At 27.1% G+C, this 72,089-nt stretch overlaps 4 protein-coding genes and 2 long non-coding RNA genes across 8 annotated transcripts in view; 3 read left to right on the top strand and 3 right to left on the bottom strand.

The window, feature by feature from the left end:
* The window catches only part of LOC111036942 (MAP kinase-activated protein kinase 2), an 8,640-nt gene extending 7,254 nt beyond the window's left edge, over window positions 1-1,386 (top strand). Inside the window, exons 6-8 of the mRNA XM_022319257.1 lie at window positions 45-120; window positions 743-953; window positions 1,018-1,386. Of these exons, the coding sequence (XP_022174949.1) occupies window positions 45-120; window positions 743-953; window positions 1,018-1,224 (494 nt within the window). The 3' untranslated portion in view covers window positions 1,225-1,386. The remainder of the gene's footprint in view (window positions 1-44; window positions 121-742; window positions 954-1,017) is intronic.
* Window positions 1,387-7,291: 5,905 nt separating this feature from the next.
* On the bottom strand, window positions 7,292-10,324 carry LOC111036943. The gene is made up of 2 exons (XR_002604833.1): window positions 7,807-10,324; window positions 7,292-7,660 (listed from the first exon to the last, which is right to left on the bottom strand). It is a non-coding gene; the product is annotated as an uncharacterized LOC111036943 (long non-coding RNA).
* Window positions 10,325-18,350: 8,026 nt separating this feature from the next.
* On the top strand, window positions 18,351-24,916 carry LOC111036937. The gene is made up of 3 exons (XR_002604832.1): window positions 18,351-18,463; window positions 21,194-21,279; window positions 24,482-24,916. It is a non-coding gene; the product is annotated as an uncharacterized LOC111036937 (long non-coding RNA).
* Window positions 24,917-31,244: 6,328 nt separating this feature from the next.
* LOC111036934 (NADH dehydrogenase [ubiquinone] 1 alpha subcomplex subunit 7-like) lies at window positions 31,245-37,432 on the bottom strand. Its single transcript, XM_022319230.1, has 3 exons — window positions 37,246-37,432; window positions 33,176-33,363; window positions 31,245-31,402 (listed from the first exon to the last, which is right to left on the bottom strand). Exons 1-3 carry the CDS (start codon window positions 37,324-37,326, stop codon window positions 31,333-31,335), a joined length of 339 nt encoding a protein of 112 aa, XP_022174922.1. The 5' UTR covers window positions 37,327-37,432; the 3' UTR covers window positions 31,245-31,332.
* Window positions 37,433-41,940: 4,508 nt separating this feature from the next.
* On the top strand, window positions 41,941-51,856 carry LOC111036933 (breast carcinoma-amplified sequence 3 homolog). Of its 3 annotated transcripts, none has more exons than XM_022319228.1 (13): window positions 41,941-42,672; window positions 42,771-42,935; window positions 45,956-46,174; window positions 46,253-46,434; window positions 46,507-46,762; window positions 46,839-47,053; window positions 47,114-47,281; window positions 47,373-47,743; window positions 47,818-48,044; window positions 48,113-48,198; window positions 48,253-48,386; window positions 50,936-51,070; window positions 51,216-51,305. In XM_022319228.1, exons 1-13 carry the CDS (start codon window positions 42,547-42,549, stop codon window positions 51,272-51,274), a joined length of 2,343 nt encoding a protein of 780 aa, XP_022174920.1. In that variant the 5' UTR covers window positions 41,941-42,546; the 3' UTR covers window positions 51,275-51,305. The 3 variants fall into 3 exon arrangements, with proteins under 3 accessions (XP_022174920.1, XP_022174921.1, XP_022174919.1); XM_022319229.1 differs by having other exon boundaries at window positions 51,147-51,256; XM_022319227.1 differs by lacking the exon at window positions 51,216-51,305 and adding an exon at window positions 51,451-51,856 and having other exon boundaries at window positions 41,943-42,672.
* A 1,705-nt stretch (window positions 51,857-53,561) lies between these two features.
* On the bottom strand, window positions 53,562-66,600 carry LOC111036936 (cilia- and flagella-associated protein 157). The gene is made up of 9 exons (XM_022319236.1): window positions 66,203-66,600; window positions 64,129-64,297; window positions 62,851-62,953; window positions 61,502-61,655; window positions 61,269-61,392; window positions 60,847-60,990; window positions 55,923-56,204; window positions 55,244-55,368; window positions 53,562-53,854 (listed from the first exon to the last, which is right to left on the bottom strand). Exons 1-9 carry the CDS (start codon window positions 66,343-66,345, stop codon window positions 53,737-53,739), a joined length of 1,362 nt encoding a protein of 453 aa, XP_022174928.1. The 5' UTR covers window positions 66,346-66,600; the 3' UTR covers window positions 53,562-53,736.
* Window positions 66,601-72,089: the final 5,489 nt, after the last annotated feature.

The raw sequence follows: 72,089 nt of genomic DNA, 5'->3' as shown, positions 1-72,089 counted from the left end.
TAAAAATAATTATCCGTATTAATATGTGTATGTATTTGTTACAGCACCTGAAGTCCTAGGTCCAGAAAAGTATGATAAAAGTTGTGATATATGGTCATTAGGGGTTATCATGTATATATTGTAAGTATACATAAATACATTTGAGCATTAGTAAAATTTAGCTTAATTAAAAAGGTGCCACAGTAGAATTTGTTATTGTTCTATTAGTATCAGCCTCACATACTTGAAGTATAGGAAAATATCAATCATTGTTACAAGTGCTTGGTTAAAATGAAGATAGTTAGGTGCCGCCTTTTATAAAAACCTTTTAGAATAATATTCTACTTCTTGTGTAAGAAGCTTTACAAGTCATATTTCAATTTGGTACATTAAAAATATTTTGATGTTTTAAAAAAAATCATATTTAACAGAAAATTTTATAAAAATAAACATTTAAAGAATCTTACAAAATAAATGTATGTTTTGATTATTTTTTGTGGTATGTTTTTATAATTAAATTTGAACCATTCAGCAATAATTTGTACATTTGAATGTATGTATCCAGGGGTGTACACAGGGAGGGTTTTTGGACAGTCACTTCTTCTTAAGGTTACAGTTTAAATACGTGTTTTATATTATTTTATTTACCTATACTGTTTAATATTATTTTTGCCACTTTTCTTGATAAATTCCTTAACTATCAGTATAACAACACTGTCTGTAAACAGATGCCCATTTTCATATATTTTTTTTTTTGTTCTAGATTGTGTGGATTTCCTCCTTTTTTCAGTAATCACGGGCAAGCTATTTCGCCTGGCATGAAAAATCGAATTAAAACTGGACAATTTGACTTTCCTAGTCCTGAATGGAATAATGTATCTAGTGATGCTAAAACTTTAATTTCAAGTATGTTATCTGTTGATCCTTCAGTTCGTCTAACCATAAATGAAGTTGTTAAACATAAATGGATTGCAGTGAGTACTCAATGTTATAACTCAAGATAATATTCAAAATATTTGATATGTTTTAATAATTTAGAGTTATACTGAAGTACCTCAAACACCGTTATATACTGGGAAAATGTTGAAAGAGTCTGAAGATGTGTGGCCTGAAGTACAAGAAGAAATGACCCGGTCACTAGCAACAATGCGAGTGGATTATGACCAAGTCAATATAAAATCATTAAATACTTCTAACAATTCATTATTAAACAAACGACGAAAAAAAGCTTCAAACAGTACATAGACTTTTAATTAATGTATTTATTTTCCAGATTATTCACTATAAACTGACCCCTTCCTTAATACCCGTGTCTTAATATTTTTTTTTTCGGTTTTACTTTATGCACTTTTTTCCAAATTTAATTTTGTATCTATTTAATGTAGTTACTTTAAAATTACTGCAATTGAAATAATAACAAAAATATTTTTTTCTTAAATAAACCTTTATGGAATAATTAAAATTATGGGAAAATTAGTTCCACATTCATAAACATTTATTGAAATATTAATTTATAAATTAAATTAACAACAAGGATAGAAAGAAATGATTTTAAAATAATTTCAAAAGATTTAATTGCCTAAAAATAATATAACTTGCGATATGTTATATGAGATAAGACAAATTAAAAGACAAAAGTAAAAAAAATATTAACCAGACTTAAAAATCAATAACTTAGCTAATTTTAATTTTTTTTAATTTAAGCTGTTGCAATATTTTTAATGCATACAATTAAAACAAAAATATTACTCCTTCTTTACCATATATATATCTATTTAAAAACCACCTAGTACATGAATGTATTTTTATTTGGAATCATCTAACATATTATTGTTGATAACAAACCAAAATATTAATTTTGTTATAATTATCTTAGTGAATGAAGACTGTATATTAAGTGTGAAAAATATTGCAATTGTTTTCCACATCTTTTAATATGTTTTATTTTTATTTTTATTTTTTTTTGGAATTTAATATATATTCAAAGTTTACCCAAGATATTCCTCTAAATACATTAAAAAAATGTTAAAGTTAATAATGTACAAGTATTATTAAATGTAAACTATATAACTATATTATAAACTACTTGAACAAATTAAAAATAAGTATACCTATATTCAATTATTATGAAACAAAACTTGTGATCCTGTATTATAATGAAATAATAGACATTTTAGTGTAATTAAATTTTAAAAAAATTGTATGCATAAAATGTCTAGTATTGGTTGTGATGAATATTATTTGAGAAATTATGGTTTTCTATCCTTTTAATTTTAATATTTATATTCGTGATTCGAGACTATTTATACTTGAAAATAGCATTAGTATTATTTTGATGTATTTGAAGATTGATATTTTTTTTTTATTCACATATTGTAAATAGTGTATTAAGAGGATGATATACCTGCATGTATTATCTAGGTCCATATTCATGGGGAATGTAGCAAAATCAAAATTGTGGGTTCTAGATTAATTTGTGTTGTGATGTTTTGTTATATTAATAGTTATGTAGACAGAGACTACACATTCGAGTATAATTTCCTCTTAAATTATACTATTTTTAGCAGTCATATTTGTGTAATATTTACAAAAATAAATACTAGTATCATTCATAATAGTCTATTTCAATAATAGATGATTTTAATTTTTAATATGACTTAAATTTAAGTAACTAATTGAATTGTGAATGTAAACTAAACACCATATATATTTTTGTTTGTATCATATTATATTGACACATTATATTGAAATTGTAATTCAGAGGTATAATTATTATTAGCTATATTTATTAAAAATATTATTAACCTGTAGATTATACAAATGTATAAATATTTTTATACTTCTTAAAATACCTATGTGAATTATAAATATTTATCTATTAGTGTAACTACAAAACATATTAAATATTTAACGGTATTAATTTAAATATACAAAAGTGCATTGTAACTTAATAATTAGATACACTTATGTAATAGATAGCACAAACAATTAAGGATATTTTTATACACTATTACTAATTTAATGAAACTTGATATAAACTATACTATAGTTAATATGAGATATGCAATTATTACAATTAAAATAATCAATATCGATCTATGTTGATTTCGACATAAAATTAATGTTTCAATAGTACTTGTTAAGAGGTTTATTCAAAATATTGTTAAAAAATATACAAACATGTAAAAATACTTTTTTTTATTTATATTGAACACAATATAACTTATGTAACCATCACTCTTTAATATCAGTAACCAGTTTTGGACATTTATGTTGTAGTGCAGGATAGCTATTTTCCCCTACATACATATTACTAGTATACTAATGTTAACTTGTTATAATTAAATTATATGGAGGGTTAACAGTTTTAAAAACATTGATTTAGAACTATCTGTGCACTATTACACTATGGTTTTCATATTAATATGTTATTAAGTTATAATCTGTAACTATTGATTTATAATACCAATCCTCAATTTTCTAAACATTTTTAATGACATAAAAATAGTAATAATTTTAGAATTATAAGTACAAAAAATTAATTGTTTGATAGTGTGTAAACTGATGCATATAAATTGTATCAACTTATGATTAGGAAGTTTATTAAGTAGATAATAAATGTAAAGATTGAGGAATTGTTTTTTCTCTGAACTAGTTTTAAAAGAAAAAAATTGGCTTATATAAATTTATAATTTTTTTATTTAAATGTTATCTAATATAGAGCCATGGTTATCCATTAATTGTGTCCCAGAAAATCTGGACACGTCTGCTGCAGAGTACTCTATTAAATATTTTTATTGAAGGAAGACAAAAATTAAGATATATTTTTAGCTTTATTAATTTAAAAATGTGTTACACTTAAGTTTTAGTAAGTACTCCAATACTTTGCCAATAATATCGTATATGCTTATGATTAAGGTAAGGTGAACTTCAAGTATTCAGTTTAAACTTATTCTAAGACTTGTGAGTTGTAGTTGCATCATTTATGTCTACCACTTGGCACTTATCCTCGTCCACCCTTTTTCACTTCTGGCCATGTATCATATGTGTATGACTAATTAACTTTATTATTATAGATTGTGTAGTACGAAATTGAATATATTTTATTCACCTTGATACCTTGTAGTATACAAATGTGACATGGACACAATATATATTTGTATTCAAATGTTGTCAAATATTGTATATTATATTGTAGTTTTTACATATGTGTATAGCAAATAAGTTGTCCACTCCAGCCAACCACAATTACTAATATGTGGCCAATTTTTTTTCTTTTTTCTAGCACATGTTGTATACGGTATTAACATTTTAATTATTTATTTACATGTACATAATATATATTTTGTACCTTCTATCATAGAATAAATACATTTAATACTGCTGCTAAATAGTACACCTTGGGTAGTTGTACACTAATACCGTTTAGGCAGGTACCTAATATCAATATAACAAAATCTAAAAGTACATAATCTGCCTTATTGTTGATTGGATATAAACTTTTGGTAACCATATACTTTTTCTTTTGTTGAGAAATGTCTTGAATCGTGTTAATTAAATGAAATTATACTCTATTTATTGAACATTTCATAGGACTTATATAATGTTTCGTAATAGAACTATTCATTTATATTTTATGGTTTGATTTAATGAATGTATGCTTAATAATACAGTCTTACATTTTATTAGAAAGCTGTATACTAATACCATATAATGTTTTTAAAAAAATATGAATGATCTACTAATATATCATAAATAGTTATACGTTAGTAATCAAAATTGTACACCACACATTTATAATTTTATAAATAATATAAATACCATTTTTTTTATGAAAACGAAATTAAAATTTTTAATGTGCTATTTTTCGATTTTATATCTAATAACCATAAATATATTCCTATTTTAAGTACCTACCTAGTTATAAACTATTTTACCTGTAATATACCTGATGTAAACCTAAACTTTATCATGAATTTTTTGAAAACTACTAGTGGTTTAGTAGTCTGTATTATACCTAATATATAATAACGTATAAACAGTAAAATTTAAATTTAATTTTTGGTGGCTTGTAGATAGGTTATGATGAATAGGTACCAAAATCTGAGTTTCTTCAACTACTTCAAAATATTTTAGAAAATTTACACGATAGTATGCAAAACAATATTAATTTTGCTCTTAAATGCATTAGGTATTTTTACTTTTTCAATAAGCAGAAAGTTCCAAACTGATCTGAAAATAACGATAATAATTTAACTAAGTCGTGGACTGAAGCATTTGTAGATATTTTGTCAAACTAAGAAGTAAAAAGATTCAGTAAAAATATCAATCTGTCTGGATTCACCCCATTTTATGGTAATTATTCTAAATATTAAACTGTGCCTAAATAGTATGTTCACTGTTTTGTAACCGCATGCCGATATTTGATTATTATTTTGAATTTATGACCAAATACCTATAAGAGAAGTTATATTTTTTGAAACAGTTGTACAAATATTAATTAGTTATTACTACAAAATGTGTATTATAGGAAAATAATTTTGTATATTTGGTGTCTGTAAGTAGGTAATTGACTGATAACTGCAGCAGTTTTGTGCTAATGGCTAATAGCTATAGGTGTAGAATATATTATATGTTATTATTATTATTATTACACTGTGCTGTATTTGTTGAAAAAAAACACAGTTCATTTAATTAAAAGCAATGCAATAAGTGGCGTTTTTGTAATTTTCTAATAAAGCTTAACTGAAATTAACAAAATATTATATTAATAAGATATATTTTCTGTAACTTTAAATTGATAAAATAAAAAAAAAATGTAATATGGTGGCATAAAAAATAGTTAGAATTTAATAACCTACATTTTTAATCCTGTGATAAAATGTAAAAAATAAAACTCAGTTCTATTCAATTCGAAAGTGTCATCGATGGGTGGCTTCTTCAATCAAATTTTTCAATTTTATATTTATTGTAGCTCATACTCTTATTGTGCTGGAGGTACAGATTGTGTATATATATTAATAAAGAAAAAAAAAAGTTCTATTCAAATGAAAATCTAATTTTGTAATTCCTAATATGGATTTTTATATCAGTCATATAATTTAATACATTGAAAATTAATTTTAAATGCATTTGCATAAATGTAAAATAAACATGACATGAATTGTTTGATAAGATTAGGCAAGTCATATTCAATAGGTACTTTGAAAAATATAATATAAACCTAACCTACTTATTAAATTCATTTAAAATCAAATAATTTAATAAAAATGTTATAAAATCAAATTCAATATTTATATATAACGTTAATTTTTTTAAAACATTTTCCTCATTGTTATTATTTAAAATTGTATACGCATGATAATCTACTCATTTGTAGACTTCTTCGTTTGAAGAGTGAATTTTAAGCCATGGAAATACATGCAAATAAATAATACTTCAGTAAAAATATTCAATATCTTTGTTACCACACATAAATTGTAATAACATACTCAACATCTAATACTTCTCATATTGTAGAATGTGATTGGTTCCATTGAGACAAGATCAATTAACAATAATTGTTACTATGTTTCAATGTCATTAATAAACACACTGCAACTTTAATGTTTTCAATAAACTAGTTTTTATTTATTTCAATTGACTTCTATGATTTCACACTTTTTCATAGCTAGTTTTCCTTATCTATGTATAGTAACTTAGTAAGATATTACTTCACATAAATGTAGTTCAAATTATTAAGAGCCTATTGCTATAAGATAAATGAAAATCATCATAAAATACTGACAGCATATTACAGAACAATTATTGATTTGCTCTACTTGAAGATGCAATCTAAGAATGTGAACAATTAAATATTTGAAAAGGTTATTGATAATAAATATCTAATAACTAGAGATAGAGTTATTATAACAAAATCATAAAGCTTTTACTCATACTATGAACAAAAATGAAATTTTATCAGCAGATAATTATAGTTTATACCAACAGAGCCTGGAGGAAGTCAATATCCAACAATACCTTATCGGCTTATCTTAATAGTTTGCATTTATTTTTATTTCTATACACAAAATTATTATCATCAACTATAATATAATTAACAATTAAAAAAACAGTTAAAAGAATTATAATAAACATACTTAATTATACATTTTTAAGTATCAAAAAAACATAAGACAATTATCAAGGTTTTTTAATACAATTGCAATGATGATGAAAGTTGAATGACTCGAACCTGAAAAAATGATATGCTTCAACAGAACATACAAATTTTCATGAATGATAAGGTTTTCGACGTAAATCAATGAATACCAAATAAGACCTTTATATCCTCGCCTTGTTGGTAAAAAATCACAGGCGAGTTTATCAAGATCTCACTCAATAACAAAGTATATCGTAACTGAAAATAAAACAAGACGCCGTTAACAATTAAATAATACACAAATTAGGCTAATTTACATGGACAGTAAAAAAAAAAAACAAATACTTGAAGGAGGAAAAAAAAAATTAAAACAATGTGCAGCGGGGAAAAGAAGTATACATTATTATTATAACGATAATGATGGAAAATTAAAAAACAGCCCGGACCGTCCAGCCGACGAACATGGGAATGACGATATTGAAACGAACTGACGTCTTGGACTATGAAAAACCTTGAACGCCGATCGCGCAGCAGACAATGCTACAACATGATTATTATTATTATTATTATTATTATTGTGAATCGTCTGCGCGCCACACACGGACGACCGCGATCTGTAACGTTTTCCGGTCGAACGGGCGCGTTTCACTGGTGGTCGTCGTACGTGTGCATGAATTCATACTTACCGAACACGACGCGCAGTTACGGCGCGAACTACCATTGTGTTACGCACAAACACGTGATCGTTGAGCGGCGGCGGAGGGTACACCACACACACCACCCTACGTGACATTGAAACTCTCGGCATTGTCGTCGTCAGCTGCTACTGACTGCAGACTGCTGCAGTAGTCGCCGCCGCCGCCGCCTCCGTTGTCGTTCTCACGTGTTCCGCGTTTCCACGAACTACGTCGCCGCCGCGCCGCGCTCCGGTGCGTGCGCGCGCGCGTTCCATTCGTATGCGCGCACGCACGAAGCACGTTTCTTCGTCGCCGCCGCTGCCAAACCTCAAAAAAAAAAAAATAGCAGAATAATTTTTGTTAACGCGCTGGTTGAGAGTGAACAAGACTGGTTGGGAAATAAATTAAAATCTAAAGCCAAACACGGTTTAAAAAAAAAAAGGCTAACGAGAAAAACCCGTGGTCGACGTAACCACGAGTAACACGTTCTCCTTCTAAGTTGATGACTGTTTTGAAAAACGCGGAACCGTTGACGACTAACGAGAATTGGATGATGGGGCCAGCAGAATATTAGTAAAATAAATGAAATATTTGAGAATGCATGAGAAGTAAAAAAAATTAAGACTCAATAGTTCAGAGTTAACGACGGTGGCGGCGGCAGCAGCGGCTTCGGAGTGCGGACACGGGAACACGAGTGACTGCAGACCGAACGCGTCCGAGGCAAATGTGGAAAAGAAAGAGAGTACAGAACAGTGAACAGTAGAGAGACCAACACACACGGCGCGCCCGCACTCGCAACCGTCGCACGGGCCTTGGCCACACGCACGCACTCGACGCATCGCAACGCATCGCATCGGAATACGAATGCATTAACGTCGTTACAGGCCTACTTCTCCACCCACCCGCCATCCTTCCCCACCAAGTGGACGCACGCACGCACCGCCGGTGAAGGTTTCGTGTCGGAATTCCGATGCGGTTAGATCGCCGCCTGTGATGACGTCACAGCGCAGGGACGAGTGAACGACCATTTGTGTGCGCGCGCGGCGGTATGTCGTCGCCATCACTCGCGGGCCGCAGCAGCCAGCAATATCATTACCTACTATAAAATAATATTATGTTGTACTATTATTTATTATATTATTGTCGTCGTTTGGTATGTAAGGTTTTATATAAGATATAACCTCCTATCTTAGTATCTTATAGTCGACTGTCGTACGCCTGTACAAGGTACGGTGTTTCTAAATTCCGAATACCTTGCCTATACTTGCGTCATAACGACTAATATAATTGTTATGTTATCATTCCCAAATGTATATGTTTTATCCGAAATCGTACTCAATCGAATAACGCCTACTCGTCAAAACAATATAGATACTTGTATATTATGGGTAATGGGTTACCAAAAAATTCGAATAGAATCCTACATTGTTTTATTACGTGAATATTCATCAATTCTATAACGACCGACCATGGCTATTTTACAATGTTTTAAAATCAATAAATGAAACAAGTTTATACGGAAAAAACACAAATCGTACATCGGCCGAATGGAATTGAGTATTTTATAGGTAAAAATATGTGTATGGTTTGAATATACCTATCAACCTACGCCTATGCAATAGTCGTCTTTATATTTTATGGGTAGGAGGCTAACTGTAGGTGGTATTTTTCAACTTTCTACTTTTGTTTAGTCGCAGGCATATAGTATAACATGCTTATCTGCCTACAAAGTACAAATTGCAGTTTCATCTTTTTAAAATTAATTCTATACGAATAACACATGACCATATTTTACTTCGATTACCACCACTGTTGCTTGTTTCAATATACTATTTTGTAATAATATGCTGGCACGCTATAGTTTAGTCGGTCGAGTCATAATCACAAATGATAAATATAATAGTATTAAAATATTATAATTTTAATTAATAACACATTAACACAGATTACAGATAAACGTACACGGAAATACAAATATATTATACCTACGCGTTGCGCGGGATTTTCAACTTCGCATAATATTATAAATTATATTGATGTATATTTTTATTCTACAGTGGTACGAATATTATACACTGCGATAGTACATAATTTAATATATTATAATTATTAATTGTTATTTGTTGGTCGTACCTACGTATGTGATTAAACTCGCCATACATACCAACAATTATTGTATTATGATAAGTGCTTTGGTTATTTGGTACAGAATATTTTTTTAAATATTATTACTATAAAACTTATGACGAAATTGGTTAAATTAAAATCATTTAGAATATGATAAATATGTAAGTAAGTGAAAAACGCCCATATTTTTATCTTTTTATTTTTTAAATGTAGGTAGGTATATTTCATATATATATAATATGTATGGTATATTTCATGTATCTACGACCTACCTACTTTTAAGTCTGTTGGTATTACTTAATTAGTTCACAAAATATAACAATTAGGTATGAAATAATAATAAAGTTTAGTTCACCTATGTACCTCAACAGGTATAAATATATATAAATTATAAATAAATGTACAATTTAACACCATCTTTACTAATTATTACCTAATAATTGATTCATATATATTAATTTGATTAGGTATGCAATAGAAGAAACAAATTCCACTATTTTTTTTTTCATATCTACTTCAAATAACAATAATTAATTCTGTACATCCCGACAAATATTTATTTTGAAATGCAATAATTATACCAATACATTTAATTGTAAATATATTGATATAATGAATTTCTATGTATGTATTGTATTGCATGGGTGTCTACTTACAATTTGTTTTTACTTATATGAGAAAAGTTTGTTATGAAATATTTAGTTAGATATTTTTATTTTGCACTTAATAAATGAAAAAAGGTAATAGGTCTATTTATTTAAATATTTTTTACTCTGTATTTTTTTCCGCTATTCGTAGAGGTACTTAATGCACGTAAAATGTATAATATTTAACGATGGGTAGGTACTAATGAATATAATGACGAGTAATTGAAATACGAGAACAAGAAATCGTCAAGACTTTAGGAAAACAATTAACTGTTCGATACCTTCATCCAAAATATATGTATAGTATATTAATATGTCGATATATTATTATGTGTGCATACGGTAGTAAATTTAACTTTAACCATTACAGTAATTTGATCCTGAAAAATTAAAAATTATCACCATTCACTGTATTATTTTATTTTATTCAACGACGAAATACATTTGCTAACGGCACATTTGGTCTAGACCCATTACAGTCACACCATTCGTTCAACAATAACATTAACCGTAATAATTATTATATATCATCGATGACATAAGAATTAAGTAGGTAATATAAACTTCTACACAATAATACTAAGTCAGACACTGAGACGGTTCAAATACAAGTATCATGTACCTACTAATACATACGATTAGGATAATTATTACACCTGTTATGGCTCGTATCCTCACAAATATTATAATATCGAAAAGTGCACTTCTATTACATTCTTTGTGATATATACTGACATATACTTGATCATTATTTTTCGTAAAAATACGGTGAATAATTGGTCATAAAAATAGCTAGGCAAAAAACAAATGTAACGAATTTCAGTTTTTTTTTTAATTTATTAGAAATTACAAAATATATTTATGTTTTTAGAAAAATCGCTTTGATAAACAATATTGAAATGGTATATTCATGCATAATACATAAATAATTGTATTTAAACTTATAGTGATGCTTTAATTATCATTTTTATAATATATCACAGTACAATACTTATTAGGTACCTAGGTATGAGAATAGTGTAAAATCAGTTTTTATTACTGGAAAAAGTCCTATGTAAACCTATTCATTCTTTATCTTTATGTGTACCTACCTACCTACCACAGTACCAACTGTTTAGAATTTGAGCGAACAAAGTTAAGCCAGTTAACACTAAATAGTGTCAATGTGTACATTTGAAAATATATTTAATTGTTTTTCCTACCATTGTGTCAATTTTTAAAAGTAGGCATATTAAATTTAATAAAGGTGATTTTTAAAATACAAGGGTTGATGGAAGATGCACTTAACTTGAAAATGTTCCACAAAAACCTCGACCAGCTGCCCTGGAATATTAAGGACTATATAGCATTGAAGTATATTTACTGTTTTGAAAACTTCTTATACGATAAATAATATATCTTTAAACGAATGAAATGCGTACTTTGATTTAAATACTTATTGTTTTTTTTTCTATGATTCGCTGCACCTAAAGTCCAAGTACAGCGAAGTGAAAAACGCAAGCAGAGAATGCAATTCACACCGATCATCGACTCGGCGACGCGTGATTAAAATATTATTTTATAATGGTTAATAAATAATATGTTATTTATAATATACGTTAAGTAGGTACCTATAATATAATGCAATGTGCGTAGTCCGTCTACAGTCTTCACCATTTGATAAATTGTGCATATTATTATTTAGTTAGTCGTTCGAGGGAATGAGAGATGTTTTGTTTCGGATATAATAAAAATCTGGGCCGAGTTCGGAGTTTCAATGTAATATATGTATAGTATAATGCTATAATACATTGTATAGCTGTACATACGCGCGGTATCCGGTCATGGTACGGTGCCACCATACTTCTATAATATCAAACTATCCAAGTAATTTTTGACGTACATCCTGCCACATAATATATGATGCACTCGAGTATGTGTGAGAATGTGTTTGTGTGTGTGTGCGTGAGAGAGAAAGTGTGTGAGAGGGAGAGAGACGTGTCTGTGAGAGTGTTTGTGTGTGCGCGTGTATGTTTAAGCGCATATTTATACGACTCCAAAACTCGGCATGTCCCCAGTATTTTTATATTTCACGAGGACCAATGTAGTTCTGAATGGTGTGGGCATTTAGAAGGAGGGTGGTCCGAGGGTATATTATCTAAATATCTACTCGGAAAGAAGCACATTTGAAAACGCCGAAAAAATGTGGTATTATATGACGACATGACGTATATACCAACATCAAACATACACCACAGACCGTATTAAAAATATTAACAAAATATGTACAAAATTACAAATAAAAATTTTCGAACGAAAATGTTGATAAAATGTACGAGATATCAGGTATATTATACATAATATTATTATTATATACCTAAACGGAGAACATTATTTTGTATGTAATAATATAGGAGGTCTCGCTCCCATAAAATGATATATAAATAATAAATTAACTTAATAATTATAATTTTAGTAGAACGAAATACTCGCTCTTTATTCGTCGGGAAAACGTTTATTATTATTATTATCCGAAAACAAAATGTATCGTAACAGGTTTTCTAAAAATATTTGTTGAATAAATTATTCTAAGCATGACTGGACATTTTTAAAAAGTTTTTGAATTTCAAGACTGTCTATGTTTTATACTGTCGACGTGTGCGGGTACATCCATTATGATAATTGATTAAACAATCTTTGATTCTTTATACGATTTTATTACAAAACCCATTCATTCATTATTTATTTACAGCTTCATTTTTCGATTTTACTTAGAGCATGTTTTTTAATGCTGGTTCTGTTTGAGTTAAACTTAAAATCTATGAAATCTATATATTATTGTTTTTTTTTACATAATAATAATTATAGTTAGAAGTAACAAAATTGAAATGTATAGTGGTATAGATTAATCTAATGTAAATAATCAAATGTAAATAACCAAACGTAAATGATATATTGGAACGTAACTTAATACTTAACTATGTGGCTGATGCTCAAAAAAAAAAGTTGCCTAGTAGGTAATTACACAATACCACTGCAGCACCAGATAGGTAGCCTTACTTTCAAACTGTTAACTTAAAATGAATAAAATATGTAAATAATTTTGATTCATAACATTTTTGTGATTTTTAATATTATTATTTTGCTATTTTGCTTTGGCCATCGATGTATACATAATATTATAATTTATAGTACATAATAATATTATTATTTTAATCAGTCTTATTTTGTAGCCTATAAGTAATAGCCATATTTTATTCAGTCTCGTGGATTGACATTGACACCCTATATAAGCCAAACAATCCTCAAAACTCATATCCCTATTGACTATTGAGTATCCGTACATAACAACGTACACATTTAATTAATGCAAATAAGCATATTATATATACGAGCATACATCTATTATAATGAATAATTAATATTTATTGTTTTTCAGCTTGGTTCTTAAATTGCAATAAACATAATAATACACTCATTATCATAATTAATTTAATTATTAAACACAATTATTATTATTAGGTATAATTATTATTCCAACGGTATAAATAAATAATAAATATGAATATTGTTTTTAAAACAGGCATCATTATTTTAATATAGTATGCATCGTACCTATATGGTTATAATTCATAATACGCCTACAGCCAAATTATCACAATAACTGAAATTGGTAATCAGTTGCCAGTTAGAAATAATAATACCAATATTATTAAATGGTAATATTAGTAAATTAGTCACTACTGACTAATGTTCGAATTGTAGAGCCCGTACTTACTCTTCATAGCGGATCCCTTCATATTGACATTATAATTATTATTGGCTATTGTGCCCAATGTGAGATTATACTTATGTCGTTTATACTTTATATAGTTACCTACTCGTTTTTATTTTTGTACATACCTAATATTTCAATTTTCAGAGGACCCTCTACTACAGCAATTACGCATGCATTTTGTTGTACATTATTATTGTACCTATCTTCCTTACATAACATAATATGTTCGTACCACATTTTCCGATACAGTTATTTCATTTTTAACATTAGAGTATAAAATAGATTTATAGACCTAATATCAAACGATATTATTCTATTATTAAAGACGATGATAATATATCCGCGATCACTCGTCGGTTTTATTTTTAACTTTTTGTCTGTTTAAGCAGGATATAAGTATTTTGAAATTGACATAATATTGTATCTATCTATTTACTTATCTTTAAAATTTAAATATAAAAACCGACAAGAGAGCACGGTCAATAGGTACCGTCATAGTTGAGTTTGATACTGGGTCTTACTTAATATTGAAAACAACAAAACTATTATAGAAATACTATACGTGAATTATTTAGGCAGTTGTTGCACAAATAACAAAATATAGATATCAACATATGTGTGCTGTGTGCAGCCGCGGCGTCTTCTTAAGACGACTCTACCTTATGCATTTGATGTCTCCGTCTTAAACACGTGCGGCATTACAAATTATCGTTCACTAATTTCAATACTATACTGTTAGTTTTGATATTAGGGTATTATTACCTATTATCAAATCTTTAGGTAAGATTGTTGTAGATAATTTAATATTCAAGCAAGATATTATGGGTACCTATGTGAAATATCACAAATTAAAAATGCTTATATCTCCCTTAAAATGTAAAATAGCTTTTAAAAACCAACGCTTGAGCACGGATAATGTTCTTATTTAAAAATTTGATAATAGGTCAATTCACTCTAATATCAAAACTAACAGCACACTATTGAAACTAGTGAACGAAAATATGCGATGTTATACGTTTGTAAGACCGAGACAACAAACGCAAGAGTATGGAGCTCTAACGAGTACATTAGTGCATTGTTACGTCGACTTGGGTACAGAACCTTTTTTAAGAATTCGATATTTGTAAAAATAAAAAAGGTTATTATTACACAATTTACTTAAAAAAGTAATGTTCTAAATTAGGTTAAATATTTGTGTGCAATATTGTGTATTATTATACTTCCATTGCTTTTAGCTTTATATTTACCGTATATAGTAGACGTCTTGTAAAGTTGTATCATACTGAGACACTGAGTATACTAACATTATTAGTTATTACTGCAATGGTCTATGATGTCTATACGACGATAATATGGTGTCTCATCTTCTGAATGGTATTATAGGTACCTAATGTGTTCACTGTCCATTATAGTCTTCTTGTTAGTATAGCTTCTCTACAGTAAACATATTGATACATAATATATGTTTAATATTATGTATTAAATTGAGTGTGATAGTAATTTTAAATAACTCTGAATTCCAATCTAATAAAAAGTTAGTCGTAATGTACAATAATTATCTTTAAAAATTGAAAAATAGAAGATTCACTATTGAATCTAGTCAAATTAGACAGCCAAGTTAAACAAGAAAACATAATAACAATATATAATAAAATAATAGTATTAAATAAAATTATTTATCATATGACTGTATGGCGCAGTATAATGGTGTATGAACTAAATGAAAAATTGATTAACGATTCCGTCATAAAAAAAAAAGAAAAATGTTAACCATTTAAATGAAACTGTTGAAATCATTATCAGAGGTCAAATGTTCGTGACTTTATGTATGGATATGAATGGTATAATCGCCCGAATGCCGATAGAGATATAAATTGATCTTAGTCCCATTATATAGACATAACAATAATCATTTTTATTTTTCCCTATCTAATAATTACTATTTTTTTTTTTTTAACGATTAAACAACTATATTTGGATTTATTATAATATTATACTATCGGTTTTTGAAATGTACAATCTTCTTCAATAATAAAATTACCAGCTTGTAATTTGTATTTTGTACGTACAATATATTTTTTTCCTTTATTAATATATACACAATCTATACGCAATCGGCACAATAAGAGTATGAGCTAATGACAAATAAGAATGAAATTTTGAATGAAGAAGCCACCCACCGATGACACTTAGGTCTTTTAACTATTTTTTTTTAGCCTTATCCTTTTGTTTTAGGGATTAAGTAGGTCTCTGCAATATTTTCCCTTAAGGCGACGAGGAGGGTTACCAGGGATGGTTAATGAAGCTAGATTTTTTATAAGTTCGTTTGGGTGAGAGTTATGGCGTAGGTGGAATCGTTTATAATAATTTTTTCCTCTTCCTGAATTGTTTTCATGTCTAGGTCTTTACGCATGTACAATACAATATTATTCACATTTTACATTTTCCGTTAGATACCTACATAACCTATTTAATACGATAGTATTATTCAGTATTTATAATCATTCACTGCAGTTACGCATTTCATGTAATGACTATAAATAGGTACTATTAGGTACATTAGATTTAAACCAAAAGAACTAGCAGGTATTCAAAATTTGAATTAATTATTTTATTTATTTATTTTTTATTATTAGCTTTTTGTACAACAATTATAGAAAATAACAATTATAAATTAATTTCTTTATTTTGGATAAAAATAATAATCAAAATAGATAATAATTACTTACATCAAATGATGTTTTTACATATGTGATGACTTAAGGTAAAATATACAATTTTGAATGAGCCGTTTTGAACAAATAATAGTACCTACTACCTACTTATCATAATAATCCGCCAAGTCCTATGATTATGTTTATGGCTCGGATGCGGCATCAGGAAATTAAAGAAACGGACAATTATACCGGAAATTAACCGAATTATTATCAATGGAAATCATAGACGTTTTTGATCATAATAGTGTAATAATTCTTAAAATAAACCGAATAATTAACATAAATAGGTACGTCTTCAATAAATGTGTATAGTGTTGTTACTTTTCCATAATTAATCTATATGTTATTTACGTATATAACCTACAATTTCATCGTGATGAATTTGGTGATCTATAAAAAAAAATATAATTTTAAAAATTGTCATGTTATAACCCTATACGGTTATGGTACCATTATATCAACAACGAAAAAAAGACGCGATTTAATAAAATTAAATTAAACTTATCACTTGAAGTAAGTTAGTACCTATATACAACTATACATATAAATTATATTTATTTTCTTATGGTTTAGTTGATTTTTAATTTATCATGAACCGATGAATCTATTATTATTTACCTTCACAATATTCTATTACACCTTTTAGTATAACACATAAACTAATATTGACATTTAAATATATATATTTTAAGCTAACGTTAATTCTTTTCAAAGTAGCTAGGTACCTATAATCTAAATGAGTAATAGGTAATAGCTATTACTCTTAAACTCGTATTTGATAATTTCAATAATCCAAGTATCTACACATGGGTACATAATATTTATACATATATGTATTTTTTTTTTGAGTGATAAGCGACAGACGTTATACAATGCTATTTTACTCGCGGCTGCAATGATATATTTAAGTAGTTAAATATTTTATCTCGAAAATTATAAACGAAAGTGGCTTGGATTACGCAAAGTTGTTTAACTGGTGTTCGTGTACCTATTATAGTACAAATGTATAATTATAGAGAGATTAGGTGCATGGAAATAAAGACATAGTTAAAACATTAAATGTAAATGAAAAGTAATAAATACAAATTATTTTAATGAATTAAATTTTTTTAACTTGTAGAATGTTCTTTACAGTTTGTACATTGATTAGAAACATTGACGATAACACATGCTTTATATCGGTAATAATGTTATATTATGTTATACATGTATATATATTATATATATTAACTATTAACAAACATAATTATAAAAACGACTGCTCAGTTCCCATAAATATGTTATCTATATCCCTTCTCTCAATTAGTTTTAATAACGGCAATAATTGGTTTTATAACGAAGTTATGTTTCCTAACAGATTCTACATTCATATCGAAGTGTTACTATATAATATATTAAATATATTATGTGTATAAAAAGTAAGTTTATGAAATAAGTAGAAAAATAATCTATAGTTTTCGTAATATTTTGAAATTTAAACTAATATTATTATACTGATAAATTAGAAAACACATAAAATGATATATTTTAAGTAGACGAAACACTGTTGAATTACTTCTATGCATTTTTTGCGAAAAAATTCTCACATAGCTATTTATACAATTCCTACATATATATCTATAATATCTATAATCTGTTATTATAATATCACGAGAACAATATTTTAAATATTAAAATAATACTTTTACAGCTAGAAAAAATGTAAACTGCAGATTTTTGTTTTACTTAAGTAAAAATTGTAATTAATTAGCATTAACGAGTTATGACTCTTTTTTTGCTAATCAAATGCTTCAAATTCCTTCTTAACTTATAAATTGTAAAAATATTGTTTTAAAATGGGTAACATAAGTATTTTTTATTTGATGCATTTGATATTCTATTTCATTTGTTTTATTTTTGTGTTGAGATCGTATAAAAAAAAATTTGAATTCTGAGCGGAGACGGTCTGTCAGCCTGTAATATTTAATATAGTAATTTAATATATTTGATGATATTATATTGTGTTTAAAGTCATTTTTTTTACTATTACGCATTAGTTTTACAGAAGGTTAAATTAATTTTTGACGAACAAAAAAATAAATTAAATCATTATTTTTGGTTATTTAGTAATATGTAATTTCGCCCAAATTTTAACATAAGATAATTATAAAAAAACTGTTTTTGTATATTTTTAGATTTTTTGGTTACAGAATTAACTATTTGTGTGAAACTTTGTTTTAAATTGTTGATTCTTAGCTATACAAGTTGAATATTTCATAAATATTTAACTACAAGATAATTTGTACATTTTCAGTTTGATAAATGTTGTCAGAATTTGAACTTTTAATGGTCATACAACAAAACCGTGCTTATGTATTTTTAATATTTTTCAACTGATATTGTAACATTATATAAGAGCCTTGTATTACATATTCGTGGTTTTTGACCCAACAAATTAAAATTGTATTTGACACTTAAAGAAATAAAACTAAAACAATTAATATGTCCGTAAACAGCTCAAAACGAATCAAACTATTTTGAAAATATTATCAAGTATATGAATTGATAAAATAAACAACATAATATGGTGTAAATTTAAAATATATACAATTATTCGTTTTTGAAAGACAACAAAATAAGAAAATCGCTTCATGAGAAATCGAGTAAATATTCAATGTTGTAAAAATTTCAACTTCAAACGCTCATAAATATTGTATTTTACTTTCCGGTAGAAATTTTTATTTCTTGATTAATGTGGACAAAATTATAAAAAGCCTCGCATTAAATTCTTAAATCTTAGTTATAAAAAGATAATTTTTATGAACTTTTAACTCAAAATAATTTGCAAATGTTCATGTTTTTACGAATTTTGTCAACATTTTAAATTCAAACGTTTAAAAAAAGTTATTGTGTATTTACGCTCAACTATTTTTTAATCTCCACTAACAATAACTTTCGAGGAACCTTGTATTACATTTTCAAAGTTAATTTAGAGACTTTACTTAGTTCATAATAGTAAGTTTTATTCGTTCAACGAACCGTTGAACGAAATGTTCAAAACTTTATTAGTACCGTGGACATGGTTTAATTATAAATTACATTTATGTACGATTGTACCATATCTGGAGTCTAGAATTGAAGTAGGTACCTCTAGTTGAGACTATTTCAAACTTCAAAAGTTAAGTATTTTGCACATAACTTCTAATTAAATATCTTGCTAGTTTAAAGTTTTTAAATGTTCCGTAGCGTGTAGGTTTGTAGACCGCATGTAATAGTTATAAATTATAATATTTTATTGTAAGTAGGTGCCTACCTGGCTAGTGGCTACTGGCTACTACAAATTATGATGTCCCGCGTGTATTATTATACGAGTGATCTGACCGAGTTATACCACTTATACAGTTATACCTCTCAATGATGCACGAATAATATTTTACCAGAAAAGAACTTTACTCGGTACCTAGAATCCTAAAATCTATGTATAATAAAGTATAAAAACAATTTTTTTCAATTCATCAATTGTATGTTAGATGTACTTAATGTCCTAATATAAATCTCAACTAGCTTAAGTTCTTTTTTTCAAAAACCTGTCAGGCTGTAGTCTTAAGCTTACCAACCAAATACTTACAATATAAAGAGGAGAACATTTAAACAATAAGAACTTATTTTTGTACTTATGATATCGAAAATGTAAATGCAACGTTACACAGGTAATGTTTTCCTCGTTATAGTGTAAAAAATTGATTGCTTAGATTGGACTACAGCCTAGTGGCTCTTACCCTCTAAAAACAATTTTTGTTATATGCTGGTGTAGTGTTCTTTTAAAATATAATATGATAAGTAGATATCTAACTAATAGTCAATAGATAATACATGTTCAATTAGAACACATTTTGTTAAGTATCTACTATATTATTTTTCTTAGAGGTTGGCCATATTAGGCCAATTTATTAACTATTTTGGTATTATAAGTTTAACTGCTGTTGATGTACAGTTTGTTTATTTATTATTTTTGTGTTTCAAAAAAATCAGTTTTTTCAAATAGGTTTTAGATTATAATTTATAGACATAATAGTAGGTTGTAGGTATATTTAGTATTTTAATAAAATTAATAACAGTTATAACTCTACACTTCGCTAATCAACTTTTTCTATATTATAATATACTAGCTGATCCTGTGCACTTCGTTGCCCGTTAAAAATGCCATCTCTACATAAGAGACCCGATTGTGATAATGCGAGCAGTATATTATCAGGTAAGCAATCTACCTGCGATAAACGTTGTTTAGCTATATAAATTATTTCGAATGAATATTTTTGTAAAATAACTTAAAAATCCAAAATTATTGTGGGTGTGTGGGGATGTTGTATACATGTACGTGTCCTCATCCGTACGCAAATAGTTTCGCCAGTCATCTGGTTCTAGGCTTAAGTCGTTTAATAAATTTACATGACAGTAAAAACTTCGTTTCTCCAATCAATTTTTGCCCCATTTTGAGCGCTTTTTTTATACTTTGTATAACACTCATTAGCAGTCGAAATTAAACACAAATCGTCGAACATCGTGAAGTCACCACGCTTAACTGATCTACAATACGAGTAGTGTGTAGTGGATCATGAGCTCAAACTTACCTAAACACACTTACCTTAAGTTAAGTTTGAACTGAAGACTGAACGTGTGTACACAGCTTATGATTTAAAATCATCAGACACATTACATAAATAACTTGTTATTGCTACATCACTGTACAGTTAACCTTTAAAAATTAGATTTACTCACCATCATAATTTATATTATGTTAATAACTTAAAAATAATAGTTGTCTTTTATAAATACAAACAATATGCTATATAGTATATATCCATATTTCAATCATAATTATCAAGAATATATTGAAATTAAATAGGTAAACAAGAATGTAACATGATCATTGATCTTAATTTTTAAATTATTGTCTATATCGTCTTGATCCAATAATTTATATTTATTGTAAATTGCAGTAATTAGTATCAAAATACAGAGGTTTTTAAAATATTGTAGGTTTTTTTTTAAATTGTGTTATATTTTATGGTAAATACTCAAGATTAAAGATTAATTACATACGTTTTATAAATACACAGTTGAAAAGTCGAGTTTAAGGGGATGAACCATCCACTACACTTTAGTATATCTAATATCTATAAGGGGCCTGATATAGGCAATTACAATTTTCATTGTTAAATATATTTAATACTAATTCAATACTCAAAGTATCATTTTTTGTAGACTCTTCAATTATAATTTTTATTATTATCATCGTAAAATAAGTAAAAACCACTATTTGTCCATTGGTATAACCAGGCAAATAATGATATCATGTTTATTTTCTAACATTTCTTACTAATATTTAAGAAGTAATTAATTTTTTATTATGGATTATGGTATAATAAAATATATAGATATAAAATAATTACCTGCCTATTTTATTTAAACAAAACTGAAAAACTGAAAATTATCTTTATTTAGCTCCACAATTCCAGCTGAAATATATCTATAATACTATTACCTATAATAGAAAATGCCAATTTAATTATTTAAATTTTTTTGTAAGATATCGGAAAATTAACTTTAGCTGTACTATCCTTATGAATTTTTTTTTTTATGAATAACACATAGGCTACAATTTATTAAGATATATTGTGTCTATTTTTTAATTTATAAAATGTAGCCTATGTGTTATTCTGATGTATAAGCTATATTATTGTAAAGTTTCATTAAAATCCATTCAGTAGTTTTTACGTGAAAGAGGAACAAACATACTTACAAACTTTTGCGTTTATAATATTAGTGATATATATAAAATATCAGTATAATAAAGATATAATACATACCTACATAATACATTTAGTACAGAGTACTACATATCACATATATAGTAATACATACTATATATCATATGTGTATTATTTATGTACTACTATATACGTGATATGCAATATGTTATGTATGTTAAAGAGGCCGTCTTGGTCGTGTGAGCAAATCGATAAAAAAATCCTTACACAAGCTTCATAACTTCATAAATCATAATATTATCTCATATCCCTGTTCAACAGTGTGTGTCCCTACTCCGCACCAAGAAATACTTTATTTGTATTATTATATTAATTTAGCTTAATGTTCTAAAAGTGTAATTAATATACTATATGCACATAGATTCGCACATAAATATGCACTTTAAAAGCTAACCATTTTATTCTTAGATTTTCTTGTTTGAAAATTATAAACATTTTATTTTAAATTAAATTAAAACATTAATATGTTTTTCTACTCATCGCATTTAAATTAATAATATGAAAGTAAAGATGCGTAGTATTATAAAATAATAAAAAATATTATGGGCTTCAAAGTACCTATAAATCTTGTTGTTGGTGGATTCATTAGGTTTAGGTCATAAGTGGCCGTAGCACAAGATTAAATCATCAAAACAGTATCTTTATTTTTAATTTACAGGGTTTTTAAACATAATCTCCTTACTAATCAAAACATTCAAATACAGTAGACGCCGCTTATAAGACTCACTTTGGGACCAGCACAAAGTGAGTCTTATAACCGAATGAATCTTTTAGGCGAAGTGGAAAAAAAAATTAATTACGTATTTATAAATTTTATTTTACTACATATTTTGCTTTGATTTTAATACTTTAACACATATTACATATTGCATACTTTATTATTGAATAAATTTAATAATCCTGATAAAAAAACTAAAATTATAATAGGTAAATATTACATATAAAAATATTATAAAAATTATACATTAATAAAAAATTATAAAGGTTACGTATGGCATATACGTATGTGTATTTATGTACCCGTAATTGCGATAACTGTGCAGCCGCCAGATAATCAGATACCTCACTATAATAACGATAATCGTTGCGATAAATGTGAACTTTTATCTGCGATAAAAATTATTATACGTTATAAGGTACAACAGAAACTAGGATTAATCAACACGAATATTATTTAATTTTTCAATACCAATCTATTTCTAAATTATAACCAAAAAAGTTTATTTTCTACTATTTATTTCACGAAATTTGAGTCTTATAACCGAAGCGTTGAGTCTTATACCCGATTTTTTTTTAATGTAGTTTGATACGTCCGGTCCGTTCCAGACGATTTTGAGTCTAATAAGCGACTGAACCTTATATCCGTGAGTCTTATAAGCGGCGTCTACTGTATATGTGCAAAATTCAGAAAATATGCTGTTAAAATTAAGAAATTCCCTGAACAGGTGGTCGTATATAACTATATATATATATGCAAAATTATGCATAAAAACTTTTGATAGTTCATTCGTAAAGTTATGAAATACATTTTTAACTTACAGAGCAATAATTATTAAATCTAATGAACAAAAAACATGCAAGAAAAATATTCATTTTAATATTACCTGTATAATATTATGTGTATAGGTATTAGGTGGATGCGAACGGAGCAGGAAATTGCAAGCACTCGCGCCGGTGGCGTTTACGTAAAAATATAATCATACGTTTAGACACGGGATTTATATGCAAATATGCAATTATAGGAAGGTACCTCTGTCCTCTATGGTTATATGTACCTACTAAATATACCTTGTATATACCTACTAATAATTAAAAAGAATATGTTTTAAAAGTTAAATCATTTAAAAATGCATTGAAATATTATCTTAATGTGCATGCATGAAAACTGGAATGTCTGTAGTCTTATACTCTATACCTACCAACACAATCACTGGTCTTAAATGTAATTAAGAAATTGATTTTTTTATCACTTTAAAGGTAGGTACTTACTGAAAAATGAAATGTTTACTACTACCGATTATAATATTATGCTGTACAACCTTAATGGTTAAAGCTACCAAACTGAAATATTTTAGAAAATTAGTTATTAGTGCATATTTTTTCATAAAAAAATATGTTTAAATAAATAAATATTTGAATTTTTTTTTATTTCTTATTTTTTTTCCAATTTACAAAATTGTAGTATTTGTTTCGATTTTTTTTTATTTTTGTACGACCACGGGTTATTTAATTTACCACGGATTTAATAATAATAATAACATAACAATAATGTAATGATGACAAAAAAAGTGTTGATTTATAAAGTTAGGTTTCTGGGTGTTATAAAGTGTATAGAAATTAAAATAAATTAAATTCGGATAAAAAGTTGTATTATTTTATAATTTGCCTGTGATTTTTTTATAGTATGTATATTTTAAGTGCATAATTTAAAATTGTTAGTGCATATTTGAATGCATATTTTGACAATGTTTATAGTGCATGCTAATTTATGTATTTTTTAATGCATGGACTCACGAGCCCTGCTCATCACTATTGTTAATTTTAATATTTTTCGTAAGACATTTGCGCATCGTTTGATTTTTGGGTTATAAATCTTTTGCATGCCGACCGTTTACATAACTTCCTAAGGTAGTCCTTCTGATTCTTCCTTAAACATTATTAAAACTAAAATAATTTTTAATAGACAATGCGCAAACAATAACCGGCGCCGTCAATTATAACCGACCAATACGCTGGTACCTATATAATATTATACCCGCAAATCAAACCAATGAATTCTTATCCCAGTCTTCTTTAAAAAATGTTTGAAATATATATGAAACTGATTTAACTGAGTGAATATTATTTACTGTTTTAGTACATTGAATTCAATGATAAATCATTAGGTATGCCTGCATACGAAAAACGATTCTGAGTGGAGTTAGCCTTACTACTAAGTATATTTTATTATAATATAGTTCAATTGTACACTAAATAATTTATTCTATTGTTATAAGAGATTCGTAATAAGATGGTTAAATGAATATTTTCTGAAAACATTGCATTTATTTTATTATTTATTTTATTATAATAAAATATTAGTACCTATACCTATATATTTATTATTTATATTAATTTTTTGGTTAGTGACAACTTACTTTAGAATGATATGAATAGGTTTGTAATTGGCAATAGCTTAAAATTATTCTAAATATTTTTAAAATTTAATTTTGAATTTTGAATATTAAATTATAATAATATGCATAAAAGTTTCAAGTACCCACTAATATTTGAATGACTGCATATCTAAAATCGTAATTCTTCGTTTAAATATCCAATTTCATCAACATTCAAAGTAATTTCAGACTACAAATATTTCTAAAAAAACTGTGCTTAATACATTTTAAAAACTGTTGGGTTTGAGTAAGATTTATTAAAGAAAATTATTGTGCTTAATGTTATTGTATTTTTAATCACAAAATAATTAGGCATTTTGAAAAAAAATTCAACTTTAAACATTCTTCATCATTTATCTTTTAAGTGCTACATTTTATTTGGTTGGCTAAAAAATAAAAGTACCCAGAACCTTAAAGCTCTATGGAGTATAAATTATTCAATGGCGAAGATATTATATTCAATTATATTAACCCCCGTCCTCCTCTCCAAAAAAATGTATATTCATTATGTACCTAACAGTATTTATTACTTTATTCTTAATCATCGTCTTTAGTAATTTGGCTTATAGTAGCTATACTCCATTACTCTCTGAGCAGAACAAGAACAGCTTATGTAAAGTTTATGAAACTATTTAGTTATGTGTACAAAACTAGGTACCATTTACAAAAAACTATTTTCAGAAAATGAGATTTTACATAACATTTTAAAAGCGTGTATTTATTTACATTTATTTGACTATAATTCTTTAAAAACAAAACTTTAGAAGGACTAATAACATATTATTATAATGGCATTCAAGATTCATTATTCAAATATAAATTGTAAAATACAGTACACTACAATAATTTATGAACTTGTGTATATTTTAAATAAATATTCAAATGCATAAGTATATAGGTGGGTATTATAGCCTACCTATGGCCTATTGGATATACATAGTTGTAGATACAACATTTTATTAAATGTTTTATTAATTAATGAACAATCAAGTATCAACAGTTACCTAATAGGTAAGCTATGAATAGACATATACATTTTAAATAGTATTAATACAAAATTAATTTTTGTAACTTTGAATAGGAATTTTCATTATAGCTTATTATTTCTTCTGAAATAAATACATTTTATCGTATTTTTTGACCTTCTAAATTTCTTATCTAGTTTCGAGGAACCCGCGGTGTTCTGGTCCATGATGAAGTTGAGTTACTCGCTGTTTATCGGCGTATAATTAGTATAAATATCCATTCAACTATATAGTTGTTTTATCATTTTTATGTGTGTATTAAAATGTACTTATTTAGTTTTTAAATAATATGTTAGTATACCTCACACCTATAATATATATACAAATTAAAATACCTAACTATCTAGAAATATTATGTTATATTTCTAACTGTCTTAAATGCCCGATGTTTGATTTTTCATCAAAGGAGGAAAAAATATTAACTAAAATTTTTATTAAATTTTCTATAAGCACGTTTTTCAAAGCTCAAGAGGGAAAAGTCGCTAGGTAGAGCTTAGTCGGTTATCAAATACGGCCTAATTGTCGATTCACGACTCGACTGGGTACTTTCACAATGATAACGGCTGCGATAGCGTTGGATTAGTGAGGCGCGACTGCTGCGACAACACATAATATAATATTCATGTAACTCACAAATCATTTAAATCAGTAGGTGATTATTATAAGAATAGGTCAACCTTCCTAATAATAATAATAATACTTATTTGCATTGGACGTCACAGCCCACAGGCTGTATAATCTCAGTAAAAAATTCAAGACATATTATTACATAATCAGGTCTCTAATCAAAAAATATTCTTTTCAATTCTGACATTATCATAATCATTATAATATCATATTATATTCACATCCGCAGGCATGTCTATATGTCATTTACCTTTATGGCCGGGGAGGCAAAACTTTTATTATATTTATTTATATTTGAAACTATGATCAAAAATACTGGGTCGCTATAGTAAAAAAAACCACACACACATCAATATATTATATTTGTGAATGAACAATTTCGTTTTTTAAAAAGAAAGTATCTATCCAATATTAATTATTAAATAATATAAAATATAAATACGATTGTTTAAAATTCCATGTATAATTATATAATTCATAGTAGGTAGGGGTGATGTATAGGTAGGTATTATAGGTAGGTACTTTTATAAATTTATACAGTCTACCTATAAAACGAGCGTGATAAAATGTAGCCATGTAGAAAGGTAATTAAAAAATGTGGATTCAACAACAAAATAAATACTGTATGAATTAACAAATGAAAATCGGTTATATACGATTATCTATATAACTAATTATTTTTTTGAAAACGTAAGAAAAACATCGATAAAAATGTTTTCGCTTGGTAAAAGATCTTGAAAATTCAGTGCAAGTCCAAGATTCCTTATAAGTTGTTTGAGCAAAAATTAAATGATGTCGAAAATAGGTAATTAGGTACAATTACTTTTTTAAAAAAAATCGTCAAGAAATGTCGAAAATGATTTAACAGTTGAAAATTCATAGTTTTTTAAATTCATATTAAATTATTAGAGAAATAAAATACAAAAAAAAACATCAGGCTTGATGCTATATCATTACTGCAAATTGCAATCAATGCTTGCTTATGTAAAACGCTTTTAAAAAACTTTCGTTGGGTAGCTATATTAATTAAAACTTGATTCGGAAGATCATTAACAGCCTCAGCAAAAATCGGACTCCGTTCATCACTAGACGATTTAGTTGATACTATTTTAGATTCCGAGTGAAAAACCAAAATCGATTTTGTCAAAACCCGTTTTTTTGTGAAAATTTCCATTTTCCTTAATTATGTGTTTGTTTTTCTTGCCACTTTTGAAAATTATTAATTTTTTTTTACTTTTTAGCACTTAAGTACCAACTAGATTCACTTTCCTACCAGAAAAGATGCTGTTGAATAAAATTGAAGCACTTTTACTGCCCCAAAAGGTGATGACAGACACAAAAAAAATGAAACAAAACAAAAAGAACACACATCATTATTATATCACATTTTAGATAAAGCGGAGTGATGAATGTATTGATTTTACAATAATAATATGTTTTTTTTTAAAATTTTTATTCTTGTGTCTATCACCACCTATCGGGGTAATATGAATGAAGCAAAATCGAAGCGATTTTCTTCTATAGCATCTTTTCTGGTAGGAAAATGAATCTAGTTGGTTTGAGGAGTCAAAAAAAAAAAATTCCAAATGATTTTCAAAAGCGGAAGGAAAAACCGAAATTTGTACGCAAAACAGGGTTTTGAAAAAATCAATTTTGGTTTTTGGAGTAACGCTAAAACAAATGACTGTAGATGCATGAAATTTTCACTGAATATTTATATTAACATTTTCTACACATCATAAGGTGTTTAAAATATTTTGACTTGTTTGAGCTGTTTACGGGCATTTTCGGTTTACAATTTTTTTTATTTTTTTTTGTATAAATGTCAATAAAATTGTATTAGTTGGATCAAAAAGCTTGAAAATTTCACCCACTTTTTTATATTGCATTTAAAGTTTTCCATTTGTAATGTTAATAATATATAATTTGTTGAATATGTTGTTTTACTAATTTTGCATTAGAAATGTTTTTCGAAGTTTTGATCTTATACATAATAGGAACCTAGGTAGGTACTACATTAGAATGTTTCAAACAATTTTATTATTAATGATATTATATATCTAATTATAGATGGAAAATCAAGGGTTACTAAAGTAAATATATAATGTTTCCATTTGTGTAAATTAATACTGATTTAAACAATTAAGAATTAAATTAAAATAGTTACACTAATTTTCTGATAAAATAACATGTTTCAAATTACTTAGGTATAAGTGTTTTCCTAAATTGCCTACTACATTAACAAGTATATATTTCTACTAACTTCAGTGCATCGTAAGTTGAAATCAAACTAGGACTAATACACTATAACTAGGATTTATACATTATGTAATTATTTATTTAAATATAATATTAATTGTTAGTTTTAAATGTATAAAAAATAATTATTAACTATTTTAAATAAAACAAATAATCCTTGAATTTTTTCACTGAATAGAATTTTTAATAAATATTTATAAAAAGTTTTTTGTTTTATCAGTTATGGGAGATTAGAAATTATTCCACCAAATTTTTTCCATAATATTAATAAATTGTCTTTCATAGCAATCTTTTTATCCTTAATCACTTCAGAGGATGTTTACCCTTGGTCGTATTTTGGTCTTTTTGACCGTAATGGCACAATTCAAAATTAAAATTAAAATTAATTTTATTCATAATTGCTAATTGTTGTTGTATAAATCAATATTTACAAAACAAAATGCAAATAAATAATAAAATAATAATTTAAGATAGTCAAGTTTTATAAATTTTACATGTAGGTAGATATGATTGCAATATTATGGGTATTAAACTTTATATACATTTCCAATCATATTTAAATTGATCAAATTATTATAAATATTTAGATAATAAAAAATAATATAGGTTATGTTCAGTTCTAAATATGTGTGTGAAAGTATATGATTTATAGAAGATATTAATTTAGACATTTATTACGGTCGCTCCGACCAGTACGACTAACAAATAACAATAGAAACTAGACTAACATCGAAAAAATATATTCAAAGAATCAAAAACATATGAAACTGCATTTAAAATAGTTAAAATAATTAAATTATAAACAAAATTTAAAAAAATATTTATAAAAAGAGCTAGCACAATTTTAATTAACTGTGATCTTTATTCGTAATTTGAACATTATTCTTCCTTTTAGAAGAAATTATAAATTATTAATAAATTATTCAATTGTTAAATAACTAAAAACTTTCATCTTCTTTTTATTCATAAGTCATTACAGATATTTTTTGTCTTTTAATTTTTTTTTAGCGACTATTTTAATTAGTGTATAATATAAATGTAAGTATATATTTCAAAATATTGTACTCTTAACTTCATCAGGTTGTTAATAGATTTTTACTTGTATATGAAGTAATAAATAATTATTTATTTAAAACAATAGTTGAATAAATGATTATTTACTAATAATTTTAGATAGTAAAATAAATGTTGAAACTTATATATATAATTTATAATACAAAATAAATAAAAAGGTAAATATAAACTAATATAATAATTATTATTTATTATTAAACATCCCTCGTCAGTTTAACATTTAATTATTAAAAATAAATATACAATCGCTATTTTTAAAACATTTGTTTATTTAAATATACTGATTATACCATATAATTCAATACATTTTCACTACTGTGTATAAAATGACACAATTTTAATCCCAGTGGAAAACTTTTCCTGGAAGAGGCACTTTTGATGGGCAGCCAGGTTCACTATCAAGTTTCCTAGAACAATTGAATGTTGTTAGATACAGTCAAATAATTTTCATTAATTTTTTTATTATGAATTATAATATTAGACTTTTGTTGTTTGTCGAGTGATAAATCACCTTTAAAAAATTGTTTATACTTAAAAGAAAATTGAAACAAATAATTACAATAGGTATTTAAACAATTAGAGTTCTAAATATATTGAGTACAATTATCAGCTAATACTTCTATATTTTGAAATCTATAAGTTGAATATTTTTTAATTAGTTTTATACATTATATAGTTAATCATTGAAAACATCAACAAAAAAAAGTGGATACTGTTCTGCTCATTGACATAATATATATATTATGTCAATGGTTCTGCTGTACAGAAGGTTACAAGTAGGTCATTGTAACGAACGGTGTTAAATTGGAATTTAATGATATAATGTCATTGTATAGGAAAAATGATTCTGAGAGGAGACTGTCAGTTAGCCTATGCATAATGATAATTTTTTTTGAATTATATTATATTTTTCGTTTAAATATCTAATTTTGTCCAAATTTGTACTTAAAACAGCAATAAATGATAAAAAATAAAATGGTGAAAATTTAAAGTATAAGTCATACTTTATGTTGAATGATTTTAAAAGTTTTTATTAAAACTTGAAAAGATTGTACAACAATTATTTTTTTAAGTACAAGAATTTGAATTATCTGTTAACATAATATGTTGGGTTCGAAAAAAATAAAAATAATAGGGAATGCACTTAAGCAGGTAACCACTTTGTTGTAGAGTAGGTGTCAATTGTATACCGCCATTGAGTAAGTCACTATAATGTATGTGTTAAATTTGAATTCAATGATGAATCATAGCATACCAAAAACGATTCTGAGCCAAGATAGTAGTCTGTCAGCTTTAATTACTAAGTATATTTTGTTATGATATATTTATATTGTTACTATAGAAATTTATTTTACTATTAGCAATAGGGTAGGTTGAATTAATTATTGCCCAAAAAAGATGCATTTATTACATTATTAATATATTATAATACAATAAAATTATACAATTTTTTAATATTATTAACTCATGAATTTAATATTGATTTGCAGTATAACAGAGAGAATAGGTTTACGATATAAATATAAATAGGTATTAAATATTGTATGCATTCTTAACTACAAAATTATTTGCACATTTTTGAACTATGGACACTTATAATAACTATGGATTTACACTCAATTTATTTTTTAAATTCAGTAATAGCTAATTATTAAGATAATCACAAGAAACTTTGAATTCAATTGTCAAGTTAATTGACCGAGGAAATATGTTATTGAAAATTAATAAAAAACAAACTATTCAAAAACGCCACATGTCTAAAATAGCTTAAAAATTTTTTTCAAAATGATACTGTACAGGAAATGGTAATACAAATATTTTGTGACAATTTAAACTATCTATGGTTATTGCAGGTTTTTATTCGTTTTTGAATAACAAAGTAAGGATTGTGATTTAATTTTGCAACCAAAATCTAGTTAGAAATATTAATTTTGACTTATCAAAAGTAGCAACTAGATTCACATTCATAACAGAAAAGATTTTGGATCAAAAAACAAAATATCTTTTCTATTACAAATTGTGTGCACATAAATATATAAAAATAAAGAAGAAATTGCCCATCATTGTAAAATCAATGTAAATATTTTTGCGTTTGCTGTTTACATTGACCGGTCAGACCAAATTTCTCGTAACATATATATAATATTTTATTCTTTTTAATTTGAAATACAAATAATTACTTAGTATTTTCAATAAGTTTTGAACTATTTTCAAAAATTAGAACTGGTTGTGTAACTTCTCTACGGCCATCACGTGTACAGTAATAATTATTAAAAACTGTGTGATTAGGTCCTCCTGGAACATCAGGTGGAGGTTGAGTGGCCGACGATACTTCATCAACCATTCTTACATTAGGCTTGAAATTTCTCTGTAAAATGGTAAATAAATTAGTATTATTGATAATAAAACTTAAAATAATTATTTATTCATATTACTATTTTTTATTTTTTATTTTTTTATTTTTTTTTATTTTTTTTTATTTTTATTTTTTTTATTTTTTATTTTTTTTATTTAAATTAATATCGAAAGATTACTGGGCCTCTCTGAGGAAAACTCGTGTGGAGGCCCATGAGTTATCTTAGATTACAAATAATTCTTATTGTTTTAAGGTACATGTTACATTTTTAAAAAACAAATAAGCAGTTTTTCATAAATAAATCACATAAATAATTCTAGTAACTATTATAAGCGTTAAATTAGTATGTTACATACAATTTTATGTTTTACACACATATTCATATCGTAGCCAGTGGTTAATTTTTTTTTTGAATATGGGTAGCGGTAAATTAACCATATCATTGGGCATTAAGTTAGCTATCTGCGTTCCCAAAAAATAGTAAACTTTTCGGCAACTAGTTTTTGAGGGCCAATCTAGGGAAAATTTACTATCTGCATATCTGGTGTTGACCCCATGGTTTATAGAATCTAACTGATTGTGTTTTTTCAGATATATGGTGATTGTTTTTAGGTATAAGAGTTCTATATTGAGGACATTAAAGTCTTCGTAAAGCTTTTCGGTTGGATATCTCCAATTTTTTTTGTTTGCGACCCTGAGTATAGTGTTTTGGCATTTTTGGAGCGGTAGAAGGGCGTTGTTGTAGGCACCACCCCATCCGATTATGCCATACGATATTATTGACTCGAATAGTGTTAGGTATATAGTTCTGATGTCTTTGAAAGGCAATATTTCACGTAATTCTTTCATTATGTATATCATTTTTTTTAGTTTATTTGTGACAGAAGTAATCTGGTTTATCCATTTCATATCAGAGCACATTTCTATGCCTAAATATTTACAGTTTTTGACAATACTAACCGAGTTACAGTCACAGCTTTTCAATGTATTACAGTTGGATTCGTGGATTTTTATATTGTGTATGGGTGGTAAAGTTTGTTCAGACAGTGAGTGGAGTAAGATGGTTGATTTATTGAGATTTAGAAATAAACTGTTATCGCTCAACCAATTATGGATAGATTTAAGATCGACTTCAATGTTTTGGCATACTTCACTCCAAGAACTACCAATACAGATCAGTACGGTGTCGTCTGCATAACACACTGTTTTACTATTTAACTTAAGTAATTTTATATCGTTTAAGTGGATGTTAAAGAGAACCGGAGATAGTGTAGTACCTTGAGGTACTCCGCATTTTATAATATTTTCACTAGAGATAGTACTGTTTATTTTTACCCTCTGTATTCTGTTTTCTAGATAAGATTTAATGAGAGACAAGGCCGATCCAGTTATGCCTATATTCTGTATTTTACTTAGAAGTTTATTGTGATCCACTGTATCGAAGGCTTTAGCCAGATCTAAATAAATTGTAGCACATTTTTTTCCTTCATCGAGTGCAGTATAGATAAGTTTTGTGACATTCGTTAATGCTTGGTCCGTGCTTCTATTGGGTCTAAAACCGAATTGACATTCAAAAAGAAGATTGTTTGATTCTAAGAAAGATATAAGTTTTTTTTTTATGATTTTTTCAAATGTTTTAGCTATGTTTGAAATAACTGATATCGGACGAAAGTTTTCTAGAGCTGAGATAGGACCTTTCTTATGTGTGGGGGTTATTATAGCTACTTTAAAGGCATCTGGTACTTTATTTTGTGATATGCATAGATTAAAAATATGACTTAATGGTTTACAAAATGTTAAACTATGTTTTTTTAGTAAATCGGAGGGTATCTTATCAAGACCGGGTGAAGATCCGTTTTTTAATTTAGAGATAGCTTCAAAAATTTCAGTATGAGTGATTAGGTCGAATTTATTAAAGTATACCTTGTTTTGCAAATTATAGTCGAAGTTTGTAGTGTAATTGTAGGTATTTTTACGGTTTTTTAGTGACGTAATTAAATCGGTAGCTACATTTGTAAAATATTTATTAAATTTTTCAGCCAAAATATATTCGGGGTTTTCATCAGTATAATCATTTATGTTTTTACAGTTATTTAATAATTCTTTAAAGTTACTTGATTTCTTATTTTTTGCTAAGATATTATTAATAGTCTGCCATTTAAGTTTTGTGTTATTTCCAGATTTTAGTAATTCTGCTTTGTAGTAAAGGATCTTTGCAGTTTTTATTATTTTTGTAATTTTGTTTCTAAATTTTACGTAGTAATCTTTTAAATTTAAATTAAGGGGGTGTTTCTTAACTTGTAAATGGAGACGGTCTCTTTGTCTTATTGAGTTAATTATCGCGGTAGTGGCCCATGGTTTCAATTTTTTGGTTTTTGAGGAGATAGATATTTCAGCTGAGGCCTGGTTTTTTAGGTTATTTAAAGTGCTAGTGAAATATTGAGTGGCTTTATTTACATCAGTGAATTCAAGTATTTCTGACCAATTGTGGTTTACAATTGAGTTTGATAGTTTTTGATTATCAGTTTTTAATATTTTAAGTGGATTTGGCATATTATTTCTTTTATCTAATATATTGCCTAAACTAAGTATTGTCGGGTAGTGGTCTGTAATGTTAGAGAGTACAATTATTGGTATTATGTTAGCATGGGACTTTGTTTTAATAAAAATATGATCTATACAGGTATTTGAAATTGGTCTGGTGATGGTATTGATAAGCGATGCAAACCCGAACTGTGCCATTACCAGTAGGTACTCTTCTCGTATTTTAGAATGTTTGATCAAATCAATATTTAAGTCACCTAAAAACATTTTGTAACTAGCTGTTTTTAAAGTGGAATTTAAAAGTATTATATCATTAAGCTCGAGTAAAGTTACGTCTGTATTACTATTGGGTGATCTATAAATCGCGTAAATCAAAAAGTCAATTTTTGACATCTTAAAAGAAATCTCTAGGGCTGTTAATACTTGTGTATTGGTTTCGGTAACAATGATATCGCTTAATGTGTCCTTTAAGTAGACTACAACACCATCATTTTGATTTTTATTGTTTGTGGTGGAGTATGTTGTATAACCGTTTATTGCGAAATTATTAATTGATATGTTATCTAAAAACTATACTAAATTTTTTAAATTATACCTTAACAAAATGTATTACACCTTGTACCTATTTCACATTCTGTGGTCCTATAAATAATTCTGATAAGATACATTTAACCATCAATTTAGCTGACCAAATCTTATATTAATTATTAATGATTATTTAAAGTTAATAAAATAAAGTAACATACATACAATACAAACTAGAGAATGTCAATTATTAAGCAATTATATAACTATAAAAAACAACTATGTTTTCGAGTCGAGCTTAAAAGAAATAAGATTCATAATTAATGAAAATGTATTCCAATAATATATAAAACAAAACAAGACATACCTGATAAATTGAGAATTAATTTTGAAAAGTTGCTACTAACATCTACAATATACTAATAAAAAGGTTAATATGATCCACAAATATTTATCAAAATATTAAGTATCGTATCGCACATCCAATACATTTTGTTGAATATTTCTTTAGCAGATTCATAAATGAGATTTAATTGTTTAAGTCATTATTATCATTCGTACTAAACATCAGATCCTATAATAAATTATGGTCGCAGCGTGAATGAGTTTGTAACTTTGTAATTCATTATTTGATTGGATTGTTGAAATATTTAAGAAATATGTTTAACATTGAATCAACAAAATTGAGTAGAAAACTATTGTACTTTTAAAACCAGCAAATATACGTAACAAGTAGTTTTATTTAAATTTATGTTGAAATAGTCTTCAGGTATTTGTTTCCATTAGTTAAACACAGTACCTATTGAGTACTAGTATGATACTTACTCCACCTAAGAATGTTCGCAAAGCCGAAATGAAACCGGATGGCTTGAATTGGGACGGTATTAAAGAATTCCAATTGGCCATTTTGTCAATAGTCAGTACTTGAACGAATGGAAAAAATGGACTGCTTTCCACTCGTCGTCGTGATTGAAAAATTATTTTAATGTTCGTAAAAATTTCTTTTATCAGTCACGTTATCACATTAGCTTAAAAGTCGGCAGTAAGGCAACCTTCAGGGATTAGATAAACACATGATAAACAGAGCGTAATAATAATAATAATATATTTATATATTGTATATTATTACATAAATATTATATAATATTATATATTTATATAATAATTATTGTCATGATAAAATAATGTGTTAAAATCACAATATAGTGGTTAAAGCTTATACTTAGTATAAGAACTATGGGTTAAAGTAATAGTAATTAGTAATATTATATTATTAATATTATGTTGCTTATTGGTTATTACTTTTACAGATTGCTTTAGTCTATATTAATGTAGTACAAATGTACAATTCTGGAAATCAACTACTAGTTAGAAAGTTAGAAGTTAAGTACCTTCTTTGTTTGGTTATTTGTTTGAGTAGCTTAATCATATAGTTGTATTTTCCTACAAATATTATGTAAATTGAATAATAATTTTTAAAAAAATTATAAAGTATTCAAGTTTTTTTTCTAAAAATGCATTCTTAAATGTAAAATAATGTGAAAAAATTGTCATATCTCAAAAATTCAAAATTCAAAATTCCTTACAAGCATTTTTATTAAAATTTAATCAATATTTGATGTAAAATAATTTAGTATCATAAAAATTAAAATATTTTATCATTGAATTATATTTTTGCTATTTTAAGTGCTATTGGAACGATAAATCCAATAAATCAAAAGTCTTGTTTTACATTTTCCCAAAAATATAATTTTATTGACATTTATGGAAAAAGAAATGCAAATTAAAAATGTCCGTCAACAACTTAAAACGATTCAAAATATTTTGAAAAATTAATCAAGTATATGAATTGATAAAATAAACATATGGTGTAAATTTCAAGTATCTGTAGTAATTTTTTTTTTGAATTACAACAAAATAAGAAAATCGCTACAAGAGAAATCGAGTGAATATCCAATGTTGTAAACATTTCAATTTCAAAGGCTCATAAAAAATTATTGTCGATTTACGTTCAACTTTTTTTTTATCTCCATGAACAACAACTTACGAGAAACCTTGCATTACATTTACAAGCATTTTGACAGAGCGAACATTTTTTTATCGACTTAAGTTTAAATAAAACAAATAATAATCGAAATTGCATATCCCTATAAATAGTTTCACACGAGTCAAAATATTTTAAACATTTTATGGTGCGTAGCGGTGGAATCATCGCTCCTTTCAGAATTTAAAATTTAAAATTGAAAACCCCTCAAAACTTTATCAAGTATAAAAAAATTAAAACAAACGTGTTATGCAAATTTAAAATATTTACAACCATTCGTTTTTGAATCACAATGAAATAATTACATCACCCCATGAGAAATCGGATGGATATCCAATGTTGTGAAAAATTGAATTTCATAAACGCTTAGAAAAATTTAATTTGTCTTTCCGGTAGATATTTTTTAATAAAATAGTCCAAACGGCTATGTCCTATGTGGCTATGTCTAGTTGTCCCAATGTCCCTATTTGATTATTCTTAGATATAACAACTAAAATGCTAAGTAGTTTAATAAATTTATGTATATAACTCCATTAATATTCTATGATTATGTAATCAAAAAAAAGTTTTGAATTATGACGCATAATTATTAATCAAATATTTTATATAAATATTAATTTAGCCATACAGAAAACAATCAGGAAATGTATCTATTATTATAATACGTATCTATCTATTTTATTTATTTATCTTGTATTTGAATACTGATTTCAGAAAATTAAAATAATATACCTATGTAAAGATGAAATTTTTTCCCTGATTGCCAAATTAAAGTATTCATAAGCATAGCCCCGTACTACAGTAAAATGTAGATTCATACGGCTTAAGAAAAAGTCATAAAAATGTGAAATAAGAAAATTACACAATACTAGATTGTTGTGCAGTATAATATAGGAACGAAGGTCATCTAGTGGCCTTAGCAAAACTTCAACAACAAATCGTTCTAAATTAAAAAAAATTTATAAGATTTGAGCTGCAGATCGATACGACGATACATATACGATATACGTCAGAGTTTCAGAGTTACCCTGAGACAATGGCCAACGATAAATGGGATAACTGATAAATAATAAGTAAGTAATAACACTAATAACTTTATTTCTAATTTATAGATCACCAATTGACATAATAGAATAAGTACCTGTAGTGTTGAAGAAAATATACTCTGTGAATAATATTTAACTACTAGTACTAAGAATTTAAAACTTGTACCTACTCAGTTGTGCAAGAACTATTTTTCACTAGTGGGGAGGGGTGAAAAATATAAAAAGCATAACCACAGTTTTTGACACACATCATTTTTTTTTATGAATACTTCATCGAAAATAGAAAAGAAAAGAATAAAAATGTTATTATAATAGCAATAAGGCTACCTATATAGTATAGAAACATGTTAGGTAGGAAAGTAGGTATAACACAGGTAACTTATAAGACAATTAATAATTATAACGTGTATAATATATATGTATTACTATATCTTATAAGTTATAGTATTTATATTAGATGTGATCTGTTAGAAAAGTATTACCATGGTAGCGTAATATTTTGTAGAAAATTGCAGTTACGTAAAGATATTTATAAAATATGATATAGGTAAATGGTAATGGGTATTATATAAACGAATGTACGTTTGTATGGGGCTTGTAGACTTGGAAACTACTAAACCAATTGACATCAAATTTCGCAAATATATTATTTGAGACTCGGGGAGTGATTTTGCTTTGTTTTTCAATCTCGATAAGTTGCTAAAAGGTGGCTCGCACATAATGAACTCGCCAATGTAATTTGGCTAACGAAAAACGAAAAAAAATTGGTTTGGACAATCTAACTTGCGGTACTAAGACGGTATTTTTTAAAAACAAATCAAATCACATTAAATTAACGTCTGTTACCTATTTAAAATTAGAACAAATCATTATCTAAGTGTTTGTATATCTTATATATAGACTCAAAAACTATGCACTGTCAATATTTCCGAAGATTTAGAGATGATTCTTAGATGTATCAGGTAATGTTTAAAGAGTAGGTAGTTATTTTATGTTTGTTCATTTTGTTTTTGGCTAAGTCAGGTTATAAAACTAGTATAAACTATAAAATTAAAAATACTAAAATTGGTAATGTATAGATTGCAGTTCCATTCTCAATCAGCGCAGTATGAAATTTATTAAGTTATAGATCCTTACATATTATAAGTATAATATAGTGCCATAGTGGGTATGTGGGTATTAACTTAAAACTAGGTATTTTAAAACCACTTAAAATCAATATAAGATATTAATATATATCAATATATAAGGTGCAGCTGCACAAGTTATTTTTAAGCAATAAATCAAAATACATAGTATGTAGGTATATTAATTTTTTGACGTTTGAAGTTCAAGTCTTGATAAAGTAGGATATTTAAATGAAAAATAACAATTTTTCTTCTAATAATTTTAGTTGTATTGTTGTAATTCATAAATTATTACGTAGGTACCTAGGTAATCGTATAGAGATCGGAAACATTTTGCCATTACGCATAGGTATATACTATATGCCTTATATATGTACTATTAATGGTACTACCTATACCTATTACCAATACTGTTTACAACTTTATAAGGGAGTTTTAAAAATATTTAGAATATTTTTATCATGAACATTATATATTCACACCACTCAACAGTATGTCGGTTTATTGACTTATAAGTTATAAGTTAGTAACAAATATTAACAATATTATAAAGGTACATATATGGCTATTTTATATAACAATACGTTTCTATTAATAAACTAGTCAAAAGTTTTTTGTTTAGTCATCAGTTTTCCACAGTATTTTAATAAAAAAATGTAAGTTCGTAAAATAATATCAAAATTATGTATAATATTCAAAATGAAATGTCACATATTTAAATATACTATCTTACAATGGATTTCTATGCCATATCTAGCATTAAATACCACTTTGCAATATAGATATGCAAATGCATGAACTTACAAGCCCTGCTCATACAATTCATAACTGATAAAATTATATACGCTATTTAGGCTTTGTCCAGCCTATTTTTGTTTTAATTTTGAGTGTTCAAAATATGCATTAACTTTATGCCACTGCGATTACCTAAATAATAATATAATATGTATAGTATTATATAGATAACATACACTATACCATTTAAATTTCCTAAAATAATATATTATTTATTTTTTAAAAACCTTTTTTTTTAAATTTAGAACGGGATTCCAAATTGCAATTTTTATATTTTATATTTTAAGATTTGGGGACCCAAGTCATATGCCCTTAATTAAAATCCGGCCATGGTCAATAGGAACTAGGAAGGACGGTGACTTAATAATAACTAATAAGTACACGCCATACGGGATGCGGGTGTATCATGTTCTTAGAGAAAATATTATACTGCAATTTATTACATTATTCATATTCAATTTAGTCTTGAAAATATTGCAGTAGAAGTGGAAGGTGTAATAGTGATAGGAAGCGCACAATCTGTAGTACAGATTCTGTACATTAAACCCGACCTCTCTATTAAAGTAGCACAACAGTTGGACCAGTCGGTGCTCAGTTCTAATAGCAAATGTAAATACGCGTCCTGACGACATTACCGTTTTACTGCGTAGCAGCGGGCAGCTGCAGCAGCTGCATCAGCTGACAGCCTTGATAACGACAACAAACATGTACGCTGATTATGTGATAACGACGAGAACAGAATAAAAAACAGTCGCAGTAGTAATAATAATATCTAATAACAATAATATTATAATATTTATTGCCATTGTCGCTTAAAAATTTCGCAATGGAATTGAAAATATATTATTTTCGTACAAAAACATGAAATGTTTCTACAGACGAATCACCGAGTCTCGTTGTAACTTTTTTTCTGCCATCATCTCGGTGTTGCAACAGCCTGATTGCTTTTTTTTCCTTTAAGTTTTTGACGTTTTACCTCGGACTGTGTGACCATGTATATTATTAACATCACACCTGAGTAATTTGACTTGCTTTGAAATGACAATATCGACGCATAACCTCTGGACCATTGAACCACTAAACCGTGTTTGACCCGATCACAAACATTTCAAAAATGTCAGCAGACTCTCCATGCAAAGCGTCCAAAAACCTGATTGGCAAGATAGTGCTGCCTGGCCCTGTTGTTGATCGATCCATCATCGACAGTGTTGCTGGGTTCATAAATGATGTCGTCCCTCATGTAAGTAATTGCTTGGATATTTTTGTGTACCACAGTAATTGACATTAATTTCATCATGTTTATTGTGGTTAATGATTGATAATGTATTTATCTTTCAGGGATATTCTAACATTTTAAATGTAGACAGTAGAGAAAAAATTCTGTGGACGCAATTTGAAACTCTAGAAGCTAATGAATTCCCTTCAAACTTTGAGAATGATGAATCGCTCATGTCTGGTGTATCACCAATACTTCTTATATTGGGTTATGGATTTGGTGTTCAAGTATGATAATTTGATATTAATAATAGGTGCATTAATTTTACCTTACATGATGTTTAGTAATATCCTTTACATACTCAAGCATATCTATTTTATTTAATATTTAAATATCTAATAATAATTTAATAATTGATAATAGTTATATCAAAATATTTTATGCTTTAAAGTACATAAAGTACATAGTAGATTATTTAAGCATAAATGCAGTTTAGCCCCCAAGCGATTTTTGGTATTTTTTTTCAAAAAGTGTGATTGAATGCTTAATTTGTTATGTTTATATTTATGATACTTTAAAAAAAAGTTTCTCAAACTTTATTTGGAAGTTATAGTATATTGTGTAAAACTTGAAATGATCGATTTCTCCAAAAATTGTGTTTTTGAGATTAAAACACCAAAAATGTATGTTTTTGGAAATTTTAGTATTTATATGGCCAACATTTTGGTAACATCAGAATTTACCAATGGTTGTTTTTTATTGTTAATGAACCATGTAAAACTTAATTATAAAGTTATTTCAAACATTTGCTTATTAAAGTAACTTAAGATTGATACAATTTGGGGAGTTAATTACTTTAAAAAGTGAAAAACATAAATTTTGAGTTACCTTTAGGTTTTAAGTGGTTTTCTTAACAATAATATAATAAGTTATTACAATAGGTAAGTTCTGATTTTACCAAAATGTTGAGTATATAAATAACAAAATATAAAAAAGTGTTAATTTTTGGAATTTTAAACTCAAGAACACAACATCTAGAAAAATCAAGCATTTTGAAGTTTTTGACTCTTAAGTTTGAACGATTTTTTTTGAAAGTATCATCAAATTAAGCATGCAAAAATATTCTAAAAAATCCCTTGAGAGCTAAACTTATCTTGTACCGAATAAGTATTCACACTCCATACCCAAGTACTTTATTACTTATACTTTATTATAGGTATATCGTATATACATTGTTTTCATAATTTTAATGTTGTTTATTCTCCTTTGATTTTGAGTAGTTGTGGCCTTTATAGGCTATTTGTATTAAAACTTACCTGGGCTTATATCAATGCATAATAATTAATATTTATCTTCACTTCTATAAGCTTATCTTTACAATTTATTTTTAAATTATTTAAGTTAGACCCAAAACAATCTGAATTTCATGTTACTATAATAACAGGTTTTCCATGTTTTGCTTGAACTAATTAATCATCTATACCATATTGAGGGGCTGTATGTTTCCAACTAATTGACAATTATTGAATTTAGAGGAGACAGACAGTTAAAACCTATGATAAAAATCACATTTTTTTCATCTTTTTATTTAAGTTCTTTGCTATAATTAATAGTTAAACAATAAATTATGAACTTAAGAAGACATCATCAGACCTATATGTGTTGTCTCCTCCTTACACACGTACTACTTAACAAATTTTTGTTTGCCAGTTTTTAGTAGTGTGCTGTTAGTTTTAATGTTAGAATTAATAGACCTATCATACAATTTAAAGGTTAGATTATTATGTAATAAAAGCCTAATCTCACCTAGACATTTATTGATATTATTTTTAAGTAAGTTATGATCATTTTAAAATGTACAGTTTAAAACAAGCCATTACTTACTAACAAATAATAATATCAATAAAAGCTTAGGTGAGGTTAGGCTTTTTTTACATAATAATCTAACCTTTACATTTTATGATAGGTCAAATCATTTTAGTATCCTCTTAAAGTCAAATAACATGATAATTTTTCAGAGTAATTAAAAATATTTTATTTATGTTAGATATAAATAGTTAAAGTTATAAATGTGGGATCTAATAATAATATTATTTTAAATTTGATTACCGTTTTTTTTAGTATGGTATATTCATTCAATTAATTAATTAAATTTGTTAATTTTGTTTACATTAGTTATGCAATGGTGTGAAATAATAAATAATAAAAAAATACTAATAATTAAAAATTGGCATTTATTAAAAAAAAAAATTCTTAACATATATTCTATTTATGTAGTTGAGGTATTTGGATTCACTTTTTACACATCCAATGTAACATACCGAGATAATAAATATTTAAATTGTACATAATACGATCATAATATATCATTACAATATCCTAACCTAACCTCCTTATTATGTGAATCTAAAATAAAATAACGTTTAAATTGTTCAATTTAGTAATACTCAACTTCCAGGATAAATTTTGGCTTTTGAAATATTTTTATTAGGCTGTAATTGTAATAAATGTTTGAATCAAAAAAAAAATACACTTATACAATTATAATATTGATTTTTTTCAATTATTATTTTTTTATATTTTTAAAAATACTTTTCAAGTTTTAATATCATTGTGTAAAGAAATAATAGAATGTTGTTTCCTTATTCCTATATATTCCTATATATTTCCTATTCATTCAATGTTTCTGGTTAAATTTAGTTTGTCTACTACTTAATGTGGGTTTAATTTTAATTACAATTAGTTATTAAAATGTAATGAAAAAAATAGGCTATTAAGCAGGGCTGATCAATACATTTTATCAATAACATTTTCAATGTAGTATGCATACTAGTTTATTGTGTGCAAATATTTTAAATGTAACATTTACTTTTGAGTTTTAACCTACATCATTATTATATAATTATTTTAATAATTATTTTGAATAGGTTATAAGAAGAATACAATTTACTATTTATAAATTACATTTAAAAAATAAATAATGAGAGCTGATCTCAGATAGTACAAAAATATTAAGCTACAAATGTACAAATTATAAAAACTTAAATACTTCTATTTGTATAAATTAAAAATATTTATCTAATTTTCAAGTGTGATAAAATTATGTATAGTTTTTTTTATACTTAATATTTGAATAAAAGTATCAAACTTTGGAAATTAGCAATAAGTCTTGCATTTATTTTAAAAATTGAAAAGCTTAATTTTGAGAATGCATATTTTAATAAATAGCTATTTCTGTTTCATTAAGTAGCTACTAAATTAAAGAAACTATAAAATATGACTAAATGAACAATTATAATTATTTTAGGTATGGTATATTGGTGCCAACGGTGAAGCATATGAAGTTTTATCTTGGTCGCAAGGAGTTGTCAAGATTTTAAAATTCATACCTTCACCTTTACCGGAATTTAAATTTCGACAAGACCCATTTGCTCATAAAAGGCCATTAATTGCACTGTGTGATAATTCCGGCGCTGGACCACAGTTTTGTTCTGTCAGTTTTATATCATTAACATGTGGAGATGTGGTATTTAAATTCAATTTAATAAATATAAATTATCTTTATTTATTTATCAATAGTTAAACTTGTAATTTTTTCTTTTAGGTAAAAACAATTAAATTTAAAAATACTGTAGTTGATATTGCTGTAAATAGGTTTGCTATAGCAGTAGTATTTGTAGAACGTATTGCTGTGTTTGATGCACTCACTGTGGAAGACATAACTACAATTACTACGTGTTATCCTAGTCCTGGAATTAAATTAAATCCAATCGCATTGGGAACGAGGTTATTTTTATTCTGATTAATATGTATATGATATATTTTTTTTATTAATAAATTTGAAACAACCAATAATAGGTGGTTGGCGTATGCAGATCAAAAATTGATCTCTTGGAACCGATCTACAGGTGGATATGAAGGCGAGAATGGCCATTCATATACAGCTACGGTTTTGCATGCAGCAAAATCATTAAGCCAAAGTTTGAGAGATTTAAGTGGCTCTGTAGCAAATAGTATTACAGGTGTTCACAATTCAAACTCAACTCATAACATATCAGTTGCAAATGATTCTAATCAAATGAATCCAGGCATAATTACCATAATTGATATCAAAGTATAAATTGATAAATCTAATTATTAATAGTTAGAAAATGAGCTTGATTAAATTTAACTAATGTTTAATTTTTTAGAATAAAGTGTTAAAGGAGAATACACCACAAGGCCCTGATATAATTGCTCATTTTTCAGCACACTGTGAGGCTATTGTGGCCTTAAATTTTGACCAGTCTGGTCTCATGTTAGTAACTGCTGATAAAAACGGTCATAGGTTTAACGTGTTCAAAATACATCCTAGTATATTAGGTTCTTCATTTGCAGCTGTTCATCATTTGTATACTTTACATAGGTACATACTTATTTAATCATATTACATTTAATTTACTAATATAATTTTTATACAAACTAGAGGTGACACAACAGCTAAAATTCAAGATATTCAATTCTCAAGTGATTCAAGATGGGTGGCTGTAAGTTCACTTAGGGGAACAACTCATATATTCCCAATTACACCTTACGGAGGACCTATTGGTTTACGTACCCATTCAACACCACATATTGTTAATAAATTATCAAGGTAATATTGAAAAATATTTTTCCATGTCTTGTTTAAATGTAACTTTTGTTGAAAAAAAAATATTTTGTTCAATCTTGAAATAAAATTTTAGGTTTCATCGCAGTGCTGGTTTGGTGACTGATGGTCGAAATAGTCCTGTGATGACAGAATCATTACAGAATTCTCAAATCATGTTGCCATATTCTAATCCTTGTGTATCACCTGTTCCACATTCAATTATAGTACATTCATTGTGCCAAATCCGATCACAAAGTAATAAATTAAAACCCGACGAAACTGGGATAACAACATGTATTAGGCTGTCTTCTTGTTTTTCCCATGGCCGTGTATTGGATACAGCTATGATCAGAGAAATGTCTAACGTAACCTATAATCCCAAGAAAAATATTGCAGATTCTCTATATGTGATGACTAGCAATGGAATTCTTACACAATATGATATGTATCCTATGCATTCTAATGGTAAGCAGAAATGCAGTAATACGATACTGTTTTGTTTTATTGTATAACTGAAGTTTATTAATTTTTATAATTAGCAATATCCAAAGAAAAAATATTTGATGATACAATGATAGAATTAAATATTGAACCAAAAACTGAATGGAATTTGTACAAACCACCTCTTCACGCATCTACTGTTAACCCCCCTTTAAATCGTGGTAATCCGTTGTTAGACCTTTATATAAATTTTCCAGTCACAAACTTGTCAAATATTTCTGAAAAGAATTCTTTAGAGAGCATTGATGAACGTTGGCTATCTCAAGTAATATAACAATTTTATTATTATTAATTTTCTTTTAGTTATGGTATACTATAAAAATACATCTTTAGGTGGAAATAAGTACACATGCAGGTCCACATCGCCGCCTTTGGATGGGACCACAATTCGTGTTTAAAACTTGTAGTTCTTCATTGGGGTAAATAATTAAATATTTTATATTTAACAAATTCTATATTGAATCATTTTACAGGAGATCAGAATCTGATACTCAATTGAGTGAAATTGAAAATGGATCGCTGTTATTAAAATCAAATCCTGTTAGTGTTCCACAAAATAATATTAACAGACAGAGCACTCCTGTGTTCATTGAATGCGGTTCAAATAGTATGTATAGTTAAAAACAATTGATTACTGTACCATAAAAATATTCAAATGCTGTTATGTTATTAACAAATTACAATTGCATTTGATTATTAGTTTTACTTATATCATAGATTTAAATTGATTCTATAATTAACAATGATCCAGATTGATTCCTTTCAATAAAGTAACTAATGAAATTATGAATTGAAGTTTGGAGAGCATTATTTTTAATTGATGATTCTGTATCATTCCATTCATTTCATCAAATCTTTACACATTCAAAAGGTTTTAAGAAATCGATAACCAAATGATATGCAGTTCATTCCTAGCGAGTTTCACTATTACTTAAAAAATGTATTTAATCACTGTATTTTCTGAATTTTTATAATGTTATTAGATAGTGTAGGTGTATATTTTGTTAATTTATCTCATATTTCTCCAATTTTCCCCATACAATTATGTAAAGAAAACATAGCACACAGTACTTTATACAGCATGATTTAAGAAAAGAGTGGATCAATGGGTGTATAAAACTAAATAATATTATTTTAATTAAATAAAAGTTGAAACTCATTGTATTTTATGGACATTGGTGCCTTGCCATCATGATATTCACCTTGAAGATACTATGTGTAATGTACAATTTTTTTTTATCAAATCGTACATTATTTTAAGTGTCAAACTTTTTTGAATTAAATCAGTTGTTAGAATAAATTATAAAAAATCTTCATATAGTCTAATAATTTTTAAATCAACATAACGTATACAAATAGAGACTTGTTTGATACTCTTTAGTCTCTAAATCTGCTGTTTTATCTACAATAACTGTAAAACATTTTGTGTAATTTATTTTGCGTAATTTATTTTGCGTACTATTTTATTGAGGACAATCAATTAGACTACATGAATTAACTATAGAATTTTGACTCATAGGACTTGTAGTGTATTTTATTCTTACTTCATAGCCGAGGAATGTTCGTAAAATGTCGTCACTAGTCTTATAAAAAATACTTAACTGACAACAAACACAATACAATTACATCCATTCCAAAAATATTTAAAATACTTTTTTAATTTATTCATTTAACTGTATGTCAAATAAATAAGATAGTTAATGTTGTAATTTTGTATTACTTAACTAAACATTTTAAATGATTCTCAAACCTAACACCCCAGCACAAATTATTGAACCTCATTAGTCGAGTCAGCCCAATAAATCAACTGTTTATATTGTAAACTCATTTTTGTTATAATTTTTTACCATTATGAGCCTTATGTAATATTTTGAGCGCCACTCTCTTTAAATTCTTGTGAATAACAATTTGGTATTGATAGTACAAACCTTCCTCTACTAGTTATTAAATTTTCTACAGATAAATAAAATTGGTAAAGCTAACTTTTTAGTTTGAGGATATGATAATATTTTCCCTTCATTTTGATTCTTAGAGGCAAATGTTATGATCCTTACTTTAACAAACGACATCCCAGGCCATATTTTGAAGTGTCACTCTGTCTCAGTATCTTTCTCCAGTTAAAATGATTTAACTCTGTTAGATTAGAAATTATGTAGCATTAAATTATCTATTATTTTTCAAATCGTTCTCTTCAGAAATACCATAACATAATTTTTTAAATAATTTCTTTAATGATAAAACAATTTTTGACGTATTAGGAATAATTTATCTTAAACAATAAAATATTTTTAAAAAAAATTGTATATTATACACAGTATCTTCAGGGTGAATGTCATGATGGCTCTGCAGCAATGTCCATAAAATATAATGAGTTTCAATTTGTATTAAAAAAAAAAAAATATCATATAGCTTTGTATATTCATTCCTCCACTGAAATAGTGTATGATTTAAGGAAATCTTAAACTATGCTGTATGAAGTACTCCATGTTATGTTTTCTTTATATAATTGTACGGGATCAGAACAATAGGAGAAGTTTGAGATTCTTTAAATTTGCAAAATATACGTCCACACTATCTAATAATGCTATAAAAATTCAGAAAATACAGCGATTAAACAATTTTTTTAAAGTAATAATAAACTCACTAGAATGAACTGCATATCACTTAGTTATTGATTTCTTAGAAGCTTTTGAGTGTGTAAAGCTTTTGATGAACGAATGATGAATGGAATAATTAAAAATAATGCTTTCCAAACTAACTGTGGAAAGCGCATAATTGGCATGGCAGCAGTTAACCGCCACCACGGCAGTGGACTAAAAGGTTTTTATTCAATGATTTCAATTAAAAATTGTTTAAATATTTCCATGAATTTTACTTGAAAATAATGTCTACAGCCTATGTGATATTTAGTGACATTTTTATTGAATTAATTTAGTAGTTACCATTTATTATTTTTAACTTATGGAACCACTAAATGTAAACTGTTTTCACAAGGCCTGCCTCGTTATCTGTTTAGGATAACATTATATGAATTTGATTTTTAGAAACTTGTTTGATTAGATTTATTCAATAGCGTTTCAGAAATTAAAATACAAATAATTTTGTATTTCCGAATTCTGTCATTTGTTTGCTTATATAATGATTTATTGGTTGCAGGTAGTTTTGATTATTCACCAAAATTTTTAGACTTAAATCAAGGTGACTCATCTGATGTATCTGATCAAGGTGAAATTAAAATATTGGAAGATTTGGCAGAAGCCATGAATGAAAACCTTCAAATTAATATATCAGGTAATTGTGTTTAAAGTTATGTATGTACATACTATCTTTATGACATTTATTGAATATGATAAATTCTTCAAAATAGTTTTTGGTGACATTTAACTGCAATCTTTAAAATTGATTTATTTATACATTTTTATTTGAACATTATAAGGAGGACTCCTCACTCTTCAAAATAAGACTTTCAAAGAAAGAAACTCATGGTATATGTAGTCAATCCAAAAGTGATTTCACTAATTCAAATGTAAATTAAAAACATTTTTATAATTATTTATCATAATATGCATATTTGATTTTCAAATACATTTTTATTCAATAAAAATTAATTCTATTGTTTAAATTAAGTAAATGTTCTATGTTGTAGTAGTTAATTGTTTTTACTTTTTTAGAACATTCAGAACCCGAAGTAATTGACGAGAGTGACCAAATTGTAACTCAAATAACTTCTACAAAAAAATGTAAAAAAGCTAAAAAGAAAAAAAACAAGTAATAGGTTTTTTATTCTATTTTTATTAATTTAAATATAACATTTTGAATTTAATCAAGTTACCAGTGTTTAAGTCTAAATCATTTCATTTTAAATGAGAACTATATTTTGTGTCCTTTTATTCTCATATTGTAAGTCAGTCATTACTATTCATTGTACATATTATAATAATTATTATTATTAGGTTTTCATCATACTTATTATTGTAAGTTTACTTAATCTCTTATTTAATTTCTGTTAAAATGTGTCTATTTTATGTGTACTGAATTGTCAAATATTTTGATCAAAAATAAATTAAATAAAAATTATGTTTTAGAATTTATTTAAGAAAAACGTAAACTGAAACATTATTAAAATTAAGTTTCATTGTTTAATGGATACTAGCAATTACATTTTACATGCTAATAATCAAGTTATAATTCAGTTATTGCCATATTGTGATTTGGAGTAGAAGAAATGTTCTGGATCACCATTTTTTTGTTTTTGTTTTTTGGTTTTTATAGGTATCTTATTATAAAAAGTAGCTAATCTGCTAATATTTAATTATAAGTAAAATACAATTATATTATACTAATAATTATATTAATAGGTTATTATTTATATCTATTATCTGTTCAATATTTGTTTGGGATCAAAAAATATTTGGACATGGAAAAGTTTTATTTTTGGTTATACTTACAATAAAATATAATATACAGCTTGTATTGTTTTTAAACGCAATCATGTGTTAAAAATTACAATATTATACTTAGAAGATACATAGGCTAACATTATTGCCATTTATCAGTATATTTATTATTTACTAAACGTCTAATCTGACTGTGATTCTTGAAGATGGCGATATTTTAATGATTGCATTTTAGTAGTCAAATACTTAATAAAATAAAAAACTGCCAGTTCACACATTTCAATTATAAGCTGAATTACAAATTGTAATGTCATAGTTTTAAACTTTTTGCCAAGAACTGATGATTACATTATTTCTTTAAGTGTATAGATGGGTTTGGCAGTGCCAAATTTAAGGGGTATTAAGAGCACTCGCTCCAGGGACCTACATTTTTGAGCCCCCAAATGTTAAGACAATCGATTTTGAATAAGTGAAATATTATAACGAGTTGAATTATTTAAGTAAGAGGCGCATATTGTTATAAATTTGTTATTGTTGTATTAGAATATTAAATAAAAAAAACTTGGTTAAGTTTATTTGTATTTTGTATGTTATAATTTATTAAATGTACTTGTCTTTTTAAGAGAGGGACCAAAAATATTGTGGGCACACTTGAAATTTTGGGCTGCCTATGATGCACATTAATGTGATTGCATTTTACAAATCGATAAGTATACCAGAAATACTTTTATTTTAGTACCTTGTTTTTTAATTTATAGTTATCTTATTATTCCCTCCAGTTATGTACATGATAAGCATAAAAATTAAAATGATTGAATTACTTATGCATATAATAATAATAATAAATATTTATTACTATAGTTATCGTAAATGTATACAAAAAAATGTTCATAGTAGTTTTCATAATTACTTAACATAGTCTATTGAGACTGAAATTCTTAGTGTAGCAAGCCAAAATGTACAGGACACTCGTCAACAAGAGATATTATATGTTTCCAAATTTTCGATATAGACATAGTTAACACATATTCTGCTTGGTAACAAATAGTTTATGTATTAATACATTTTAATTGTGCGTGTAAAACAAAATAGTTATTTTCTCGATAAACTTATGTTTATTGTAAAATATGACTATAAATCTACAGAAGTACAGAAAATAATGTAAATTACAGTTAATTAATGTAAAATAAGGGCAAAGAAGTTAAAAAAAATTCAATAAAATAACATTATGAATATGAAGCATATTTTCAATGAATTTATAAGAAGTCATAATTTATGCAATATTTTTCTTTACTTAATATAATAATTTATTTTATTTTATTTTAAATAGTTTTAACTTAAATCTTTAAAAAGAAAAGGAACATACAATTAATAAATATGACCACTTAAGTTTTAAGATTATCTAAGTTAATTAATTCATTGCACCTATATAAGACAAAGTTTATTGTGAGAATTGGTATGAATCTATTTAATTGCCATTCGCTATCAACAATGCACTGAGTACTACTGACCATTCTGGTTAGTACAATTACCTACAACATTTAACATGTTCTAGGTTATTTATTTTTGTAGTTTTGAACATTTCATTTTTAGTTTGTTCCTCTGAAATTTGAAAACTGAACGCGTCAATCTTTGTTTTTTTTTAATGTTCAAGAGTGTAACTTTCACACCTTTAATACTGTAATATAAAAATAATAACATTATGACTATGAAATGTAGTAAAAATGTATAATAACTAAAATAATAATATTCATCTTTTACTTTTTTGTTTTTTATTTTTAAATTTTATCACATTTCTTAATAATTAACAAATATTACAGCTTTTGATTTTTAATATGATTTTTATGTATATAGACCATAATTGACCATATTTGTATTTAAGATCTGCGTATATACCTAACATAACTTACCTACTGTATAATTTGTTGTAGGTATAGAATTAACTTTGAAAGGATTTAATGGTTGCTAAACCGTTTTTTGACAGTTAAAGTAACTTATAAAATAAGAAAGGTACTAAAGTGGCAGCGACCGATTTTCATTGGTGGTGGTCAGAAGCTTCTTCCACCAATGCTAGAACGAAGCCATATGCTCTCAAGTCAGACTCCCGGTACATATCTTATTCTGAGGTCTAAGGTACCGAAATCATTTTACAACTAAGGGAATTGCAAACGTTTAGTTTTAAGGAGTTCATTATAGGCAGTTTAAAGAGTACTAAGGTGTTGTGTGAGTAGTGAATGATCATTACTTATGCTCGCCATTTATTAAACACATGACTTTGTTATGCGCATAATATCATGTGGTGTTGATACATTATAATATATGTAACTTCTAAACTTTTAAAATCTTCAAATTGTTTTCAGATAAACTTCAATAGATATACTTTACTATTAAAATTCGAAAAGGTGGGAAGTCGTTTCCAACGAAATTATGAGTACCTAAGTCATATTTGTTAGCAGAAATGTTATTACTTTATTTTATTAGTTTGATTGTCTTGAAATGGTATTCAATGTTTTAGTATTCTACAAAATAATTGCTGTTTTCATCCTTAAGTTTAAGTTATAATAGTTAAGTGAAACAATAGGAAAATATATAAGGTGTCAATAAAAGCAATTTATACCTACTCTTTGACTATAAATGAAAATCGTGAAAATCACTTTGAACGCTCCTTAGGAACTTAATAAATATTTGAAAAATAATTGATTAATTTGTCTCTAAAAAAAGGAGCTTAGATTTAAAAATTTAACTTAGTTATTATTATTATCTTCATCATGACTAATACAATATAATTCTAATTTCTGATGCTTTAATAGTTACATTATTTCAAAAAAAAAAATTTGAATATGATTTCATATTCAAGAATAAATTTGTATTGATTATTTAAACATGTGTCTTGTAAAATAGAAATGATACATTTAGAGCCCCTCCAGCCCACAAATAAATGTGTGGCTACGGTATACCTGCTGTGTTTAATATACATATATTATTCATAACTCATACAATACTACACCATTCTGTCTCATAAGGATTTTGCCAGGATTATGACATGAACATTTAAATAAATACTCACGAATCAAATCCTCTGATTTCTACTTTCCTCAACTTGGTAGCAATGAATAGCTTGTACAAATTCGCTACAAACGTGTAGTAAACATTACCCTTGTACTTGCTCAAGGATTGGTCAACTTCGTTCAACTAAAAGATGTATAAAACGTAACACAAATAAATTAAAGATTAAAATTATAATGATTGTATATAGGTTTCGTTTTTGGTTCATCAACGTTAAAAATAAGGCGAAAAATGTTAAACGTACCTATTCGGTTAAGAGAGACGTTTAATAAATGCATAATGTAGGTACTTCCCGATGGCAAAATTTTTTTACAAGTATTTTATGTTCAAATTTTGACGAAACAAGTTAAAAATTTATAAAATGTTCAATTTGTATAGCTAAAAATTGAAAATTCATAAAAAGGTTTCACGTAAGTAGTTAATTATACATTATAGGTATATCAATTGTTAGAAAATATTTTATAAATCATTCAAATGTATACCTAGTACACCACAGTACGCCAGTTCCTATTCCATATTGTACTAAGCATTGAGCCCGGGGACTTTATGGTGGTCGTTTGAAACTTGAGGGTACTTTATATTTTATATACTTATATTAATATCTAATCACTCCCTATAGTTCCTCCCCTCTGAACTAGTGCACTACCGCCAGACGGAGTTTGATAACCACAAAATATTACTTTCAAAACGTGTTCCATTGACGTTGTCGTCGTCACCAGCATCGAATCCATTTTGTATATGTGCAAACACAACGTTTCTATTTCGTTTTTCATCGCTGCTAAATTGTTTGTCAAAATCCGTAACTTTCGGTTTTTTCTTCTTAACGTCTGTTTCAGCTGTGCCATCATTGTGTTCATTCTACTGGCTCTATACGCAATACGCTGGTTCCTCTCATTTTTCGTTGATAAATCTTGTACTTGTAAGCTGAGACCTAATTTTTTAGCTTTCACCGCGTCCATGATCTAGAAACACGTTAAAAGATAAATTGTGATTCACAATCACTGCCCTTAATAGTTTTTCTTTTTTTTATTATTACATTACGGATGGAGCCTAATTCATTAAACAAATATGCATTAATAAAAGATAAAGGTATACAACAGTAAAACAGATAGAAAAAGATATAGTTATGACAAAAAGGTAGGTTGTTCACTAGCCATACGCATAAAGCGATGGATAGGGTTATAACGACCGTAGTTTGTGGTATAATACGGCACCGAGGAAGGCATGTGGTGACGGAGTGAACGTTGTGGTACTTTAAAGTTAATATTGGAGAGGGAAGTGGAGGAATTTATAGAACCGTCCAAGAGTTTGTCCATTTGCAGCTGCTCTTCCATCAGCCAACGAGGAAAGTTGTAGTACGACTAGTACAGGAAAATAGTCATGTAGATGAGTATGATCTATCTTCAGTACATATGAGATAAAAGATATGAGACGTCGTTGGACTCTCTCTAGTATGAGGAAGTTTGAGGTTGTATGGGGGTCCCATAACACTGATCCATACTCAACAATAGACCGAACTAGGGAGCAATATAACAGTTTTATTGAAGACTCAAGCTTAAATTCAGAGGCAATTCTTTTAATGAATCCCAGTACTTCGAAAGCCCTGCAAGATGATGATTCAATGTAGAAGTTAAAATGAAGTGTACGAGTGTAGAGAATACCTAGATCTTTCACACTCAATACTGAGACAAGAGTGGAATCATTGATGGTGTATTGTAATGGGATGAAAGATCGACACCTAGTAAAGGACATAGTTCGGCACTTCTTTACATTGAGGCTTACACTTAGCGAAATTAAGTACAAGACCACATTTTCCAGACTAGACTAGAGTAAGTGACAGTCATTGTTATTATTGTTTTGAACATGTTAAGGTCGTCAGCAAAAGCAAGAAAGTGGTAACCGGGCAGTATTTGTTTTATACCGTTTAAAAATAAAGTAAACAATAATGGTGGTAAATGGCTCCCTTGTGAAACACCGGGTGGTACCTATGAAGGAGCTGATTTGTGACAGTTGGTCTTTATCTAATGTGTCCTGTCTTTTAAGAATGACTTGATCTATGATGTAAGAGGGGGTCACCGAAGCCAGATTTTTAAAGAACTTTAACAAGAGTTGAGTGGTGAATGCGGCCAAAAGTCAGTATTAATTGTATCTACTTGAAGATGGTTTTCAAAGGCCTTATGGGTAAAAATGTTGAAAACAAGTGTGCTCGTGATGACGGAGCGGCTTGGTCTGTAGCCATATTATTCTTTTATTAGTATTGAGTTAATAGATACAGGCTGTATACTCATGAGCACAAGTGATTCAAACAATTTTGCTAGATGGGAAAGTATAGAGATGGGTCTATAATTTTTCATTTCGGATTCATCACCTGATTTATATACATTAGTGACACAACTCATTTTTCAGATAGAAAGGAAAATTCCTTCATCGAGAGAACAGCGGAAGAGTAGCGCAAGGAAAAGCTAATAGTGGATTTAATGTTGAATAAATAAATTCCTGAGAGCTCATCAGGACCGCTTGATTTGGCACTCTTTGTAGAAAGGCAAATTGTCCAGTTGGAATGCCATGTCGAATGCATTATTGGTGTGCGATGAGTATACGGAGTTAAAACGAGTAGAAAATAAATTAGAAGCCGCCTAAGGGCCAGTTCCTAAGGAGTCATTTATGTGGGCGGTATTAGATATATCGTTATGAGATTTGTTTTTGCTGACAAAGTCCCAAAAGGAATGAGGGTTGCTTTTTAATTCTGATTCAGTACGACCGGGGAAAGCCTTATAGCAATTCTTGGGTTCAAACTTAAAACTATAGCGAAAATGGCAGAAATATGGGTAGTTCTGAAGGCTGCGGCCTGCGAGTCTGTTTGAACTTTGGGTGTGCACGTTTTTTTTTATTGAATACGAGTTATTTTAAGTCTTTTGTGAACCAGGCTGGAAACTTAAAAGTATTATAAGATACTTCAGGCATAAACTGTAGAATACAATAGTGCAAGGCATCGTAGAAAGTATTTGTGGCCGAATCAACATCAAGAGACAAGAAACTATCGTACCAATTAAAAGGCAGCACGAATTTGTTTATATTAGAATAACGTGCTTTTGAGGAGATTGAAAATGTTGTGAGAATTAGAGGAAAATGGTATAGGAGTCCCCAATGAGATATTTATTCTCAAGGCTGGATAATATTTGTCACAGGGGATAAGAGTGTCTGAAACAGCGTCCGCTGAAGCACTATCACCGTTACAGAATACAAGGTCGAGAAGCTTTCCATAGTAGTTTTGGACATGATTTAATTGAAAATAATTAAAAAGGCATACGTTTCCTGGAGGCAGTGGATACTAAGACAAGTTTTGGAGGAAAACGTTAAACCAAGATTTGACCAGGTGATGTCGGGTTGATTAAAGTCACTGCAGAATAGAGTAATACAATCTGGATTATCGTTTATAACGGGCTGAACAGTCAACAAGTAGGACTCATAAATATGAGTAAGGCTGTTTAAGCTGTTAGGAGAAATGTTACCACAAAACTGAAACTATTTAGACTGAATTTGACGAATAAATGTTCGACATTATTAATAATAATTGGGATTCAATTACTGCATTGAATATTTCTATCACATCTCAATATGGTGTAATTATAAAAACCTAATTCAGTATCATTAATATTATCACATAGCCAAGTTTCTGTGAGACATATAAAATATAGTTGAAAATAGATACATTACAAATTAAAGTTTTTAATTTGGTCCTAAGACCTCTACAATTTTGATAGTACCCAATAGGTGAAAAATCGGTGGAAACATAAGTAGCGGGATTACAGTTATTAATTATTGGAGTACAAAAACGTGTTTCGGATGAATTATTATTAGAGCAATGATCGTTATTGCGAACATAATTAATTTCATTTTAATGGTTTTGTATGCTGGATGGAGGAGGAATAGATGAGAACTTAGAAATAAATATGTAGTATTTGCATAAAAAATTTGGTAGAGTAAACCAAGAATTTTTACTCAAGACCAGATTTTGCATAAAATGCATGTTGCTACTTTCAACATCATATCAAGCAGTCAATGAGTGTCCACAAATCATTACTTGATTGATTAAATATCAAAATTTTATAACGCAAATTTTTGCGTATTCTGACGTTAGTGAATGTTCTGCATAATTTTTCATATTTTAACAAAAAACCGTACAAATATACACCTAACGATCTAAAAAGGTGCTTTTTTTCTATTTATATCAGTATATCACCAATGTATCTACTATTTAATTTTAATAAAATATTATTTACAATGTATCAATAATTAAAAATTAAATTACAATTTGACAAATTACATTATTGTACTACATATTTGTTATAGTATTTTTACATCTTAATTTTTGTTTTTGAAAATTGTAATAAAACTTATATATAATTATCACTGCAAAATTAAAATCAAATATAAAATGGAATAAAAATAAAAATTTTATTTTGCATCTTTTGCATCTTTTTAATGCGTGTTTGCATGCATATTTTAAAATTTTAAATGCATAGAAATCCGGCCTTTAATTATTACAAATGTTGCATTCATTAGAAGGCAGCAAGGGCGTCCGCAGGAATTCGTCAAGGGGAGGGCAATATATTTTGCATTTTAAATTTTGTGTTTCACTAGATAGGCAGGTATCTTATTATTGATACAGTATTATTTGTGGCATATTTTCTTCCATATAGGCAGGGAATGTAAAAATTATTTATGAATTATACGTGAATAGTTGTTAAAACCTAATCTTACAGCATTCATTTTAATTAAATATTATGTAATTTTAAATTAGCAAATATACCTATTTTTTTAATAAATAAAATGTTACCATTAATTTGATAATGTTAGGTAAATTATACCAAGAGGATTTCGAAGCGCTTTGTATTGTTTTCCGAATCTATAGCTACGCGATACTTGTTTTAAAACATACACAAATAGAATAAGAAGTTTTTATTTTGCATTTCTTGACGGTTTTAAATTTTAAGGTCATTTTTCGAATTTTAGGATTTTTGGAGCATCTTGAAGTTTTTTTTTTTTAATTTAAATTTTACACTTTGTTTTAATATTTGCACAATATGCTTTTACATGATTTTTATAATAAATATATGATCTAAACCTATATATAAAAAAGAATAATTAATTTTCAGATTAAAAAAGTCCAAAACGATCAGTTCTGTCTGTAAAACTTTTTACAATCCTTTAAAAGTTTAAAATGTATACCTACTATAATTTATACCAAATTTATATTAGAATTAATTAAATCGTTTATATTAAAAATAAAAATAAGTTAGTGCACTATTTTGAAATGATTAAGGCTTTTTTAAAGTTTTTTTAGGACATTTAAACCATCAATAATGATTAGGATAATTGGCGCAGAAATGCCAAGGGAGGTGCAACTGCCCCTACTTGCCCCCCCTGCGGACGTCCTTGGAAGGCAGGGCTGATATATTTATGGTAGTATATACCTACTACCTACTTACTAGTATACTAATACAGGCGCGCAGTATATATTAGACATTGGGTAGTTATATGGAATTATATGATAGGTATACATAAGTAGTAACACAACTATTAATATTGTAAAATGTCTACCTGTTTTTGGGCTATGATTATTTTATTCAGACGGCTATTTTCTTTCGTATACATTTTGTTCTCGATTTTTAAATCTAAATTGTCTGACTTCAGCAACGTATATTTTTTATCCATTTTGAACCAACTATCCGAACATTTATTCAACTAAAATGATAAAAACAATATAAATTACAAATTAATCATATATTATGTGCATTTAGCAATTGACCAAACCGTTAGGTACATATTTTATCTAAAAAAATTATGGAAGGATGAGAGGGTTAAAAAATAAAATAAATTCAAATTAATCAACAAATAAAAGTTTTACATGGCCACTTTGAAAAAAAATATATTTAGAAAACATTTGAGGGGGCGCGGGGGGGGGGGTTAATCTCTATGACCTCTCTGTTTCCGTGCCTGTAATAAAATAAAAATAAACTTACTTCCGTCTTAATAATAACATTTTCTTGTAAAGTTCTTTGAAAAGTTGAAGACATTAACTTATGTAGGTTATTCTGAATCGTTGTAGATAGTTGCAAAAGCTTAGCTTCATTTTGACGTTTCATACTGTAAAATAAATAATTGTTGTTGTTCGCGTGTACTGGGTTAATTTAAATGTGTAGTTTTTAACTATAATCATCGATATTTTAACAAGATTTATTAATATTTTACTTACTGTTCTTTGGCTATGATAAGTTTTTTTTCAGTTTCATAAAGTAAATTATCGTTTTCTCCCTTCAGTTTTGATAATTCTTCCTCTTGTTTCAAAAACTTATCAGTTAATTGAGATCTTTGTTTTTTAAACTCATTTAGTGAATTTACTTTGCTGTCTGCAAATAGTAGAACAATAATTATTATTTGATACATTTAATTTTCTGACTAAGATTTTGTAGACAAGCTCCTATTCGTATTTCAATCAAATTAAATGTTAGTTTCTCTTTTCACGCAAATAGCTAAAGAGTAATATTATTTTTAAGTTTTTTTTCACACAATCTATGCAATCTATAAGATATATTCAAATAATTACTTTTTCAAAGTGCCTACCATAAACATTATGTTTTTCGAACCATATAGTGACTACGAAACAATTGAAACTGTATATTGTCAAAAAAAGTATTCACATTAATGAAAAGGTATCATTCTAAAATTAATGCAATTTATTTTTCCCTCAAATGTTGTAAACAATAAACAAATATAGTTACCTATATGAGATATTTTAACTATTAAGAGGACGATACACTCCTATGGGTTGTCCCAGTCTTACAAATGTACAACATAGCTACCACTGTTTAGCGCGCTACAATTATACTCCCCCTGTATTTATAGTAGAAATACCAAAATTCCACTACGGAAAAGGAGAAAACTACATGTTTCGTAGTTTTAATATTTTATAACCAATACATTTAAATAATTAAAAAAAAATCCAATGTTCTCAAACTAATAACTTTAATTGTATTTATGTTGTCCAAATAATAAAAACACTTTAACACAGATTGGTTTATTAATATATTTTTATTTTTAAGTGAATTATGAGAATTTTAAAATATTAATACTTCACATACTCATAGTCATAACTCACTTAAAAATTAAAATATCTCAAAAAAACAATGATAGGACAAAGATAATGTCTTACCTAAAAGTTTAATAATAGGTAAATTTACTCTAATATTAAAACTAACAGCATGTTATTGAAACTAGTGAACGAAAATTTGGTATGTCTTAAGTTTATAATTTATTGTTTGACTATTAATTACAGCAAAGAACTTAGAGGGTTTTTAAGAAACTAATATAGATTTATTCTATCGAATTATTTTTCTTACAATCAGATGTGTACAATAAAATATTATAATAACCTCATTATGACATTATTCTAAGGTACATCAATTTCACTAGCTGTTTTTAATCTTTTATGATAAAAGAGGAAGTTACTATTACAAACAGATCACTTTAACAATCAATTAAGCTATAAATTATTATAATTTTTGTTTGATTTGTATAGGTACCAATTAAAATAAATGTACACACTTAACAATCCAATTTCTGCTTTCAATTGTCCAAAAACGGTTTCAAATTGTCCATTCTTCTTCATTATAATATCTTCATAGTTTATTTTTTGGTGTTCAATAGTCTACAAAAATAATAATAATTGCTATATTATTTTAAATTCAAAGAAAAATGTAAACAATAGTTGTCTCAATTATTAGTTAATTTTTTGTTAAGTCTCACCCGCATTTATTGTCTCCGTCTTACAAGTCGTACCTAATAATGTAACATAGGTAGCACTTTTATGTTAAGCAGTTCTCGCTTGGTTAGTTTTATATTAAAGTGAATATAATGACTATTACCGAAAATAAGGATAATAACTAATAAGTCATGACCTTGTCTGTTTTTAAGCTGTTTTTCCCATGTTTTAATTATGACATGAGTTGTGGACATTTTTATATTTTAATATTTTCCACGCAGAATGTGATCGAGTATCGACAAAAAGCTGAGTTAAAGTTCATATAAAAAACAATATTGTTAAAACTACTATCTTGCTATTATTAATTATTATACTGATATTTGATACAAAAAAGTAATTCAACTCGAATTCAAATTGTTGCAGGTAGTTAATACTTTTTTTTCTAAAAAAGTACCTACATTTAAATAAATAATTAGTTGAAATTTAAATTATTCATTCAAATATATGAAAACAAATTACTTTTTTTTATTCATTCAAAATATTATTATATTACAGTATTACCCTCGATTATTTACGGAATGGGGTGGCTGGACATTCACGGATAAACGAATTCCGCGGATAATCTGCGAAATTAAAAAAATAATAAAAAATAAATTGAAAATTGAAATTTTTTTATTTCCGTAATTAAAAATTAAAAATTATGTATATGCAAAAAAATCAGTCACAAGTTGTTGTTTCTTCGTTTGTAAAGTCTTCTTTTTAACTTGCGATTAAAGTTTTTTGAACAACATTTTGTCACACAGGGTTGTATTGTATCGTTTTGTTTTTCTAGATATTGAATGATTCCATGTTTATATTTTAAAGCGGCTTCATCTAGCGGATGGTCCGCTCGCTGATAATTGAGAGTACACGGTATAATAATTTTTTGCAATATTCTGATGAAAATACTCATAAATACACAATTTTGTCAACAATTTTATTTTGCTGTGGGTGTTGTAAAATTATTTGTCAGTATTCAGTATTCAGTATTCAGCTAAGTAGGTAAGTTTAGTAGAGGTACTTTATAAGTAGCGAATATGACGTGTGCTATGTACATAGGTACAGTTAATTAATATACATACAGTTTTTAATGTTGAAACAGTGTTTTCCAAATCAAAGATCTCGTTGTTTTTCATTTCAACTTGTTTCGATAAATATGCAATAATGTCACATTGACCCTCTTTTAACGAATTGGCCTTTTCTCTTTCCAAATCGTTATTTCTCTCCAACTCTGCACACCTATTGGTTACTCTATAGAACACAATATTATATTAGTATACTATATAAATAATTGCTGTAATTAATTATTAATATCTTGTATAGATTCATAGAAATATTATTTACATGTAAAATAATTAATTTTCTAAGACTAGAAACTTAATACAAACATTTATATACCCAATAATTTGTTATAGTTTGTACCTATATTATATATATACATATATATATTTTGTATATATTTCATAAAATGATAAAATAGCCCAAATACTATCGCAGAGTTTTTTAATACATGTATACCTACTCAGGTATATTAGTATATGTTTTTAAAATACCTAATTTACTATGCCACAGCAGAATTGAATATGTACGAGGTACGACGGAACGGTCGGAACTTATCAACACTAAACATTAGGCACCTACTATAATAATATGGCCGATGGCTGATGATGATAAAAATGTTTGCTTATAATTTAAACAATTTTATATTAAAGATTAATGTATTGTTAATAACAAATATTTACATAGTATGTAGAAAAAATGTATAATATATTATTACTATTAATATATATGCATGCAATATGCATAATAAATCAATTCAGTTTTTGAAAGTGGGAGAAAAAAGTTTTCCTACTCATTTAATTGAAATAAATAAACCGATCGTTTCACTCGCACCCTTCTTTCTACTTAATAACTCAATACAATTTGCAAGCTCCGCTTTGCCAGCACTGGCGCACTGTCACTTTCAAATTTTAGTACCTAACCAGTAACTTTGACAGTATAGTTGTACAGTTTTTTGTATAAATTTGAACACTTTTCAAAACACTAGAAAATCCGGTTTTGCTATGCACATTTTGGAGAAACGTTTCCTTAGCACTTGCAAAGAATAACCGGGTTTTCCTGTGTTTGTAACTGTGTACAAATGGTTTTTTTTGTCAAAATTGTACAAAAAAAGTACATAATAGATATTATCAAAGTTTGGCATCAAAATTCGTAAGAGGTAGTGCAGGAGAAAGGAATTCAATTTACATTGTATACATATAATTAAATATTAATTATCATAGGCACAAATTTCAAATTTTTTTTTTTGAGGAGAATATTGACAACAATCGAATTGAGTGGGTAAATGAATACTTATATCATCTAGTACGCCTTCTAGAATTAAAATAATCCCTATTTTCAAAAATATTGATTAGTATTAATTATGTAACTATACAGAATAAAACAAAGTATGACATTAATTACGTATAGTATATAATAATAATTATTACCTATAAATTATTAGTAATAATAATTTCTATATTCATTTTAATTTTTAATACAATTTTAATGGATAAAGTAAAAAAAATCTTAATCAATATAAATATATATTTTTAAGTATTTTTCATTAAATTATTTTTGAATTTTGATTCTATAAAAACAAAAATATCTATGTCGAAGTACGCAATCATGTCTTGAGCCCTAAAGTATCTGCTCTGCTTGCATTATATATATTTATATATTATAATATACAGGAGGTGTATCACAAAGGTCGTCAGAAAATGTCTGTATTTCAAAGTACTGCAATTAACAGATCTTCTTGATACACTCTGTCTCTATAAAATATACTATTTCTAACACATACGCACAACTTCTTACTTTTAAATTATAATCATAGGCTCAAATAGGAGGGGGGACTTTAGGAGTTAGCCCCACAAACATTTCTGTTTTTTTAAGCTTATTTAATATTATTATAGTGGGGCTTCAGCTCCTCCCCCAAATCTCAAACGATATTTTAACCTATGGTTATAGTATATAGCATATACGACCGCAACGTGATGTACAATGGACATGCAGTAATACAATATACACACTGTAGTCTGTAGTCGAACTATTGTTATTTGCTGCCTATTATTAATTATCCTAATATGGTTCATCACATAGAATTTCAGATAATACCTGGCGAGCTTTTCAGTGAGATCAGCTATTTGTATATTGTACATGGTCCGATCCACTTCCTGCAATGCATCTTTTTCTTCTTTGACGTTTTTCTTCTTGTGACCTTTTTTGTTTTTTTTCTTCTTTGCTGGTGAATTTTGCATGGTTAGTTTTCGACTGTGGATCTACAGACACCCCTACGAGCGACCGACTAATATAATACTATAATAGGTAAGTATAATAATATATATTGTTTGTTAAAAGCCCCTTGCTAAGCTGTGCGATGGAATGCTCCGTCGGGTCTACGAGCGTCGGTATATCGATCTAACTTGTCGTTAGTGTGTCAGACTACTCATTCAGGTCTCAGACACTCAGATTTTCAGACATAAATAATATCAAATGCGTGTAATAAATAGGAATTGTTGAACAATTCTTCAAACATGGGAAAATTATATAAAAATGAACATGAGTTAGTTAAGTAAGTTGAGTCAACGTGTATAATGTTTTAATTTAAATTAACCATATATATTTTGCTCTATAAGATATAAAATTAATATGGAGTAAAATATTAACATATTTATTATGATTTTTAAAAAATATATTACTTGGGCCACCACATTAAAGTTTATGTAACTTTAAAATTGTTTATATAACTATAACGAATCTATTAAAAATTAATCCTACTGTTCATTCTGATTGTACACTATATACTAGGTATCATATAATGTGTAGTTTCTTAGGTGATTAAAAGTGTGTATCTACTAAATTATTAATTTAATAAATATTTATTTCTGTACTTTTATTTTAAAAATTGTTGTTTACAGCGTAATTACACAAACAAATATTTGATTAACTTTTAATTTACTGTTTAGCTATAGATTTGTCTATACATAATTTGAATTAAACGCGTTGGTACCTATTTATTATTTCATAAATTAAATTAAAAAACCAAAGTTATAATGAATAATTAATTTAGTTAATCTATATAGTTACTTCTTTAATTAGAGTTGCACAGGTGCCCAAACTGTGGGCCATATTAAGTTTTGAAATATTTTATATTTATGTATGTTGTATAGTGAAAAATATTTAATACTAGGTATTTAAAAAAGATAAGATATATTTTATGTAGGAATACGAGAATATGGGACAGTATCGCACTATTGTACCATGTACCTACTACCTACAGAGATAATCAATAATCATAATACATTTTTGTAATTAGTTCATTGCTAGACGATATCTGGTAATATTCAATAGATATGAATTTTAAATCTATAGTAATGTTTTAATAGTTAGTAAGTCTTTAGCACGAAGATTTATATTTAAGTTTTATTTGAATTAGTTGTCCAATCTATGGATAAGAGGTTTCACCTCAGTGGTCGCTCTACCATAGTAAATAGTTATTTTATTTCCACATTGTATCAGTGACGCTCAGACTCAGATGATTTAAATCCATCACCTGAAAAAATATTTTTTAATAATTTAGACTTTTTAAATGAGTAATGAAATATAAAATTCCTTCTTTGTTAATTTATTTCTATATGATTATATTATTCCATGATTTTTATTTTTAATAGTCTAAGAAAAACCGGTCATGTGAATGTGTGGGTGAAAATAAATTCATGTTTAAAATATGATTAGCCACCTATAATTTATATTATAAGGCCGTAACAATTTTAGACGTAAGTTTGGCCCTTTGAATATTTAAATGGGCCACTTACAAGTGAAAATCTCGATGGGCCAATACATACCAATCCAGCCCTGGACATGTATACTAATTAACACATTTACCTAGATAAAAAAAGATTTTTTTAGAAGGTACGTTTAAATCAAACAGTGTGACTAGTACATCTGATTCATTAACTTTAGGCAATAGGCACGTCTTATGGCTTAAAGTATAAAATGTCATGAAATTCTTCAAAACAAGCAGGAACAAATGTCACATTAAGATTGATATGTATAATAAGTACTTAATCGTTTATATACTAAGCTTAAGTAAATTTGTAATAATTACAGTAACCTAATAGGTACTTCCGTTAAAAATAAAAAAAATTATTATTATCATTTTATAAATGTGCTTTTCTACAGACATTTGGTACAAGACGTCTGACGTATCAGTGGAACGGTTTTTATGTAAAAAACTATTATAAATTTTAAGGTCTGTAAAATTAAAAATATGTATTTAGTAGTCCGTGAGGTCCAAAAGGTTGGCGACGGCTGGTTTAGACTATGATCATAGATGTACCTATATGTTTAAGATAATCTTTATAGTTGGTATGAATTATGAATAGTGAATATACATAATACCAATACTTTAGATACTGAGTGAAGCAAAAAGAGCGGGTGTGGATGGAGCAATGAATGTATTGATTTTGTAATGATGCTTGTTATTTTTTTAAACAATTATTTTGTGACTGCCATTACTTGCAGTCAAAATGCTTCGATTTCTTATTTCAGCATATTTCTGGTAGGAAAGTAAAACTAGTTGGTAATAAGGGTGGTTATAAAAGAATGTTACATACTCACATGATATTAAAGGTTGTTATGTTAAATTATAAATAAGGCAATTCTTAAAAAAAAAAAATGTTTTTTATGGAAAATTATTATTAATTAATATAAATTATAATACCTATATTGAGCGGGCCTGTCATTCAGTAATTTCTCTAGAAGAAAATGTTTAGCCAATCCTCTGACTATAGTCAACTGGTTTGAGATTAATATACAAAAAAAAAGTAAAGTCAAATTATAACAGTGTTTGTTAGTTTGTTTGTACAATTATTTTTGAAAAGTAAGAAACGTTACTCGTTAGGTACATTAAATATTTTAATTTATATTACATTAGCGTTACCACTTATCCTACATCATTTTTATCACATTACTTTAGTTTATCATTCAAAAAGTTGAGCGTTACAAATGTCTAAATAACGTTACTTTTTTAAAAAATGAGTTACAAAATCAGTCCATAACGACTAACAAGTACTAGGTACAATGTACATTGTTAATGACTAATGCGTAATGACTTAATGTTATATATGAACCAAACGTATAAGTATTAATTATTAGGATCTTAAATAATATTGATGATTATTATTTAATATCTAAAACTTTCGGACTCGAAAATACATTTTATTGATTTTTAATTTTTCTCGATATCCTTACCGATAGTTTTTGTCATACATTCTACATAAAAAAATTATTTTAATGACGTGGAAAATAACACGTGACATCATAGAAATTACTTTTAAAAATTAATTTCCTAACAATTGAGTTGATTGAAATAAAATATAATGGCATTTCTACAGCGTTAGGTACTGCAAAAGTAATTTCGTTAAGGTAATTTGTAAATTGCGTTACTTTACTACCCCCAACACTACCAACAATCTTTCTTTTAGTTATTCTTAGAGTAATTAAAAAAATATATCATGAAAAATGTCCTTTCAAAAAGTTGTAGTTAGATTTCTATGCAATTGCAAATATTTTTTTCCTTTTCACATTTTTGGATTTCCGTCAGGTATTTTCACGAATCATATTAGTATGAAGATACTGGTGAAAATTTTTTTTGCATATTTTTACTAAATTCGAAATGTATTGCATATTAAACCGGAAATTTAAAAAGAAATGTGTAAAATAATATTTTGTCAAGTAGAATTATTAAAAATAATTTTGTTAGCACTAAATAATAACTGAAATAAAGATAATATGAATATGTCATCTGTCGTTTAGTATATAAATCGTGAATATGCCGAAAATAAGTAGTTCGATTTGCAACAAAATTCGAGAATGGATTTCCTCGGCAAGCAGACACCGAGGTTTTCACTACTGACCGAAAAATAGTATTTTGCAACCCTTGAGGGACGATTTCATACAAGGTGAGGGAACATGGGTACAAGCTGCGTTACATTATGTAGATTATTTTACCAAAATATAAAAAAGTTGTCGAGCGACTGGCAATGGATGATTCACAGAGTATTAGAAAAGGTCTGGATATAATTGAAGATGGTACTGTTGTCGATGATTTAACATTTATATCCACTCATTTGGCACTTTTAGTGATGGTAATAAAAAAAAACTGGAAAATCAAAATATGACATTACATGAAAGCTTATTGTTATTAGTTATTATTAATATGGTAGCCGGTAAATTGAATTAATATTATTCTTAAATTATCAGTGATGCTGGAAAAGTATTAAATATACCTATGTAAAATGGGGCTGTTTTGGAACCGAATTACAACAAAATGATAAATCGTTATTCTTTGTGTTAATATGGAATTTTGTCCAAATTTCAACTTAAAATGTCTGTAAAAAATAATTATATTCATATTTTTTTTAGATTTTTTAGTTACAGAAAGAAAACCTAAAGCGTAATCTTGTTTTAAAATTTCAATCCTAAGATATAAAAATTGAAAATTTTACGATTTTTTAGCAAAAAAATCATTTTCAATTTCCAATTTGATAATTAATACTGTCAAAATTTGAACTTTAAATGCTTATCAAAAAAGATCATGCTTATGTATTTTTTAACATTTTTCAACCTCTATTGTTATAATATATCAAAAGTCGTGTATTAAATTTTCATGCTTTTTGACCCAACCAATAACATTTTATTGACATTCATAGAAAAAAAATTTAGGTTCGTACTTTTGAAATTTCAACCTAAGCATTTGAAACTTTGGCCTTTGAGTACCCCCCTCTGTCCACCACCATGGAAATAAAAGCCAAAAGGTTCATAAAATATTAACAACTCGTGAGGTACAACATGACAATTTATTATTATACGGCTAGAGCTTTTCCAATTAATTATTCAATAAATATTTTATACATCATTTACTCTTAAACATAAACTTAGACAGGTGTGCTAGTGTGCTACCCTGGCACCCCAAGGTTAAAATTTTGACTCGAAAACTGTTTGGTATCATGTAACAATTTGTAATCAAACCGGAGCCCCAGAAAATTGAAGTTTAATTAATTAAAATATCTTAAGTATTGTACCGACACAAATCGATTATTAGGAATGTTTTTATCGTTTATTTTAATACATTTTTTTAAAATTTAATACTTGCCACATTAAATGTTAATTATACATTATACATAAATATTTTATGTAAGTCTTTCAACAAAAATTTACTGGATTACTTTTTTTTCATTTTTTATTTTATTTAAGAAAATATATACAAAACTGGACGGCTTGATGGAAGGGAGTGTCCAAACAACACTACTTCAATTTTAGACTTTTATTGATGTTTTTAGATTCTGAGTGAAACGATGAATGTATTGATTTTACAATGATGTGTGGTTTTTTTAAATTTTTTTTATATTTTTTTTAAATTTTTTATAATTTATTATAATTATTTAATAAAATTGATCATGCTTCAATGAATAAGCGTATGGTTCATAATTTCAGTTCGTCCAAGACTCACAATTTAGAATTGTAGTTGAGTGCTTGAGTCCGAAACTATCTACACATACTTAAGTACTATTAATTTATTGTAAGCATATAATTATAATAATGTATAAATTGAATATAATAATATGTAACTAGGTATTGATTAACATAATATGTCATATATATTATGTCTTTTTAATGGTATAATTTATTTATATGTATATACAATACATTGATAGCATCATAAGGAACATAATGAGTTTGAACCTACGCGTTAAGGTAGGAAAGTAGGTACCTATCTCGTACAGTCGTAGGTAATTATTTATTTATTCAAGTTACAACAATACAAGTGGTGCAAACGTGCAATATAGTAAATTCTAAATACCAAGTAAGTAATGTATATTTAATATTTATTTAGTTATTACTTATTATGTATTATAATTGCCCCAACTAGGTATACCTATGGGTTCTAACTCGTAATATAAGTTATAGAATTAAGTCCTTTGTACCTACCTAACATTAC

Source organism: Myzus persicae, unplaced genomic scaffold (genome assembly GCF_001856785.1).
Source record: "Myzus persicae strain clone G006 unplaced genomic scaffold, MPER_G0061.0, whole genome shotgun sequence".
NCBI lineage: Eukaryota > Metazoa > Arthropoda > Insecta > Hemiptera > Aphididae > Myzus > Myzus persicae.
This window is presented reverse-complemented; position numbering and strand designations above follow the sequence as displayed.

Coding starts and splice junctions, on each gene's coding strand:
- LOC111036934 (XM_022319230.1), bottom strand. CDS start 37,326: ATGGCCAATTGGAATTCTTTAATACCGTCCCAATTCAAGCCATCCGGT. Junction 33,364..37,245: donor TGCGAACATTCTTAGGTGGA/GTAAGTATCATA, acceptor ACCATTTTACAG/AGAAATTTCAAGCCTAATGT. Junction 31,403..33,175: donor AAACTTATTGAAAATACTAA/GTAATTATTTGT, acceptor CAATTGTTCTAG/GAAACTTGATAGTGAACCTG.
- LOC111036933 (XM_022319227.1), top strand. CDS start 42,547: ATGTCAGCAGACTCTCCATGCAAAGCGTCCAAAAACCTGATTGGCAAG. Junction 42,936..45,955: donor GTTATGGATTTGGTGTTCAA/GTATGATAATTT, acceptor TAATTATTTTAG/GTATGGTATATTGGTGCCAA. Junction 47,282..47,372: donor ATTGTTAATAAATTATCAAG/GTAATATTGAAA, acceptor ATAAAATTTTAG/GTTTCATCGCAGTGCTGGTT.
- LOC111036936 (XM_022319236.1), bottom strand. CDS start 66,345: ATGCAAAATTCACCAGCAAAGAAGAAAAAAAACAAAAAAGGTCACAAG. Junction 62,954..64,128: donor CTGTTTCAACATTAAAAACT/GTATGTATATTA, acceptor TTATTTTTGTAG/ACTATTGAACACCAAAAAAT. Junction 56,205..60,846: donor TAATCATAGCCCAAAAACAG/GTAGACATTTTA, acceptor ACGTGTTTCTAG/ATCATGGACGCGGTGAAAGC.